This window comes from Lepus europaeus, chromosome 6 (assembly GCF_033115175.1).
Source record: "Lepus europaeus isolate LE1 chromosome 6, mLepTim1.pri, whole genome shotgun sequence".
Taxonomy (NCBI): domain Eukaryota; kingdom Metazoa; phylum Chordata; class Mammalia; order Lagomorpha; family Leporidae; genus Lepus; species Lepus europaeus.
In genome coordinates, this window is record NC_084832.1 from 103,501,400 (window position 1) to 103,573,488 (window position 72,089).

Here is a 72,089-nt window from a genome sequence, read left to right on the forward strand (position 1 = left end):
TTGGTTCAACCTCCAAATGCTACAACAGACAGGGTTAGGCCAGGCTGATTCCAGGAGCCTGGAATTCAATCTGGGTTTTCCATGTGGGCAGCATGGACCTAAGGACTTGAGCTGACATCTGCTGCTTCCAGGGTATGCATCACAGGAAGCCAGCTGTGAACTGGAGGAGCCAGAACTTGAACCAAGCCTTCTGATAGGGCATGTGGGCATCCCAAGTGGCAACTTAACCACTCTACCAAGTGCTCACCTCATCTTGGGATATTTTATAGAGTATTTGTTTGTTGAAATGTGAATAATATCGAAAAAACATATAGCTTAAAATATTATCAAGTAACCGATGTTTGAAAATATCACACAATCTGTTGGTGAGGCAAAGATGAGTTTATCTTTACTGTAGTAAGGAAGAAAGCTACTTTGCTTTAATAATGCCTTGGAGGAGAAAAGATAAATTCAGTTATTTAAAAACTAAGTTTTAGGATCTGGTTTAATAAGTGTTCCATTGAGAAGAGGTAAAAATTTCTGACTTAAAGGATTATTATAGACAAGGCTTCTAAGGTGTTAAAAAAGAGATCTTGGAAAATAGACAATCAGTGACATAAAAGAGTTGAGTTCAATGTTTCTTTTAATTTTTATTTATTTATTTATTTATTTGACAGGCAGAGTGGATAGTGAGAGAGAGAGACAGAGAGAAAGGTCTTCCTTTTTGCCGTTGGTTCACCCTCCAATGGTCGCTGCGGCCGGCGCATTGTGCTGATCCGAAGGCAGGAGCCAGGTGCTTCTCCTGGTCTCCCATGCGGGTGCAGGGCCCAAGGACTTGGGCCATCCTCCACTGCCTTCCCGGGCCATAGCAGAGAACTGGCCTGGAAGAGGGGCAACCGGGACAGAATCCGGTGCCCAGAGCGGGACTAGAACCCGGTGTGCTGGCGCCGCAAGGCGGAGGATTAGCCTGTTAAGCCACGGCACCGGCCTCAATGTTTCTTTAGATGGGTTTTGGACAAATTCCTGAAATGTAGAATAGTTATTTGAAGAGTTCATCTTTCTGGGCAAGGTTTTTTTTGAATATTAAATTTATGTTAACATAGACAGTAAACTTCATAGTAACAGGTGGTACATAGTCTCAGATTTCCTCTGGTCAAGATGTTACATAATCTTTATCTACAAGCATGTGGCTTTTCATTTCATTATATACAAATATATAATTAGTCAAATAATTGACTGCTTTTTTACTGTTTATTCAGAAGCAATGTTCAGGATTAAGTTCCTACACTAGGAAATTGTAGTTCATTATATCTAAATCTTATAATTCTTTGGTTGTAGAGTTCTCTTACTCATTTGCCTTTTATATTTTACTTGTGTTTTGTGTATTCATTTATTTTGAAAGGCAAAGTGAGAGATAGAGGGAGACACACACGAGGGATGGAGAGAGAGAGAGGATATTCCATCTGCTGGTTGATTCCCCAAGTGACTGTAACAACCAGAGCTGGGACAGGCCAGAATCAGATTCCAGTAGTTCCGTCCAGGAAGGGTACTTGGTCAGACCCCAAGAACTTGGCCCACAATCCCAGGCCTTCCCAGGTGCATTACTCGGAAGTTTGATCAGAAACAAAACAGCTGGGATTCAACTTACATGGGATGCCCGCACTGCAAGCAGCAGCTCAGCTTGCTGTGCCGTAACACCACCTCCTCTTAGGCATTTTCTTAACTTTTTGAATCTAAATCTACTTAAACTTCTACAAATGCACAACTGGGGTCTTATGAAGTTGTGTTTTGAATTTATCTTCTTTAAATTCTAGGTGGTTTTTCTGAAGAGGTCTTTGAAGAGCAAGGTAAATTTATATTCTAGTGTACTTTCCTTCAGAATGTATTGTATTCTTTTCTTACCCTTAATGTTTTGTCTTTTGAAATTCCTTACAATTGTGTTGAAGGAGTCTTAAAGAGAGAAAGAGAATGCAAAAACTGCAAGTTGTACTGGTCCTGAGTAGTAATGTTAAATATGCAACATCTTCTTGCTTTTCCCAGTGGAATCCACTGTGTCAGAGTTCTGAATATCAGGCAAACATTGACACTCCAGTCATTTGTAAAATGCTTTTATCTAAATCTGTCTGTAACAAATCATTAATGATTGAATAACACAAATTATATGTTGACATTGTTGATGGTAGCAAATGTCTGCCCCTAAAGTAAATTTTAACAGCATAGGTGGGAGAATGTGTGTAGCAGGAATAGTCAGAGTACAAGAGAGAGCTAAAGGATTATAAATTATGCTGCCAAAGTGGTAGAATTGAGTAAATGGATCGACCAACTTGTCTGCTACTTAAAGAAAACATTTACACATGAAGTCTTGTTTTGCCTAAAGTCTTGTTTCCCAGTTCCTAACTTGTCAATTTATGATTTCAATTATGATGTCATTTATGCTATCATTTTCAAACTTCATTCATTTTTGTTCTTCCTTTGCAGGAGCCCTTCAAGAAGCTGAAGAGCTACAATGTGAGCTATTCTGAGTTCAATTAAGTGATTGAACATTTGCTACAATTGAATTCCAGGAATTACTGAATTAATTCTCTAATCTAAAATCTCTACAGTTTTTATTTTAGTTTAAGACCTTATATTTAAGCTTTAAAACTTCCTTTCTTAACATTTCTGTTATAAAGGATTTAGTTTTACACTGTAAAAGAAGAACAAAAGGTCGAAGGAAACAACAAATGAATGATTTGCTTTAGGTGTGAGGGCTCCTTAAGACCCACTCAATGTGGGGTCACCACTTTTGTTCTTTATCTTGCCTGAGGTACCTGGCCTCAGCTGCCATTGTGAGGGCATGCGTATCTGAGGATTCCTGAAAGAAATGCTTTGATTCAATATGTTCTCTCCCTCAATGTTAATTCAACAAAATCTAGTACTTAACAAGCACTCTGGCAGGACCCTGTTGATAGCTCTGTGGACCCAATGATCAATGAAACATTGCTCTTATCCTTAAAGAACTCAGATTCTTATGGAGGATTTGACCCAGTCTCAGGAGGTTCACTGTTAGAAAAGTGGAGAAGAAGGTTTTATGTGAGCTCAGAGCAAAGGAAGAAAAGGAAAGCCTCATACAGGAGGTTGTATGTGTTCCAGTCCTAAAATACATTGCTACATTAATGTAGCTATTATGGTGTTTTTGATAATGTTAAAATACAGAATATTTCACTATGGTCAAAGTAAATATAGTATAAAGTTGGAAAAATAAATTAGTTTCAGGTTGTGAAGGTTGCTATGAATGACAAACTGAATTTGTTCTATGGCAAAAATGTTTTTATTTTAGAAAATTACTTATTTACTCATTTATTTATTTGAAAGACACACAGGCAGAGGGATAGAAAAAGTATCCAATGCTAGTTCATTCCCCAAATGCCAACCTCACTTAGGTCTGGTCCAGGGTGGAATCTGGAAGCTGGGAACTCAATTCAGGTCTCCCACGTGGGTGGCAGGAACCCAGTGACTTGAGTCATCCCCATAGCCTCCCAGAGTCTACATTAGGAGTCAGAAGTTGATGTGAGATGCAGATGTCTTAACCAGTGTCTTAACAGCTAGATCAAATGCCAGCACCACAAAAAGAATTTTGAACAGGGTAGTAATGCAATCATTTCTTTCTTGATCTGACAATAATGAAGGGTAAGCAGCTTGAGGGTACAGATGACTTCTTTAAAGGTTTGAGCCTTAGTGGCTGAAGTATCTAGAACACACAATTAAATATATGTTGAATTCACAAGAGAATGATTATAAGTGAGAGAGATGGCCATGAGATTATAAATTGATGCAAGAATTGGTGAGGGCTTAGATTTAATCATGGATACTAAAAATTTGCAAAAGGAGACAATATAGGGGGGGTTTATTTATACTTTCTTTTTGAGAAGCTATAAATGTAACAGTTTGTAGAATGTGACGGAAGAAAGGGGAGAGTGTCGTATGATTGTTCTGCTTTGGGAAAGGATGGGATGGTTGATATTTTCCCCTTGTTCGATAGGCTTGTGTCATGATATCATATATACCTACAGATAAACATTGTGACTCTGGTGGTTTCTCTGAGATATCATGAGAAGTTTGGTGGCTTATGGATGACTTCCTGTATATCATGGGAAGTTATGGGTAGACGGTTCAGGTGTAGAATAGTAGGTGTAGAATAGTTAAAAGACAGGGGTGAGTACATGGTGATGGGGCAGACAAGATACCCAACTAAGCATGTGTACTCTGAAATGTCAGAGTTTCTTTGCTTCATCTCTTTAGCACATTGGGCCCTCATTTCTATCTAAAACCACGTAAGTCAGTAAAATATTACTCTTGCTCAATTTAGGCTATGGTAGATTACATCTCGTACTTAATTAAGCTTACAGATTACCATTCTTTTACTTATACTTTTCTGGATCTATGTTTTCTTGCCTAAGCAGATGATGAATTAAGTAAAGGCAGGCCAAACGAACCCCAGATCAAATATCAAGAATTTCAAGATCAGCATGGCAAGAAGGGCAAAAATGGAAGAAAAGGCCGGAAGCAGCAGAATGGCCTCAGCGGTCAAGCTTTCCAAGGAGACCAGGAGCGTGCACAAGGAAAGTCACGTGGTAAAGGTGGCCAAAAAGGCCAAGGCCGCCAGGGTGGTTTGGGTCAGCAGGGCGGCCAACGTGGAAGAGGCAGACCGGATGGTCAGCGTGACTAGTGACCAGGAAACCAACTGAAGATGGCCTCTCTAGGTACTAGTCATAATTTTATTCAATAATTAGTGATTTTTCCCCTAAATTTCCTAATTATTCAGCTTTGCTTCTATTCATTTCTTTCATTTAAAATTTTTGATTTTAAGTTCTGTTAATCCGTTTGCCTAGATTTGTCCTTGCCACAATTCTCCCTGTCCCAACTTTACACATGGAAAAATTCTCCATATTCACAAAAATTCAGCGTTATATTCATCTGAAAGATTTTTCTGACTCTTACTCATTTGTCAATTCAGAACCTCTTCAAGGTATTCCTTTCTTCTCTTTCTCTTCTCTCCCTTTCCCCTCTTCTAGTCTCCTCCTCCATCTTCCCTCTCTTCTCTTAATGTGTTGTCTTATAACGAGAATACTTAATTAAAGAGATATCAGGCATAGGTCATACCCAGGCCAATTTATTACTTCTGTCTAAAATCCTTCTCTTTATTTCAGAAATCCATGAAGATTAATTGGTGACCATGGACTTGTCAGAAGTGAAAAGTTCTTGGCCTTTTCTTTCTCTAACTTTAAAGTATCAATAAAATCATTAGCATTCAAGGTTTGGCTCATGTTTTCCTTCTAGGATCATGGTGCTCAGTTACGAGACAAGCATGATAGGCAGGGAGGCATAGTTCTGCGTGCACTCCAGGGCCTGTGTTGTGGAGCTTAATGGGTGAACTCAGACTTTCAAAATTGTGGGAGAGCTTAACTGTCACCAATGTTTGAAAGACAGAAATTTTATTCTTGAGATGACTAATCAGATTGTCCACATATACACAATTTTCTCAGTTCAAACACAGAGAAACTTGTAAATTTCCTCATTCTCTGGCAATCTTTCAATGCATATGTGCCATTTTTGTCTATTTCTGTTCATGGCTGAGATTCAAGATGGCCTCCAGGACCACGTTGGAGACAGACTCACCACCCCAGTGTCAGATAGGCTTCCTTTTGTTTTAGGGACATATAGATATACCTCATGTACAATATTTAGCTCATCCACGTGGATTTAATTAATTCTGCAGCACATATGCTCATGTGAAGATAATGTAATAAAACTGGAGATGGCTCTATAACTAGGCAAAGTGCAAAAGGAGGTGAATATCATGAATTGATTTGCTTTCCCTAGAAATTCACTTGCTACAATCCTAACCTGTTTCTCAGCATGGGTCCTTATTTGGAAATAGGATTGTTGTAGATGTAATTAGTTGTGACAACTTAATTTACTGGATTAGGGAAATTTGGACATAGACGTGTATTCAGGGAGAACACCATGCAAGGATGAAGAAAGAGAAAGTGGAAATGTAGCAGAAGCCAAAGGATGCCAGAGAGTCACAGAAAATCACTTGATAGATAGGAAAGAAGCAGGAACAGAGTCTTCCTCATAGTCTTGCCTTTACTTTGTCCTTGGACCTATAGCATGGAGCTGTGAGAGAATACATTTCTGTTAATTAAGCCGTCCAGTTTGTAATCCCAGCCCTGGCAAACCAGTACTGTGAGAAAATTCACTTATCAGCATTTTTTAAGAATGAGCATGGACTAATTACATAATACTTACCATATTCCACCTCCAAAGTCTCAGTGGAGATCAACAAAGAAAGGGGTTGTGGACAGCAATGTTTAGTTGGTGAGTTTAGTACAGGCAAGCTAGGAATTATGCCTAACATAGAAGTTCTTTCTTCTTCTGAGTGTCACAACATGGCTATACCTATGGGTAATAACATGTGAATGCAGGTGTCCCAAGAAGATCAATTGTAAAATCAAGTAAGGATAAATTTAAGCCTCAAATGGGAATTTCTACCCAGGATGTAGTTTAATATAATATTAATATTAATGAAAGATTTACAGCTTAAGAGAAAAGGAGAAAATAATGTGTTTAATCTGTTTTTTCCATATTCAGTATCATGTTTAATTCAAGAATCAGATTCAGAACTGGCTTTTTACTTGGAAGTAGAATTAAACTGATTGTTCTGCTTTACTCTGATTCATTTTCCAAGCAGCTTCTGAAGTAATATGACCTCTCTGTGAGTGAGTGTGATTGCATTTCACAATGCAAAATGTATGAAAATGTATAAACCTAGAGGTAGAAACATTTCAAAATGACTTAGCTGAGGATTAAAGAGGAAATAAGCTGTGTCTATGTTGCAATCAGCATATGCACCCCAGTTTTCCCCAGTTAAAGTATTTATTGAAAGCACTTTGTGAAGTGACTTGGAGCTTGAAGCTTGAGGAGAAATAGTGCAGCACCTTCTTTTAAAAAGTTGTTATTTATTTAATTTTAATTTAATTTGAAAGGTAGAGAAAGATGAAAACACACACACACACACACAGAGAGAGAGAGAGAGAGAGAGAGAGAGAGAGAGAGATTGCTGCTGGTTAACTCCTCAAATACCTAACAACAGCCAGAGCTGAGCCATGCTGAAGCCAGGAGCCTGGAACTCAATCCAGGTCTCTAACATGGATGACAGGAACCCAACTACATCAACCACAACCTGCTGCCTCACAAGATGCTCATTAGTGGGAAGTTGGAATTGAATCAGAGCAATACTTGAACTCAGGCTGTCTGATATGGGATGCCAGCATCTCAAATGGCATCTTAACAACTACAGCAAATGCTTGCCCCTGCAATAGCTTCTTAGTATTTAACTTTTTCTAATATAATTCAAGAAACAATTTATTTGGTGGTCTATGTATCTAAATCCTAAGAACACTATTTCTTTTTGTTACTACCACAGATTCCTAGGCATCAAGGCATGTTACTAAGCACTCTGCTAGCCTGGTTTCCTAATATGGTAAAGTATAGATATGAGTGCTGTCTACAGCAATTCTCACATTCTCACTCACCTTGGGAATACAGATTCGTGGCAGCTTGTCCTGCCAGTTGACTCCAACCAACAGGGAATAGTCATCATTATGTTTTCATTGATGCTAGTGCTTCCCTCCCTAACACATTCATTACTGCCTAAGTGAAATGCTTATTGTCCGGGATCTCCAGGGAAATACATTCAAGTGATGAATTTTGAGGTCTTATGTAGTTAATCTTTTTTTTTTTTTCACTGCTATCTCCCTGCACTTCATGATCTATTCTTAGTAGTACAATAAGGAATTTGTAGCAAGTTAAACTTATATAGACCTGGCCACCAATGTGTTCAAGTTTCTTGGAACCATTCCATCAGAATATTAGGCTTGAATTTATGTGTCCTTGTCATAATCTTGAGTCCCAAGTCATTACTGAGGAATCTTTGGTCAATGAATTCTCCATCTATAGGCTAAAGAAAGGGAAACCCTTGGTTCATCATCCTTAAGTTCTGTGTCTAGCATATTCCCTTATTCCTGCTGAGATAATAACAATATGTGACAGTATCACCTTGAATATGTTTCCTTTTAGAGCAGAAACTGTACTTAATGAATTGGACTTTGCTGAAATCTTGCCCTGAAATAAAAAGTTATAGAGCACATCTTGAAATGAGCAAATGTGAACTCACCTTAGTTTGCATGAATTGATCTTATAAGGAGAGGTACTGATCTATGACACTCCTGAAGGCTCAAGGAATCCAGGGGTTCACTATATTTGGCCCATTCACCTAAAAATCCTTATGTCTTAATATTTCACCCTTCTAGGTCAGGGCCATGATTTCATATAACTACTCCAGCAACCACTAACCCTCTCTATTGAATCATTTCAATCTTCATACACTTCATATATCATCCAACTTCAATAATATGGTAAAGTTTGCCTTATTTTCATTCTCCTTTATTTACTTTCTTAATAACAAAGCTCACTAAAAATATTATACATTTAACACCTCTCTGCTTTCTCATTTTGTTCTTTCCTCAATTTTCCTCACTGAACATAATTTCTACCCCTATACAACTAACTTTAGTCTTGTCAGGGTCACCAATTATATACCTGTGGCTAAATTCAATGGTTACTTTGATTTTTAAAATCTGGTCATTTTTTTTCTCAGCAGCACTTGAAAAGTTAATTCCTCCTTTTCTAACCTCCAAAGATCTGGTGTCTTTACTTAGAATCTTTTTAAAAAGATTTTCTTGTTGATGACTTCCAAATTTACATTTATGATATCTATACTTAGTTATAGACTCACATATTCAATTTTTGACATCATCATTTGATTATTTTGTAGGCAAGAAAAGCATAATACATACAAAATAGAATTTTAAAATTCAATTATCCTTTTCTTCAATTAACAGTTCTCCTTCAATCCTATGTAACAATGTTCTTCCAGTCATTGAAATAAAAACAATCTAAAAGATTCTGAATCCTCTTTTCTTTTGATTTCCTTCCTTATCTAATTAGCAAGACTCATCAACATTACACAAGTAAAATATAGAATTCATTCATGAAAAAGCATCCTTAACTCCACTGCCTCCATCTGAACCTGAGCCACCATGCTTTCTCATATAGACTATTTACTATAGCTTAGTAGCTTAGTCTTAATTATGCTCACTCCTCAATACATATATTATACATTGTTCTGATAATCAAAGAGGACTTAAATTTATGTATAAATCAGGTTATGTGGTACATGGTTTCAATTCCTTCAACATCTTCCCACTGAAATTGAGTTAAATCTAAATCTCTTGGGGCCCCTGCATCCATGTGGGAGACCCAGAAGAAGCTCCTGGCTCCTGACTTCGGATTGGCGCAGCTCCTGCCATTGCAGCCATCTGGGGAGTGAACCAGAGGATGGAAGATTTCTCTCTTTCTGCCTCTCCTCTCTCTGTGTAACTCTGACTTTCAAATAAATAAATAAATAAATCTTTAAAAAAAAATCTTAATCTCTTCATTAGCTAAAAAGTCCTTTTTGTTCTTAACCTTCATTTTTTGCCAGTCTCCTCTTGAAGATCATGACCTTTATCTTTTGTCAATCATGCCTCTATCAGCAAGCTGTGGTCATTTAGATCTTTATTTTTCTTTCTCAAATATTTCCTCTTTAAGAATTCTGCATTTGCTCTGCCATCTTTTTGGTATGTTATTTCTACAAAATATTGTGTAGATTATACAGAAAATGGCTAGATTATATTGTTATTTGAGTTAGCTCAGATTCCACTTTCTTAGGTAGTTTTGCCCTGACTATGCTCTATACAGCTTTTACCTGTAGTTGTTTGCAATTGCATTAATCATTTGTCTTCCATAATTTTTTTTCACTATTGTACATTCCATGAGAGCATGTGCTTTGTCAAATTTCATCTGTATTTCTAGATTCAAGAATGGTGCCTGCTGGCCTCAGAATCAGCCCTTAAGGCATTCAGATCCAGCTGAAAAGCCCATGAGAGTATTTCAGGCATGGAAAGCCAAGACACTGTGGCCAAAAAAAAAAAAAAAAAAAATGACCTAAATAAAAGATCTCTGCGAGTGAGATCCCAGTGGAAAGAACAGGCCATCAAAGAAGGAGGTAACTTTCTCTGAAGGGAGGAGAGAACTTCCACCTTGACTATGACCTTGTCTAAATAAGATCAGAGTGGGCGAACTCAAAATGCTTCCATAGCCTTGGCAACTCATGACAAGAGCCTAGGGTGATTACTGACGCCATAAATAAGAGTGTCAATTGTTAAGTCAACAACAGGAGTCACTCTTCACTTACTCCTCATGTAGGATCTCTGTCCTTAATGTGTTGTTCAATGTGAACTAATGCTATAACTAGTATGGAAACAGTATTTTACACTTTATCTTCTGTGTGGGTGCAAACTGTTGAAATCTTTACTTAATATATACTAAATTGATCTTTTGTATATAAAGATAATTGAAAATGAATCTTCATGTGAATGGAATGGGAGAGGGAGCAGGAGATGGAAGGGTTGCGGGTGGGAGGGAAGTTATGGAGGGTAAAAAGCCACTGTAGTCCAAAGGCTGTACTTTGGAAATGTATATTTATTAAATAAAAGTTAAAAAGAATGGCACCTGGAAGTCACACATTCAGTGCCTTGTTGAATATTTATTAGAGAAGGAATAGAAACAAAATGAAATGAATCAATGAATCTGTCTACATTCTCCATAGTCTCTTCACCACTCACTGTTAGAGAAAGTCTGAGAATTCTACCCTAAATACTCGGAGTGAAAGAAACAGTCCGAATGTTCCTTTACCACTAAGTTGTCATTGTTCAATGATTTTTCAGGCTTAATAAAATCTCAGAAGGCAAACCCACCTAACTTAGCTTTATCACCTTCCAGATACACCAGCAAAGAGAATTTTGTACAGTAAGAAGTCGTGCATACTGGAACTGCCTCCACTTCAGTAGCTGTTATGTGGCTGCTATCCTTAGAGAAATATGTAGATGTGCTATGTTTGCAATGTAAGCAGATCATCAAGTCACTAGAGTTCATAATATAGAAACATCAAAGGTGAAGCATCCAGGAATCCCATTAGCCTTCATGGTTCTTTTGTTCCCATACTTAATAAATCTACATAAACTGGGTCTTTGCATAGGTGGTACATAGATAGGCATTCTTCCAGACAATATTAAAAGAAAAGCAAACGTCAGACCAATAATAATTAGACCAAATGTCTAATTATTTCTTTAACTTGCAAGGGACTCAATCAATCTTTTAAATGTATCAGTTTAATCAATGCATAGATTTTCAATGTCAGAATCAATGGTGAAAAAAAAACAGCATATAAAACCAGTATAAAAATTTTGATTTTATCAAATTTATTGAATAGAATATTGAACACCAATTTTAAACATTTTTTTTTCTATACACAAAGTTCATGGCTAATCCAGGCTGGTTAGTAACAGTGTTGACCACCCTGAAATATCTTTGCTAAAACACAGGTATGTTATTTTGATGGAAAGTCCCAAATAGATAGCTCATTGTTGCCTTATATAAAATTTAACTATTTCTCTAGAGTATAGAGATAATTTTCATTGAATAAATATTTCCCTTGACATTCTCAACATTTAGTATTTAAATACATAAACACTTTTTTAAAGACAGAATTACAGAGGGAGAGAAAAAAAAAGAGCTCTTACATCTGCTGATTGACCCCCCAAATTGCCTTAATGGCTGGGGCTGTTGCAGACTGAAGCAAGGAGCCAGGAGGATCTTCTGGTCTCTCACATGGCTGCAGGGGCCCAAAGACTTGGGTCATCTTTTGCTCCTTTTCCAGGCACATTGACAGCCAGATTGAAAGTGTAGCATCCAGACTTGAACTAGTGCACACATGGGATGCTGGCATTGCACGCAGCATCTTAACCCATTATGCCTGGCCCCTACATAATGCTTTTGATTGAAGATTCCATCACAATCATTACTAGGTACAGCCTGAGTTTTCCAAAAATAACCTTACATATTATCACTCATGGAGAAATTTCCTTTTATAAACAAAGAATAGTTCTATTTAGGCTCTCTATTTTATGTAAACTTTCTATGTAAATTTCCCTTCCTTCACTTACAAAGTGTATTTCATAAATTAATCTATGATCCTAAAGTAATCTTTAAATGTACTGTGACATTATTTGTTTTCATTACAGTTCATATCTTAACAATAATTACAGTATATATTTCCAGTGAATTCCGGGAATTGTACAACATTTATTAACAACTTTCACCTTACTGAGACTTTTCTAAAGGTGGAGTATAGTTGGAAGATATGAGAAGAAAAATCTATGTAGAACCATGAGGACATGCCATCTGCTTTTCATAGGGATGCAAATTACAGCAAGATGCTATTACAGATGTTCAGAATTAGTTCAACAATTTTGCATGCAGAGAAATGATTTAGAATTAACCATGAAAATGTCCTTTCTGCTCACAGTTAGCATTAGGATATTAATTTCTATTTATTCTGAAGCATGCTTTGCAAAAATACCAAGTGAAGAAAACAAGATAGACAGATAAATAGATAGATAAAGATGGAGAGATGCAAAGTTAGCTCTATATGAGATTATCTAGGTTACAGTTACAAGTATACTAAATAAGTTTGAAAAGTAACCACACAAAAGCAATGTCAATGCAAGAACTGAAGATAATTAAGAAAAATCTTATCTTCTTCTCTTATAGAAAATAGCTTCTCTTCAGATGATTTATGTTGTTAGACTTTTCTTCATTTTAGAGTACACTTTACTTTCCAAAGCAACCTTACAGATGCTTGTCTTAGTTTTTTGTTCCCCAGGATTAAGATAAATGAATGGCTTGAGGGATAGATTAGAGCTATCAACTCACCCCAAATCACAGCTAACTCAGTCTCTGGCAGAAAGTAGCTGGAGGTGGCAATGAGAAAGGCCAAATAGTAGGTAACGAAGAGGAAGAGGAAGGAGATGACTGCTTTCATGGCTCCCATGTGGGCTTCAGTGCTGGGGTCTCTATATCCTGTGGAATTGAGCTGCATCTTTCTGGTGTGTCTCCACAGAGAGAGGATCAAGAGGAGAAATGAGATCAGGGATGCAGAGAAGGGGAGCAGCGTCAACAGGTTGAGATAGATCTTAGTAGAAGCATATCCAGCTTTTTGTACTCTGCATCTCAATGTTATGTTTGTTTTCCTCTTTGTCTTGACACAACGCCTGAAGTCATCATTCAAATTCTCAGTGACTGGAAGGCTAATAAACACAGAGAGGGCCACACACCCCAGGAGAATCCCGGGAATCATTCTGTCAATTCTCCACTTCATCCAGAGAAAAAGGGGGTGGAAGAAATTAGCTATCTTGAGGAAATAGAAAATGCTGAGGCATGTGGCAAACCAAACATTTAAATGGTTAGTTAGGGTCCAGAAGAAGTCAATAATTCTCATTTCTTTACCAGTGGCATAGACATCTGGATACAGCACCAACATAAAGCAATCTAAGAGTATCACACACAACAGCCAAAATCTGGATATGGCCAGACTCGTGAGGATTAAATCAATGGAGGCAATCTTCCTGCTCTTGACCCAGTCCATGCAGTTCACCAATCCAATAAATGTGTTTCCCAAGATCCCCACTGAAAACTCTCCAGCTGCTATAAGCATTAAAGTATTCATTACCTCTTTTGTTGTAGTCTGTCTTGTGATGGAGAATGGAATGATAGCTGAAGATGGTAGCTGTCTTCATTAAATTCTAATCACCCTTGACAAACCATGTGGTTGTGATCCTTGCTCTGGCCACTGTACGGCCATTTACATTCTCAGCAGGTTGTACTTTTCCACATACGGTTTATTAGGCTGAGCTACTGTTTGCAAAAATGCAAATTGGGGCAATTCCATTTCATGGTCCTGCAGTTTTTTTCTGAACTATGATGAAGGAGCTATGTTTTTTTTTTTTTTTTTTTTTTTTTTTTTTTTAGAAAGGACTATTAATTACCTTTATATTTGTCCCTTTTATTTAAAATGTTTTCAAGGACACTTCAGGATAATTGTGATGGCATCCTCGGTATTTATGTATGTCCAAACTCAGCAAACTGTACACTGAACATGTGCAGTTCTTTGTATATAAATAATGCCTCAATAAAGTCTGTGAAAAATAAGATTTTTCTCAAAAGTAGTTTTATATAACAGAAATGAGTGCATAAAATACTTTATTCCATTCTCTTTCTTCCCCCTCATCAAATTGCACCAGAATCTGTAGACCCCCAACTCTTCCTCCTAATAGAAGATTGTGGATTAAATTTATCACTTCTTTTTAGGCTAACAAACTATTTCTTGGTTTGAACTGGCTTTTTCCAATTTTGAGTTACTGAGAAGCATTTTACTGTATACTATTTAAATGGAATAATCTTGTGTACTCAGACCTCCTTGGAAATGCATATCTTCTCACATCTTTCCTTAAAGGACAGATTTTTCATTCTCAAGATGTAGCTATGAATTTTGAGCAAACTGTGTGATGATGTAGCCATGTTCTGAGGCTATGTGCTTTCCTCTGATCTTGGAAAAGATCATTGACCACAACACAAAATTTCTATTTCATGTATACTCCGATAAATAAGTTTATAGTAACTTGTTTTTGCCTATGTGATTTTTAGAGGACCTTTTGTTTTGTGTTAGAAAATAAGTGTAATTTTGTGCATGTTGAAGAAGACTGAAAGTTATGTTAAGTAGGTTAAGTATAGTCTAAAAAAATTCTCTAGAGAGCAGTTTGTCACAAGCCTACTACCTTGAAACCCTACTTACTGTGATCACTGGAGATACTTGAAACATTGGAAAGACAGAAAATGAAACATGGAAGAAAACACTCCAGACTATTAGGGTGAGACCCTTCCAGGAATACTACCCCTATAAAATATTTATTTCAGATAAACCTGCATAAAAATAAAAAGTTCATCCCAGCACAGAATTTCAGGTACTTTGTAGAATATATTAACATCATATTTCATCAAAAGCATATGAATTCTCCTGTGTAATAGAACAAATAGCAACTTAAATAGCTAGACAATTAGAAATATAACTGATGGATTTTATATATTTAGGACGGTAAACATCAGTGTTTCACACAATGAATTTTACATAACAGCAAACAAAAATACAATTTCAGGTGTAGTATGTTATTATAATAAAATGTATTAGTAGATTCAATTAGACTAGAAATAAACAGAAAATAGTGGCAGTGAAAGCAGAAATGTGGAGAGATTAGAACTGATATGACCCTAGGCATTCCAGATCCACTAATTCCATAATATTCTTCTTCTTCTTCTTCTTCTTCTTCTTCTTCTTCTTCTTCTTCTTCTTCTTCTTCTTCTTCTTCTTCTTCTTTTGACAGGCAGAGTTAGACAGAGAGAGAGAGAGAGAGAGACAGAGAGAAAGGTCTTCCTTCCATTGGTTCACCCCCCAAATGGCCGCCACGGCCGGCATGCTGCGGCCAGCGCGCCACGCTGATCCGAAGCCAGAAGCCAGGTGCTTCCCCCTGGTCTCCCAGGCGGGTGCAGGGCCCAAGGACTTGGGCCATCCTCCACTGCCTTCCCGGGCCACAGCAGAGAGCTGGACTGGAAGAGGAGCAACCGGGACAGAATCTGGCGCCCCAACTGGGTCTAGAACCCAGGGTTCTGGTGCTGCAGGTGGAGGATTAGCCTAGTGAGCTGTGGCGCTGGCCTAATTCCATGATATTCTAAAGAGGAGAGATTTCATGTTCACAGCAGGACCAAATTTTATTGGTGGCTCTTAATTCTTTTCTTTTGCTTTTTATTAATTACTCTGTATGTTATGAGTGTGACTTGCCATTTTAGTAACAGTATGTGACAGGTTATTCCATAGTATACTCTAATTTCTCCCAATTAATTTCTTTTCTTAAATCCTGGGTGAAAACACTTACAAGGCCTGTTAAAGAAAGGAACCTGAATGAAGCAGGCTGCTATTAGTTATTCCCATTGTTTTTTCCAGATTGTGAAGACCTTTAGGAAAACTCCTTAGAGGGAGAGACTTAAGTGGGTCCTATTCCCACCCAGGTGTTGTCTGAAATTCTCTGAGAGACAACATAATTCCAGGGAAAATAGATAGAAAGCACCAAACTAGATTGACCAGGGAGATCTGGGAGAGCACCTGAAGCATCAGGGGAACTGAAACAGAACAGGGCAAGGAAGATCTGAGTTCCTGGTCAATAAGCTGAGTGGCAGTGACATGCTAGCGCCCTGAATGCTGCACAGTTAAGGGCACTTCTTGCCATTGTATGACAGAAACCAGTAAGGGTAGCCCAGGGGCAGCTTAACCTACGCCAAATTAAAATCCTAACAATTCTAAGGAGGCAATTCATGCCTAACATTTGCAGTCAGAAAGCAAGAGCTCTGAAATTCTTTGAGGAAAAGTAGGGTAAGGGTAAGAATGTCTCGGTTGTGAGGAGACATGAGGGATGTATTCATTGGTTTGCTTATAGGCCAGGATAACAGAAATATGTACCCATAATGAATGCAAAATGGACATAAATGACAATGATACAAAAACAACATTTTGTTTGAAAATGAGATCTTTTTTTTTTAGAATCCATTTTCAGAACTAAGATTTTACATCACATAGACTATTTCCTTTTTTTTTTTTTTTTAAGATTTATTTATTTATTTGAAAGTCAGAGTTACACAGAAAGAGGAGAGGCAGAGAGAGAGAGAGAGAGAGAAAGGTCTTCCATCTGATGGTTCACTCCCCAATTGGCTGCAACGGCTGGAGCTGCGTCAATCCAAGCCAGGAGCCAGGAGCTTCTTCTGGGTCTCCCACGCGGGTGCAGGAGCCCAAGGACTTGGGCCATCTTCTGTTGCTTTCCCAGGCCACAGTAGAGAGCTGGATCGGAAGTGGAGCAGCTGGGTCTCTAACTGGCGCCCATATGGGACACTGGCACTTCAGGCCAGAGCATTAACACACTGCGTCACAGCACTGGCCCTCACATAGACTATTTTCTACATTTTAGCATTCTCAAAGATGCCTGTACAGTTTATTATTTCCAATAATTAAAATAAGTGAGTTGACCCAAAGGATAGTGAATTATTACAAGCTTTCCCAATATCATAGCTAACTTTTGTTCTCACTGGAGACACTAATGCTCCCCCAAAGAGAAACCACGTTAATACACAAACAGGAAGGACAGAAACAAAGACACAATTTTCATGGCTTTCACATGGGCTTCCAGCTGGCAACTCTAGAGCCTATAGCATTGAATTTCACAGGCTTTAAAATGTTTCCATAGGGACATTACTAAAAAAAGAAAATGAGATCAGTAAAGCAGTAAATGAAACAATCACAAATAGCTTAAAAATGATTCAGTGGGTCAAAATATTGAATTTCACTCAAGAAGAACATTTCATTGGCATTTCCTTTGTGGTTTGCAATTTTATGAAACCCATTACCACAGCTCACTTCTGTTGCAAGTGTAGGACTGACCAATAAGGAGATGGCAAAGCACGTCAACAAGATGTGAATTACTCTGTCAATTCTCTACTTCAGCTAGATAAGAAGTGAGTGGGAGAAATTGGATCTCTTCAGGTAATTAATATAAGACATTAAGGCAAATGGCCAACTGCAAATTTAAGTAATCAGAAGCTAAAAATGACTACCCTCAGTTTATTACTTTCAGCGATATCTGGGTACAGCACCATTAAAATGCCATGTACCAAGAACAAAACAAATTCTGCGGATAGCTAAACTGATGAAGATATATTCAATGGATGAGACTTTTTGTTCTTTATGCAGTCAGTCCAGCTGAGCAGTGCAATATGTCCCTTCTCCAATATTCCTATTATGAGTTTTCCAGTTATGATCACACAGATGTCTTCAGTACTGAATAAGATCACAGAGAACACCCTGATCTCAAATACAGCCGCAGATGTCTCATTTACAATTGACCTGTTGGAGTATTATAAATAAACTCTTCAGATTATGCAATAATGTGTTCTATCATTATATTAACTTTGAAATAATTTCAGAAATTCCCAGCTCTCCTGTGTAAATAGGACTATTTCTACATTCGTGAAAACTAAACCAACTGATTGCTCTAAACAAAAGCTGAACCAGTTATTTGTAGCCTGGGACAATGATAATTATTATCCTTTTGTGAGTGGTAATGGACATATTTCATTGGAACTGCTCTCATGCAAATTTAAAGAGATTTTATTTCATGAATTTGCATTTGGCTTATTGCTTTAAGTTCTGCATATATGGACTTGTCAAATTGAGTTTTGAATAGGGAGTCAGAAAAGGCAAACAAAATCATGAGTATTTAATAAAAATTCATTTTCATCACTTATAAACTGCATATAAGTCAGGTCTCCTAGGTGAAAGTGGATTTTCATTTTAGAAAAGACCAGTTCAATTAGATTGCAAAGTTAATATTCAGTCAGAGGTTAAAAACATTTGTCTTAATTTAAAGTTAATTTAAAAAAGATATTACACAAGTCTAACTATAAGTGATAGACAGGCAGATGCCATTAGCTACTAGGAATTGCTGTCTGTGTAGTTATTTATTAGAGGTGAAAGATACCTGATAAAGATTGCTGTGTTTTGCTTTATAAAATACCTTTATGACAAGTCACTTCCCAAACTTTGTCCTTTGGATTACACTTTCATGTAAAATTACAGACATTTACACTTTATATTCTTCTATTTCCAGTCAATTTCTTCGTATGACTTATGATCTCAAGGTGCACATTACAGTAATTACTTTAGATAGGGCCATCATACAAAGTATAATGTTTTTTTTCCAACCAATACTATTTCTAGGGAATGAAACTACCTCTAGTATTAAACTAGATTTATTCTTTCTTAATGTGTATGAAACATGACTTAGTCCACAATGCACTTAAATGTAGATAAAATTTTTCACAGTAAACTAGGATTCTTTTTCTAGCATTTAAATAGTTCTACAATGTAAACAACACATGTAGTATTTCTCCTATTTCTTTCACACACATATATATTTAATGTGTAATAGGAAAGTTTGAAAGTAATAATTTGAAAGAACTTGGTTGTCTATAAAATATTACTGAAATAAAATCAAAAAGAAAATAACATTAAGGGGAAATGTGTCAAATGAATTCAAGAGTTGTCTGGGTAGAGAAAACATTCCAAAGACTTTTGGTGCATTGCCTTCTGAAGTTACTATTTCCAGCTATGGTTTCTTATAAAACAACCTGACCTCTGGACTCTCCACTTTCTCATGGTTCTGGTACACACATTCCTCATTGTACTGATCCCTTTTATTGATCAAAACTTCATTCTTGATATCATACTTGTTTTGCCATACTTGTTTTAATAGTCACATGCAGTATAATAGCTCTCTTGAACTTACTCCTCTCCACCTATCATCCTAGAATCTCACTAAGACTGTTTTCTCCACTCTTCATCAGTACAATTTTTTAGAATGAAGTAGAGAGGGCATTGAAAATAAGGACTGGCCTTCAGTTAAAAAAAAATGGATTTTTACCTGCTTGTTACTATAGGAAGGACTGATATAGTCTGATATCTTCTCTCTATATACCCTGTTTTCCTGAAAATTTTCCGCATGTTCAAGGCCTTTGCCTGTACGTGACAGAAAGGATCAGAACGTCTTTGCAGTTAGTCACTGACATGAAATGTGAGCGCAGAGTTTAAGATTCATTTCCCCCTAGGCCGGCGCCGTGGCTTAACAGGCTAATCCTCCACCTTGCGGCGCCGGCACACTGGGTTCTAGTCCCGGTTGGGGCGCCGGATTCTATCCCGGTTGCCCCTCTTCCAGGCCAGCTCTCTGCTATGGCCCGGGAAGGCAGTGGAGGATGGCCCAAAGTGCTTGGGCCCTGCACCCGCATGGGAGACCAGGAGAAGCACCTGGCTCCTGGCTTCGGATCAGCGCGATGCGCCAGCCGCAGCGGCCATTGGAGGGTGAACCAACGGCCAAAAGGAAGACCTTTCTCTCTGTCTCTCTCTCTCTATCAACTCTGCCTGTCAAAAAAAAAAAAAAAAAAAGATTCATTTCCCCCACGAAGACAATGAAAATAAATGTGATTCAGTGCTAACAGCTTTTAAAAATTAAACAACACAGAAATGTGAAGGAACAAAAAGGGAATCTTTAGAATGATAGATGTTGATTTCTGATAGCACATAAGAGGCAATGAATGCAAACCCTTAGGAGAAGGGAGAAAATCTTTAGCTTGCATTTTTCTCTTTGTGTTAGGATACTCTCTCTATGGAACAAAGGGGCTTCCCTCCTTTGTGGAAACGCTTCACAGACCTTAACACCTTCAGGAAAGCTTCCCTCAACTTGCTGTTTCCCATTATCAGGATGAATGAATGGCTTGTTGGGAAAATGAGAGCTATTACACCACCAATCATCACAACTAATTTTCCCTGTGGGATCAGTAAGCTAGATGTCATTACAAGAAAGATTGCATAGTACAAAATGAGGAGGAGTAGAAAGATGACCACTGCCTTTATAGCCTTCATGTGGACCTGTGTGCTGGGGTCTCTGGTCCCTGTGGCATGAAGTTTCATCTGCTTGGTGTGTCTAAACAGTGAGGAAAGTAGCAAGAAAAATGAGATCAGGCAAAGAGTAAAAGGAACCATAGCTCCCAGGTTTGAAGTAATCTGTTTGAGAGCATTTGGGATTTTACTCACTTTGAATTGACAAGTTATGTTTCCTTCATGAATGGTCTTTAAGAACTGGCACCACATATCATCATTCATTGAAACACTAATAACTAAGGAGACGAGAGAGGACCCGAGAAGAATTCCAAGGATCACCTTGTTGATCTTTAGCTTCAGCCAGAGGAAACATGGGTGAGATATATTCGCTATCTTGAGTAAATAGAAGATGCTGAGGCAACAAGTAAACCAGACACTCAAATTATTGGCCAGTGTCCAGACAGCATCCAAAATTCTTGTTAGCTCACCACTGTCATGTATATCTGGAAAGAGTGCCATAACAAAGCCATCTGCAGATATAACACACAGCAAACAGATTCTGGAGATCGCCAAGCTCATCAGGATGATGTCAACCAAGGAGATAGCTCTCTTTGTGAGCCAGTCCACACAGTTAACCAGTACAATGAATCCATTTCCCAAAATCCCTATAGTCAATTCACCAGCAATCAAAATTACATACAGTGCTTCTATTGTCCATAGCATGTTAGCAGAGGTCAGAGTTTGAATGTCAACAATGATGAATTGACTTTGAGCGGATCAATGAAGAACAGTGTGAAAGTCTGTCACTTGGATCCTGCCGCAAGTGTCTTTATCTTTTCTTGTTGTCAGCTACACTTCAGGTTACGATGATAATCAGTTGTTTCCTGGGCTGGAGTTGCTCAAAGACTTTATTGATTGAGGCTAGCAAGTTGCTTTTTGTGTGATGATGGTCGAAATGCTGCAAGATGCAAATGGGAATGGATCTGATGTCTTAGATTTGCACAATCTTTCTCATTTGCTGCTGTAAATATTTTTGACTTAATTTTTCTCCTAAAATGATAGTGCGTACATCAATTGTGTACAACATGAAGTTTTGAAGTATATATACACTGTGCAGTGAGACCTTCAGGGGCAGGCTCTGGATGTTGTACAGGGACTGCCAGATATTCTGTCAGCTTTTTCATGTGTTATATAAATCCCTAATTTGAGATAGTGGCTTTCGTTTTCCTAAATAAGTCTTGACCAGTGCAACATCTCATTTGTCTTTGCATCATCTGGGCTTTCTATTTTGTGAAAGGTGCTGCTGTGTTCTTTGGTACATAAATATTCACAATTCTTTGTACCTTCATTGTGAATTGTGGCTTTTAGGCACACATATCTTTTTTTATCTTGTTAATACTTTATAATCAATATTTGATTATTATAGGAAATTAATATGTTTGTATTATAGCTACTCTGATACTTCACACAGTTTATGATTTTGTTCAGGTGTGTATAATTATGACTTTATAAAATATCTTATTGCCTTTGTGACTTTGGTGTGTATCTATTTTCTTCTATCAGTATTGACACACATTGTAATATTTCCCCTTTGTTCATCTCATTCTCTTCTACTACCTGATTTTCTTAAAAGGATGATCTTTCTTAAGATTTTGGCAAATGTATACATGCACACACACACACACAAAAATCTCTATTACTTGATTTGTCAAGATTAAATGACATCCTTTGGCTCCAACCTTTATGGATTGTACAACCAGTAAACAACTCTAACTTTCGCTTTATTTCTGTCTTCTTACAGCTTTTGTCAGTTGTATCGTTTGCACATACTCTGGTTCTTTAAACTATATATTTAGCTTTATCAACTTCTGCTTCACATTTGCTCAGTATTAGTTTTATAGCCAGATATATTTAAGAGATCTCCCAGTATAAATTTTTAACCATCTTGTGTAGAAATATAGTTCAAAATAATTTCATTAAGAAAAGCTTATGAGTGCTTGCATTTCTTAAATTTTTTATATAAAAGCTTTGTATCTAAAGGATGATTTTTGTTAGAAGTAAAATTATTGTATTATACTTTATTTTATTGAAAATTTTAAAAATGAGAACTTTATTGTAGTGAAATGACATCAAATAATATTTTTATGGCATTTGAGAGTGTCTGACATCTGTTAATGTCACAATTTTTAAACTAATTTCCTCCTCCTTATTTCATATTTATCTTTATGTAGTGCTATGATGCTATTAATCCCTGAATGGGTTGCATGAACTTGGAATAGCTATTTGCATGCTTTCTCTATAATTTTCATGATGTAAATGCAAAAGCTCATTTTTTTTTTCTGCTTCTTCAGAGACAGACTGGTCCTACAAATAGAGTTGATTTAAATGATGTTTTCAATATCTCCATTACCATTAACCAAATGGGCATTAAGAGAGTTTGCTCACCATTTCTTGCAAGCCCTGTTGCAAATAAGAGAAATAATTTTTGCATTTCAGCTGCATTCCTCAGACTCAAGATGAGTATTTCTGCTGTCACTGTTCAGATTGTAGCTTTCTTGTCAATCTCTGGGCTGCTTTTTTCCTTCATCTTCTTTTTTTATAATCTCTCCCACACAATTTTTGTCTAATGGAAATTACTTTTGGCAACTCCCATTTTATTTTAAAGTCAATGTATTCTAAATGTTTTTGGTTTTACTCATATTTTTCTTTTCCTCTTTCATTTGTGTTGGCTTCTAAGATAAGACAAAAATACAGATTTATATTATCACTGTAATCTGTAAATGTATTTACTTTGCCTAATCAAAGTATGGTTTATATGACATTTTGGTTGAAAAAAGATGTTTAAAATAATTCTTTAGAAATCACATGTAAACACAATTTTATTTAATATCTAGGTAGCAAGGGGAAATTTTCATGAGCAGATTTCTTTAAAAATAAAAGGAGGTAAGCCTGAAAGGAAGTAGGGAAAGATGGACACTGAGTTGTAATTCTGTTGGTAAATAGAATACACAGTACTCTTAAGATTTCAGGGTATTTTAGAAGTTCTCTGCTTTGTACTTGAAGGTAGCCCGAGTTCACAGAAAAAAACAATCAAGGTATTGATTAATTTTCATTGTAGAGAAAGGGACTATATCAGCTTGTGCTGTAGGAAAGGTAAAGAAAGAGCTAGAATGTGATTTTTTTTTTTGGAATTGAAAAGCCTGGTAGATATCCAAGTCTGTCTAATCTGAACTGCATAATGAAAATGCATGCATTGGATTTTCTTACATCTCTTGCTACATATATATATATATATATATATATATAAATGTATATATATATATATATTTACAGCTAAGAATATTTACAGCTAAGAATATTTACAGCTAAGAATATTGGGGGAGTTCCCAATAAAACCTCATATATGAATTCAGTCATAGACTGGATTTGGCCATGGGTCATAGTCTGCCTTCTCCCTCATTTACAAATTGCAACAGGTCATATAGTAGCACATACTGGAAAGAAACACATTTTATTTTGTGGGGACATATTGGAACATGTCATTGGTCATAATGTGACATCTGGAAAATAATATAAGCAAGTAAAGTACCTGGCAACACACAGTTTCCAGAAATTAAAAAAATATTTACTTGAGAGGGAGGGAGAGAAGCACAACATAAGGGAGGGAGGAAGAGATTCAAAGAAGGAGAGAGGGAGAGAGGGAGAGAGGGGAGAGAGAGAGAGAGAGAGAGAGAGAGATCACCCATCCACTGGTTCACTTCCCAAATATCCATGCTGTTTAATCTGGGGGTCAACCTGGGAGTTGGGAACTCAATCTCTGTTTCCCACCTTGATCACAGGGGTCCAAGTGCTTGAGCCATCAGCACTGCCTTCCAGGGCCCGGGTTGTGCATTAGTAGGAAACCAGAGTAAGACATGAAACCCAGGTACTCTGTTGTGGGACCCATGTATCTTAACTACTTTGTCAAACACTTGAACTAGACATTTTATTTTTAAAGTGATGTTAAGTATTACTTATTAAACAAACAAAATAATATTAGAAATTTTATGAGATAATGTGTCATCTGTTAAGACTATATAAGACTTTCAGAGAAAATAAAGAAATGAATTCATCTTGTAGATTTTTTTTTTTTTTGGAAGAGGTAAGTGGCTAGAATCACACTATCAAGTAAAACTTGAGTAAGACTTGGAGGTTGTATCATGCTTCTATATGAGTTTTGATTCTTTCCTTATTTTTTTTTAAGATTTATTTATTTGAAAGGCATGGTTATAGAGAGGCAGAGGTAGACACACAGAGAGAAATCTTCCATCCACTGGTTCACTCTCCAAATGGCCACATATGCTAGGCCTGGACCAGGCTGAAGCCAGGAGCTGAGAGCTTCATCTAGGTCTTCCAGGGGGGTGCAAGGGCCCAAGTACCTGGGTCATTTGCTGCTGCTTTCTCAAGTGCATTAACAGGGAGCTGTATCAAAAGTGGAGTAGCCAGGACTCGAACTGGTGCCTAAGTAGGATGCCAGAACTGCAGGCAGTGGCTTTACCTGCTAAGCCACGCTGTTGGCTGCAAACGTTTCTTAGGTTTCATTTTTATTTCCTTGCTGAACTATCAATATTCTTAAGAACCTTATATTTTACTGACATTTCCCTTTCAAGTATGCCACTGGTTATAGCTGTCAAGTCGGACAAGAGACTGTACTTTTCAAATGTGTAATTCAAGAACAGAATGATGATGTTTTGCTGTTCCCACTTACTGACAGAATACAATTCAAGAATGACTGACTTAACCTCCCACGCCACTCCAAACCCTTCACCATATCCATTGACATTCGTAGTACATAATTGGTAAACACCTTGTATTCTCATTTATCTCTCTAACAACTCATTTTCTCTTCCTGTGTTTGAACTTGGAAGGGGTGTCAAACTTTTTTGAATAATGGACTGCTTTAGCAGTCTAGCATGTACTATGATCTCAGAATAATTTTTTTATGTGTGTGAAATAAAGGTGGTATATGAAATAAAGATATATTAAAGTATATTTAACTGTGATATACCAATTTATGGACTTCTTAATTGACGTGACAATATCGGTCAGAAAGAGCAGAAATGAAGGTAAACGATTATATGTGGTATCTATAAAAGCAATTCGTGATTTCCAAAAGTGACAAATTTACAGGTACTTCCAAAGTTACTGTGATACCTACATTCAAAACTAAAGACATGCTGGATTTAAGTGAAAGATTAATAATAAAAATATTTTTTTTTGCCCATTCACATTCATTGATTCCCTCAGTTCTATCCATGGACCCCTTCATGTTAATATCCTATGAGGAAACCCTGACTCCTCTGAGGACATGCTTCCCCTGCGGCTGGTTTTCTTTGTCACAGTCCTCATCCCACTGGATCTGAACCTGGGGATATGTTATTTACTTACTTCTTAAAGTAAATTTCATTTCATTCTCCCTCTACTTCCTCAGAGAACACACAGCAGCTTGGAATTGCCTGTCATCATTCTATATGAAATATTACCTTTCTCTTCTCATTAAGATTTATTTTATTTACTTGAAAGGAAAGGAGGAAGAGGAGAGAGAGAGAGAGAGAGAGAGAGAGAATCTTCCATCTGCTGGTTTACTCCCTAAATGGACCCAACAGGCAGACAGGGTTGGGCCAGGCCCAAAGCCAGGAGCCTGGAACTTCAACTGGGTCTCCCATGTGGGTGGCAAGAACACAAACACTTGAGTCATCAATCTATTGCCTTCTAGGTACACTAGCAGGATGCTAGATCAGAAGCGCGGAGGAGCAGGCACTCTGATATGGGCTGCAGGAGCCTCCTACTTCAGCTTAACTTGTGGCACCATAACTCCTGCCCAAATTTCCTCTTTTTATTGCAAACATTAATCAGCTCTCCTTCCTTGGTTTTATTTCTATGTTTCTGGTTCAATGTATTCAACTCAGCCATAATTCTTTTTGGCAATATCCCCCAACCATCTACTGCTTGGATGAAGTCAATCCCTATTCATGGAAGGCATATGAATACAGTATTGCAACTAAATTCTTGCATTTTGAAAATACCATCCATTCATCAATGGATGTAAAAAAAGAATGACTCACAGGCTTTGGTTGCTATTGCTCTATTGTTTTTATTGTTGTTGATAAATATTGTTGAGAAGTCTGGTAACAATCTCTTTTTTTCCTTTTCTCCAAGTTGTTTGATGTTTTAACTTAGAGATCTATATAATGGAATATTATTCAACTATAAAAAGAATGGAATTCTAATGTTTGTAGCAAAATTGTCAAAACTGGATGATACCTGAAATAAGGATAGTTTATGTTAAGACAGAGGTTACTAAATAAAAAAAAATTATTCAAAGAACTTCCAGAAGAAAAGCTGTTTGTTTTTTAAATTTTATTTAATGGATACAAGTTTCATGCATTTCATATATACAGACTTAGGAACACAGTGATGTTTCCCACCATACCCTCCTTTCTGCCCATGCTCCAACCCTTCTTCCTCCTCCATCTCCTATTCCCACTTTTAATTTTTATGAAGATCTATTTTCAGTTTACTTTATACTCATAAGATTAACCTAACCCTACACTAAGCAGAGAGTTCAAAAAATAGTATGAAGAAAAAACACTGTTCCTCAACAGTAGAGAAAAGGGCTGAAAACAATCACTGACTCTCAAAATGTCAATTTCACTCCAATACATTGCATTTTAGGAACTTTATTAGTTACCTCAGATCAGAGAAAACATATGATATCTGTCTGCTATTTCACTAAGTATAATGACTTCCAGTTGCATCCTTTTTATTGCAAAAGACAAGATTCCATTTTTTACAGCTGAATAGTACTCCATAGTGTATCATAAGTCAGAATAAACAAACAAAAAGACATTAGCATTTAAACAGTGAAAGTAAAAGTAATCTTATAGAATTAAAAATTTACACACAAAAGAAGCGCCCCTGTCTGTCCATCCCTCACTTTCACATTCTAAGTGTCAGGGTACATCATGGTTCTTTTTCCTTTTGGATCTTCATGGGGAGCTGGTGTCGATATTTCAGGGAAGCCAGCTATGATAAAATAAAAGGTCTTACTTTGGATGATTTCTCTATCCATCATAATCTTTATAGTGAATAGTGTCTAAGCTGAAGATTTTCCTCTGGAAATTATGTGGAAGAAGTTGCAGGATCAAGAAGTTGAGCCATTGTGTTTGCACATGGGATTAAAATCTACTTGAAGAGCCAGATTTGTTGAGATTCAGTGAATGTGATTTTGGAAGATTTAAATGATGTTCAGCAACACAGTTAAAAGCGCATGTAGTGCAGGTGAAATGTAGTGCAGGTGAAACAGATCTTGAAGAATTTTTTTACTGAGTTTCTCTCCTAGAACATCTATTTCTCTGTAAATCTGTCTAGTTGGCTCTGAGGTTTTTTCATTTCTCACAGAACTTTAATTGATGCAGTACTCTCAAAGAAGCTTGTTTTAGCTTACTATTTGCTAAAATCAGGATAAATGAATGACCCCAGGGATAGATGACTGCGGTTGCCAAACCCAAAATAAGCAGCACTTTGTTTTCTGGCACAGTGAAAAATGTAATTTCAATGGCAATGCCTATAAAGTGCAAGATAAAGAGAATGATGAAAGATATCAAAACTTTCATTGCTTTCACATGAGCCTCTGTGTTGGGATCTCTGAGTCCAAAAACATTCAATTGCATCTTCTTTTTGTGTTTCCAAAGGGAAATGACAACCAAGAAACACATAATTAGAGTGGTTAGAAAGAGTATAATGATTCCAAAGTGGAGCAAAACCTGCTTAATAATGAATTCATTTTTTTCTATGGTGACCTGACAAGTTGTGTTTCTATTATTTATCTTATGATTATTAATAATCTTCACAATTTGTGGGAAGGAAAATAACAATGAAATAAGCAAGGATCCCATTAGAAGAGAAAAAATCCAATTGATTCTCATCTTCAACCAGAGAAATATGTAGTGGGAAAAATTTGCTATCTTCAGGAAATACAAGATGATAAGGCTGGTAGCAAACCAGGTGTTTGTCTGACTGATAATTACCCAAGAATAAGCAATGTATTCAAATAGGTTGCTTGTCAAATACAAATCTGGAGAAAATATCTGTATAATTCCATCTGTAATTAATACCAATATCATACAAATTCTGGAAATAGCTAAGCCAATAAGAATAAAGCCAATCATAGAGAGTTTCTTATTCTTGACACATTCAATACAGTTTATAATTCCAATAAATCCGTTCCCTAAAAAACCCAGTATTGATTCACCAATTACAACAGAAAAGAGGATGCCTTCCATTATACCTGGCATATTTGCTGATCCCTGCTATTGCTCTGTTACATCCATTGTAGGTTACCTGCTGAAGAGTGAGGCATACATTCGCTGTTGATGGAAAAGTGATTTCCTGTTCTTTCTTCACATAGACTTAAAAATGCCACAGTAATGTGATGATATCAGAAATGTTTTCATGAAGATTTTTCCAGTTACCAGCTGTTTGGAGACTGTGTGTCCAGACTGAAAGTCTACATACAATTTGTTAAGATGCAAATAAAAGTTTCTGTTTCATGAATTTTACTTGTCTTCCTGAGGCTATTTTGCATTTAATAAATGGAATTGTGGTGTAGGAGTGACAAATGTTTACCTGCAGGAAGAAAAACACCATGGAAATAAATTGGATTTGATCTTTTTCTTTCTTTTTTTAAAGATGTATTTATTTGTTTGAAAGTCAGAGTTGCTGAGAGAGAGAGAGAGAGAGAGAGAGAGGTCCTCCATCTGCCGGTTCACTCCCCAACAGACCGCAACTGCCAGAGCTGCGCTGATCCAAAGCCAGGAGCCTCCTCCGGATCCCCCATGCGGGTACAGGGGCCCAAGGACTTGGGCCATCTTCCACTGCTTTCCTAGGCCATAGCAGAGGGCTGGATCAGAAGTGGAGCAGCCGGGACTCAAACCGGTGCATATATGGGATGCCGGCACTGCAGGCAGCAGCCTTACCCGCTACATCACAGCACCGGCCCTGGACTTGATCTTTTCCAATATCAAATGATCATACTTTTGATACTTATAATCACAGTTTAGATATATATATATATATATATTGTGTAGAAAAATAATATATAGAAATTATAAATTAATTTAGCCATTGTAGACACTCTGAATAATTTAATTCTTTTTCAAAATTTCTTATTTTTATTTATTTTGTTTGAGGTATACAACTTCATGCATTTATTATATATATATCTGGGAACATAATGTTTCTTTTTCCCCACCTCCCTCCCATCCATATTCTCACCTTCTTCCTCCTCCCTCTTCATTTCTCATTATTTTTTTATTTTTATTTTTTATTTTATTTATTTATTTTTTTGACAGGCAGAGTGGACAGTGAGAGAGAGAGACAGAGAGAAAGGTCTTCCTTTTGCCGTTGGTTCACCCTCCAATGGCTGCCGCGGTTGGCGCGCTGCGGCCGGCGCACCGCGCTGATCCAATGGCAGGAGCCAGGTGCTTCTCCTGGTCTCCCATGGGGTGCAGGGCCCAAGGACTTGGGCCATCCTCCATTGCACTCCCTGGCCACAGCAGAGAGCTGGCCTGGAAGACGGGCAACCCGGACAGAATCCGGCACCCCGACCGAGACTAGAACCCGGTGTGCCGGCGCCGCAAGGCGGAGGATTAGCCTAGTGAGCTGCGGCGCCGGCCCTATTTTTTATTTTTTTTTAACTTTTATTTAATGAATATAAATTTCCAAAGTACAGCTTAAGGATTACAATGGCTTCCCCCCCATAACTTCCCTCCCACCTGCAACCCTCCCCTTTCCCGTTCCCTCTTCCCTTCCATTCACATCAAGATTCATTTTCAATTCTCTTTATATACAGAAGATGAGTTTAGCATATATTAAGTAAAGATTTCAACAGTTTACACCCACATAGAAACACAAAGTGAAAAATACTGTTTGAGTACTAGTTATAGCATTAAATCACAATGTACAGCACATTAAGGACAGAGATCCTACATGGGGAGTAAGTGCACAGGGACAAATATCATATGTTCTCCCTGATGGGCGACAACTAACTGAGCACCAAAAGGGAAACCTGTTGAAGTGAAATGGACACTATGAGAAACAGTGACTTGATCAGCTCTTGTCCTGACTGTTGATGTACAATGTAATACTTTATCCATTCTAATATATATTTTTTTGTTCTAGTACTATTACTTGAACTCTGTAATTAACACACAATTATTTTTAGGTGTTTAAATTTTAACTGAAAAGTGATCCCTGTTAGGAATCTGGAAAACATTATGCTGAGTGAAATCAGCCAGTCCCAAAGGGACAAATATCATATGTTCTCCCTGATCGGCGACAACTAACCGAGCACCAAAAAGAAAACCTGTTAAAGTGAAATGAACACTATGAGCAACGGTGACTTGATCAGCCCTTGCCCTGACTGTTGATGAACAACTTAATACATTATCCCTCTTAGTATTTTTGTTTGTTTGTTCTTCTCATTATTTTTTGCAGAGATCAATTTTCAGTTAATCTTTATACTCATAAAATAACCTTACACTAAGTAGAGAGTTCACCAATTAGTATGAGAAAAAAAAAAAGGTAAAGAACAAAAACAAATAAGAAAGCATTGTTCCCTGACAGTCAAGGCAAGAAATGTTCAAAACCATTGCATCTCAAAGTGTCAGTTTCGCTCCTATGGCTTACATTTTAAGTATTGTATTAGTTATCACAGATCAGCGAACCCATATGGTATTTGTCTTTTTGTGACTGGCTTATTTCACTAAATATAATGGCTTCCAGTTGCATCCATTTTGTTGCAAATTACAAGATTTTTTTTTACCACTGTGTTATATTCCATAGTGTTTATATACCATAATTTCTTTATCCAGTCTTCAATTGATGGACATCTGGGTTGATTCCAAATCTTAGTTATTGTAAATTGAGCTGAAATGAATATTGTAGTCATTGAACATTTAGTCATTGTAGACACTCTGAATAATTAATTTAGTTCTTAAAAGTTTAAGCTCAACTCTGGTTATGGTAATTTCCACAAATATCATCTCACAGAATTAGTTGCTAAGGTTAGGCATTGTAGTGCGTGCAATGCCCTTATTCTTTATTAGAGTGTCACTTCAAGTCTTTCCTGACCCACTGCCTATCCAGCCTGCTAACGCACCTGGAAAGGCAACAGATAATGGCCCAAGTATTTGAGTCCCTGCCATCCATGTGGGACCCAAATGGGGACCCTGGCTCTTTGGCCTGGCCTGGCCTGGCTCTAACTCTTGGGGTCATTTTGGGGAGTGAAACAGTGGGTGGATGATCTCTTTCTCTCTGTATCTTTCATGCTCTGCCTTCCAAATATACAAGCAAATGTTTCACAGTTTTATTGATTGATTTTTAATTATGTGAAATTCAGAGAGACAGAGATGGGGAGAGTGTGAGAAAGAAATAGAAAGAGAGATTGGGATTTTTGGTTTACTTCCAAATTTCTGTGACTAGTGGGCTTGGACCAGATGGAAGCCAGGATCCCAGCACTCAGTGCAGGGCTCTCACATGGGTGCTAGGCACTTGAATAGCACCTGCTGCCTCTTGGGGTGCACATTAGCAGGAAGTGGAGCTGGGACTTGAACCCAGGCACTCCAATATGGGGTGAAGGTGTACCAAGTAGTTTCTTAACTAAATGGTTACCCTTGCTGTAATTTTTTAGACTCGATTTTAGCATATCCGTGTATGTAAAAGATTATGTTCAGCACTCTTGACAGGAAAGACTCATAGATAATATCCTGCATTTCACATAACCCACTTTGGTGGTATGTATTCTTCCATTTATTCAGGAAGTAGTCACTGAATGTCTAAACACAAAATCATTCTTCTCACTGAAGGGAAACAGTAGTGGACATAATCTCAAAGCTTATATGATTCATGGAGTTTACATTGTAATGGAGGAGACAGGAAAAAAGCATGTAAACTAATATATTGTTCTGAAAGTTAAACTGAAATCTAACGTGTATTGAATCTTTCTTTTGTTCCCAATACTATCTATATTAAACATTTTGCAGTAAGGTCATTGTGTTATTTCAAGGTCTTAACAAGCCTTAAATCTGAGAGATAGGTATTATTTTTAAAATATCTTAAATTCAAACATGAATAAACTGAGCTTTAGAGGATAGATGAGCTTTCTTATGTTTACTGATATGGCTCTCATGAACAAGATCACAGAATTTCACAATTAAATATCACCAAACATAGGAACAGACTATGTATAATAGCAAAGCACAACATATAATCAAAACCAAGAAGGAAACACGAACTTCATGTGGACTTCATATATTGGAATTGGCAGATAAAAAAATATATAGGTATATTAGTTATGTATGGACTATTTAAAAAATAAAGGATACAATTTCAGAGAACAGCAGCAGAAGATTATAAAAACAAATGGGCACATATGTAGGTGAAACTTCCAGAAATAAAGGATATAATTATGTTTGGTCTGAATGAACTAAATGCCCCAAACAAGATACTAATATTGGTATCTAAGAGTTTAAAACTCCAAAAACACAGTTCTTACAAGAAATATAATTTAAATATAAGAACACAGAAGCTTGAAATCAAGAGTGGAAAATATATCATGAAAACATAACCCAAAAGAAATCTGAAGCATTTGTAAATTATACACTAAGCCAAGAAACAATATTAAAGAACGAAATGGAGAATTCTATTTGTAATGGCAAAAGGGCTCAACTTCTCAGAATGATAAAACAATGCTAAAATTTGTGCACCAAGTAATTTGACAAATGTTTATAGAACTAAAATTTTATAAAGATGAATCTACAACTATAATGAAAGTGTAAAGCACATCATACTTTATGGTAAAAACAGACCAAAAATCAATAGGGAAAATATGTGAAAAATACAATTAACAAATGATGTGTCCAGCAGTAAAATAAGATGATCTTTTCAAATGCACATGGGTTATTTCTACCATTCTACTGGTATATTTTCCTTCAAGGTAATTATCACTACCAATTCCAGATGTACCTGATTCTTGACTTAGAACATCTTCTGGTCTAGGTGGCTTCCCTGATGAGATGGTCCAGAATTGAATGGTTTTGAACCTGTGATCACAATGTGACCACTGTTGCACATGCCCACTGTGCAAGAGTGCCAAATGAACTGTGTGGTTAGGGTTTCCCAGTTAGATGGAAGATCTCCTTATATATCTATGTAGAGATAGTTGGATGAATAGATAGATGTATATATATAGATTTAAAAAAAAATTGTCTCATCTCAGTATCTAGGCTGGCACATTTGAATTTTGCACGGCAGTCCAGCAGGTTAAAAATTCTATCAGGAACTGATGTCCTAGTTTTGAATCCAGAGTCTGGACATTCAGGCAATGTTTCTGTGTTGTGGCATAGAGGCAGCATTCTTTCTTCTTCAGGAAACTTGTCCTTGCTCGTAAGGCCGTTAACCACATTGTAGCCCACCCTCATTATGGAAGAGAATTTACTCTACTAAATTCTACTGATTTGCTAATAGGAAGTCAAACAATCTAAAATGTTAACGATTTAAAAATGTTAATGTTAAATTAAATTTTAATATGTTAAATTAATGTTAATGTTAAATAATTTTTAAAAAAAACCTTTTGCTTCAACATCTAGATTGGTGTTTGTACAGACAGCATAACCTCATCAGGTTGACACATAAAATTAAATTTCACATCCATTGCTTGCTTGGCACCATACACATTTCTTTGAACCACACTTAATCACCAAAAAAAAAAAAAAAAAAAAAAGGAGAAACAGCAGTAATACTTCTGATTAACATGGTACAGCTGTCCTGAATACAATAGGAAAAACACAGCTTTCCCTAGAAGAATATGTGAGGGCCTTGATTTTATTCATTTTTCTCTTGGGCATCTTATAGCAAGAATCCCACAGTGTAAAGTTAAAAATACTACTACCCAGAGATGGCGCCATGGCTCAGTAGGTCCATCTTCCACCTGCGGCACCAGCATCCCATGTGGGTGCCAGTTCTAGTCCCGGCTGCTCTACTTCCAATCCAGCTCTCTGTTGTGGCCTGGGAAGGCAGTAGAAGATGGCCCAAGACCTTGGACTTTCTGGACCCGCATGGGAGACTGGGAAAAAGCACCTGGCTCCTAGCTTTGGATCAGTGTAGCTCCGGCTATTGCGACCATTTGGGGAGTGAACCAATGCAAGGAAGACCTTCTCTCTGTCTCTCCCTCTGTCTGTAACTCTACCTGTCAACTAAATAAATAAAAATATTCTATTTTATTATTATTATTTTTTTAGTGATCACAGTTTATTGTAAAAACAAGTTACCTATTCCACCCTTCTGGGATGGTTTTTTGTTTTATCATGTGCAAGCCAGATAGAATAAAGAATTATAAATCAGGTCTTTTGATGGGTTTTGTTCCAGCCTGGTAACTGAATGTCAATCTTTTTTTTTTTTTTTTCCTTTGAAATTGTATTTAAATACCCCAGTGCCATGGGGTTTTTTGGGTTTTGCTTCTCTTGCAGCCTCCCTCCATGCTGCTCTGGCTGGAGGTCTTGACTCTAATAAATCTTGCTTTTAAACCTCTCAATGGCCAGCAAGGCACATGGTCATCCTTAGTTGCAAAGAGAAGTGGTTGTCTTGTTTTTGTTTTTGTTTTTAACTAGGCCCATTACCACCCTCTGCCTGTTTCATAAAGTGAAAGACTCACCAGTAGACTGCTCAGCTCTGAGTGACTCCATTCAGGAAGCTGTGCTCACAGTGTCTCCAACTAGATCAAGGCATCAATTCAAGCAGCCACTGACCCTTATCCAGGAATCTTCTACTCCGGTGTGGGAGGCCGCACTGTTGGGGAGAGCAGGGTGATGGTGTTCTTCCCACAAGAAGCACCCAGGGCACAGGCTTCAGTGAACATGTCCCAAATAAAAATCTTTAAAAAAAAATACTGCTACACATCAGTTAGTACAATCTATGTTATATGATAAAGTAATAAAAGAAGGAAAAAGACATTTTATATGTATATTTTTATATATAAACACAAATAACAAAATAAGGATGAGAGACTCACAACCATAGAATTATCTTTTCTTCAACTAGTTGAATGGTTGTAGCTAGTGTTTATAGCTATGTTTTCCTACTACCTATTTGTATTCTCCAAACCTTCAGCAAACACTTCAGCTGGCTCTTCTTCTTGGTATGACCCAAAGCATTATTCCTGAAGGATCTTGGCGATGAGTAGTCCTATCTAAATGTGTTAGTGTTTACTTCCATTGACTTTAATCATAGCTTTAATAACTGTTTCTATATTTTATGTTCATTAATTTGAATATTTCTCTTTTTTTTTCTGGCTACAGGATCATTTTGTTTTAGCTCCTTTACCAAAGTCCCAGTTTTTCTCTTTTCTCTTTTAAAAGAAACCTCATTTGCAGTGTTATTATACAAACTTAGATGCAAATATAAAATACTAATGTAAAAAGAATTTTCATTTTACCAGGAACAAAAATTCATGCAAAGTAAATAAAGCTTCTGTGGTAACTAAATCTTGGGTATCAAGAAGCTATTTTGAAAAGAAAAGTTTTTAAGTAACTTAAAAAAATCCTGATAGAGTTGGGTTCTATGCAGAAACTTGGAAATTACTAAGAAAGGTTTTTAAAAAAGATCCATTGCCAATATTGTTCTATCTAATTTATAAGCTTTACATATGTTTTATTGTGAGAAGCATAAAGAATATGTTACCCTATAATATTTTCCAACTAAGAAATATAAAATTATCCTTTTCTTATGTAAATAATATTCTTTTACATTATAATGCTCTAAGTGGGTCAATTATTTTTTAAAAGGTCATTAATAACTTTCCTTCTCTTGAAGTTTAAGATGTTTCCAATTGTGCAATACAGGGTTTATCAGTCTCAGCACTATTGATATTTTAGGTTGGATAAATCTTTGCTACAAGGAGTGATCCTCAACTATAGGATACATAGCATCATCTATGGCTTCTTTTCCCAAAATGTTGTAGCACCTCTGCTGTGTCTCCAGACATTGTCAAATGTCTGTGAGGGCAGGAAGCCAAGAATCACTTCCAGTTGAGAACTGTTAATAGACTATTTCAACTACTATGTTGATGAGCAATTGTGTGTGTGTGTGTGTATGTTTGCAGATATTTATGTTTCTTTTTTTTTTTTTTTTTGACAGGCAGAGTGGACAGTGAAAGAGAGACAGAGAGAAAAGTCTTCCTTTTTGCCATTGGTTCACCCTCCAATGGCCGCCGCGGTAGGCGTGCTGCGGCCGGCGCACCGCGCTGTTCCGATGGCAGGAGCCAGGTGCTTCTCCTGGTCTCCCATGCGGGTTCAGGGCCCAACCACTTGGGCCATCCTCCACTGCACTCCCTGGCCATAGCAGAGAGCTGGCCTGGAAGAGGGGCAACCGGGACAGGATCGGTGCCCCGACCGGGACTAGAACCCGGTGTGCCAGCGCTGCAGGTGGAGGATTAGCCTATTGAACCGCGGTGCCGGCCATATATTTATGTTTCTTTAAGTTTCTAAATTGTTAGTAAGAAGTCAAAAATTATCTAAGTTGAGAACAAATTACAAACCCTATACAACTACATATATCCTTGCTTTTAAAAACTGAACAGGAGACACCAAGATGTCTATTAGGAGTTCTCTATGCTTCCTATACTTGTTCACCCCTTTCTTTCTCCAAATTAGGGAATTTTTTTGTAATTATCTCTCTAAAAATGCTGTGAGAGAGGGAGTTTACTGCTCTAGTCCAGGGAATGAGAGTTTTAAAAAAATGCAGAGAGCCCAATCTTAGGGAAGAGTTAGAATTAAAATGACAGGAGAAACTCCACACAAATGAAAGAGACACTGTGGATCTACATGGAGGGTGTGGACACACACATCTCAGGATCCCAGCAGCTGAGTGTCAGTACCAGCTTTGGAGAATGAGGTGAGACCAGACTGCAGCAGCCCAAGTCACTGGTGATAAAGCTGTGGCAAGAGCCTGGCATGAGTATGGCTTGGAGCCCTGTGGGGGACAGTGTGCTTGCCAACCCAGGATAAAAAGGCGGGGGCTTTTCTCCATCCCTGACCACCTGGCACCAGTGTCCTGTAACTAGCTGAGAGAGGGAGGGCACCGTTTTGGACATATGTACCAGCTGCACCAGCTCATGTCCATGCAACCAGCAACCGGCAGAGTAGAAATGCCTGAGTCTGGCTGAGAATTGACAGGGGGCTGGGTGCTCTTGACTGTAGGAGCCCTGTGTGCTGGGACTGTGAAAACACTGTGGCTGTGTGTGAGGGCACAAGGTATGGCGGGGTCTTTGGGTAGTTACTACAGGCAGCCCCACATGCTCGGGGCTCCCTGAGGGTCATTGCTGTAGGACCCGTGCTCACACTGAGGACTGCACGGATTCTTTGTGCAGTTCTTGTGGCAGTGCAAATGAATTTTATACCCACTGGGGCTAGCAACCAGGCATTGGTCTCCTTGGAGGAGAGGAGGTGAGTGTGAGACTACACCAACAGAGCAGATTAATTCTCCACTCCAATTAAAAAAAAAAAATTTACTATACCCAATTTGAATGTTAACTTGGACACTCTCCTCACCCTGGAGCACTGAACAGAGCTCCCTGGCCACACCCAATACACACCTCAGGGCATTCACTGAAAGATAAGACACTCCACAAATCCACAGAGGCATAGTCTAAAGATAAAAACCATCACAGGGAAAAAAATAATAAAAAAACTCCACAAATGTCCTAACATAAATGCAACAACTCAAGAAACAAGAATAAGAAAGACAACATGACACTTCCAAAGGAACACAAAAACACTACAGTATTAGAATGTGAAAACGAAGAGACTGAAGAAATGCTAGAAACAGAATTCAAAAAATTGATTGTAGGATTACCTAGAAGTAATCAGAAGCAAATACATGAATTAAAGAAATCTATACATGACATGAATGAACATTTTTCCCATGAAATGGAGATTTTAAAGAGAAATCAAAATGAAATATTAGAAATGAAGAATTCAATAAATCAAATAAAAATGTAGTGGAAAGCCTTAACAACAGACTTGGTGAGGCAAAAGAAATAATATCTGAAGTAGAAGACAAATCTCTGGAAATTTTACAGTCAGACCAAAAACAAGAATTAGAAAACTAAAAGAACACTGCTGGAGATTTATGGATATCATCAAATGACCCAACATACAGGTCTTAGGAGGCCCTGTTGGCGTGGAAAGAGAGAATGGATTAGAAAGCATTTTTAGAGAGATAATTACAGAAAATTTCCCTAATTTGGAGAAAGAAAGGGGTAAACAAGTTGAGGAAGCACAGCAAACTCCTAATAGACATGACCAGAAAAAGTTCTCACCATGGAACATTGTAGTCAAACTCTCCACAGTAAAACAAAGAAAAGATTCTAAAATGTGCATGAGAGAAACGCCAGATTACTTTCAGAGAATCGCCAATTAGACTCACAGCTAACTTCTCATCAGAAACCCTACAGGCTAGGAGAGAATAGTCAGATATATTTCATCTTGATAGGAAAAAACTCTCAACCCAGAATACTGTACCCTGCAAAGTTCTCATTTATGAATAAGGTGAAATAAAGACCTTCCATAATAAACAGAGATTGAAGGAATTTGTCACACTTGTCCAGCTTTACAGAAGATGCTTAATATTTTACTGTTGTCATAGCATCTGACATTTTCTTGTTTTCTTGAATTTGATGGAGAACATTGAGTATGTATTATCTAATACCTAACATCAGTCTTTGTTTCTTTCAGTGCCTCTTCTTTAAATTATGCTCTTTCTTTACCGTCTGTGAGCCTGAAAAGCTTGCAAATGCTATGTGTTGTATTACTTTCGCCTTCAGCTCTTTTGGTGGATTTTCTTTTAATTTGATTATTCAATCTTGAAGGGAAGGCTTTCAAATCAAATGAAATTCCCCCCAAAAACAATGAATAGCTTGATTATCCTATTTTTCATTTTACATGGATTGTGATTATTCCTGTGTTTAAGCTAGAAGAACTACACATAATTTAGTGATCTACCAATCTAGGAAAGCAGGTAAGATTTGTCTACTGGCAAATCCAGTAGGAAAACGTCTATTCCTTGTTATGTCATTGTTTCTTGGGAGCTTCTCATTTGTGCATTACAAAGTCATCCTAAATGTAACCCTGTTTCCCTCCAAATACAGAAATCATTTCTCCCCAGAGATAAAATTCTTCCACACCAACATACAGCAATAATTTAGAATAGACTGCTTGAGAAATCCACCTTAGACCATTCAGGGATTCTGTACCAAGCGGTGTGGAGTCTTACAATTGACCCAGTTGACTCATTTTTTAGCTTGCCATCTTTCTAACTATTTCTCCAGAACCACTTTTGCTGGTTTGCTATTCAGTTATACCACACAGTAACTTAACACAACAAAAACCATACCAGTGATTTAGGATTTTTCCATTTATAGCAGTTGAAAAGGGGTGAAGCTGCTGCCCTCTCCAGCTGTCATCTTTCCAAGCTCAGAGTTATGAGCAAAAAGTGGAATTGCATCAGGCACTTGGATGTTTGTGCTTCTACTGTAACTTCCAATAGGCACTCAGACACCCACCTAATCCTAAAGCCATGTTTGTATTCCAAAAGATAATGTGATATTGTAAAATACCTCTGAGAGGATCATGGCAGAGAATATTTATCATTCACACTTTCTTGAACGTATTCAACAGAGTTGCAAAGGAAAATCTCTGATCTGTAGTTTGTTGAATGCCTACCTTTCAGACATTTTACTGAGCAAGAATAGGGATTTTATGTTTGCTTATGCAATGCTACCTTTTCCCTTGTTTGTCTATTTTTTGTTTGTTTTTATCGTGGTCTTTCTTTTTCAGCTATGAAGCCCAGGAACCTGCAATAAAACAAGGAAATCAGATCAGACATTTTCCAACCTTCCCTCAGAATGTCTGGATGGAGAGATGATTGAAGGATCATATTATATTCTCATTTGCCAATTTGTAAATAAAGATGAACTAATTTTCATTATTTTGGGTAAAAATCCTTTTTCCTTTCCCAAAGAACTGCATCATTTGATTTACAAATACTGTAGTACACAGTGTAGCAACATACCTATTTTTACCACATAGCAACACATCAATATGCTGGTAAAAATCAGCATCCTTTGTATTACTGCTATGTATAAATCCTTCACACAGTAGGTCCCTGCATTACAAAGGAAAGTACAGAGTTTGAAATTTTAAAGAAAATTTGTGGGCAATATAACACTAAACTTTTCTTGTTTCTTCAAAAAGTTTTTTTTTTTTTTTGGAGTGAAGAAGAATCTTAGAATTTTTTTTTTTAAATGATTAAAAGAGTAGGAGACTAGGAAAAAAAAAAAGCATAGCTGAAGTTCAGAAATTTTTCCAGGGAATATTATTAACATTATTTCATTTTGGAATAAATGTCTGGAAAGTTATAATTCCATTCAGGATTATATGCTACATTGACTTTTGTTTAAATTCCAAAATGCCTGAGTGATATCTGTTCTGGTGATTTGAAACTGCATTGAAGAATATTTTGAGTGCTGAATATCTTCACAGGAGTTGAAGCTATAGTAATCAGATGTCCCATTTATTCTGAGATTTCAGAGGCAATAAACTAATGGTTAAAGAAAATTCAAATATTGAGAAAAGTAATCCAAGACTCTAATGTTGAGGATGAATTCATGCAGGTAAAGAAAGCCCTGTGGATAAACACATGCATATGAAGAATGTGCTGAAAAAAATCCTTTGCTGTTGCAGGGGGTTCTTTGAGACTAATTTAGTTTTGACACTTCAACCTTCAAGAACAAGCAAATGTAGTATCAATGGGGTTCATTGCAATGGAGACATACTCCATGGCTCTTATTTGTTGGCAGCAAGATGCATTAAAAAACTCTGCACAGATCAGAGGCAAAATAACATTACTGATTGATGGCGTCTCTTTTTCCCTCCAATCCAATGTACTCAAAATAGATTTTTTTTTCTTTTACATCTGTCCAATGTTGAATGATTCATTCCATGGGCAAGGAAGAACTCACAAGAGCTAATCCTTAATGTCTCAGATAAATCCAATATCAATTCTGAAATTATGGTCTAGATCTTCTGTATCTAATACTCATAGAGGCCAGAAATCTGTGTCAACCTGATTTCGTCTTCCCTCACCTCTCACATTTATTAAATGCAATTAACTCTGGGATCTTAATATCACTTAATATCACTTGTGTGGCAACTTAGTTCAACTTAGTTATTATCATGGACTGTCAGAATAGTTTCCTTATTGTAGCCTCTGCTCACAATCTTGTGTTTTGCATCAATTTTTCTCATTGAGTAAAGGATCTAAGTGCAATCTGATCAGTATTTTTCAGCAGAAAGTTTGAAGCATCGATATTTTCATTCTTTATCCCTGGCATTGATCCTTTTTCTAACTCTTGTTGACATTGTTTTACATAAATCTTCTTCTGGAAAACTGTCCTTCACCATCCAAATTTGAAGCTGGAACTGGAATTTGGGCTGAAACTTGGACCCAAGCACTCTGATATTGGATGAGAGGGTCCCAATCCCAGACACTCCAAAATGGGTGCTAGCGTCCCAAGAAGCAGTGCCTGCTTCAAATATTATGTTCTTCTTGGTCAAAATGAGGTAACCTGAATACCCTACATTATAAGAAAGGAGGAGGGATATAGGATATTTGAATCAATAATGAATTAAAGAAAATAATTGCAAACTAAATTTGAGTGTATTCCTGACATTGGCCCATGTCTGAGATTTTTGGAGAGAATTTTCAGTTCCCAAGGGATACATGGAAAATACAAATGAGTACCTCAGTCTTTTTTTTTTATTTATTTATTAGACAGGTAAAGTTACAGACAGTGTGAGAGAGAGAGAGAGAGAGAAAGGTCTTCCTTCTGTTGGTTCACTCCCCAAATGGCCGCCACGGCCGGTGCTGCACTGATCCGAAGCCAGGAGCCTAGTACTTCCTTCTGGTCTCCCATGCAGGTGCAGGGGCCCAAGCACTTGGGCCATCTTCCACTGCCCTCCCAGGCCACAGCAGAGAGCTGGACTGGAAGAGGATCAACTGGGACTAGAACCTGGGGCCCATAGGGGATGTCGGCGTTGCAGGCAGAGGATTAGCTGTGTGAGCCACGGTGCCAGCCCCATAGCACCTCAGTCTTTAGGAGGCATCATCAGAGATTCCTTCAACAAGACACAGGATATGAGTCAAAGCAGAAGCTCAGAATCAGAAATGTGACACTACAGCTTCTGTTCTCTAATTCAGATTCTACTGAGAGAATGTGAATGTACATATTAAATTCATGAATAGGCTAATTTAAATACTCAATCTTATTTAGCTAAAAGACATTGCAGACATATTAATATCTAGTCTCTCCACAAGTCAGCACCCATTCATACCATGGTTTGGGAAGGTAGAGAACAGATTCACCTGAAGTCAAGCAGAAGGCACTTCTTCAGTTAACTTTAACAAAATGCATATACAATTATAACTGACCATGGTCTTCTTTACTGTTAACTGACAAGGAGACACCTTCAAAACTGCATTGTGTTAAAGTTTCTGTACTGAACCATAGAAAAAAACAACTACACAACTATCCTAACCCTAACACAAACTACACAAATATTAAAGTTAAAAATTTTAATTTTTTTAATTCCTGTTACCATTACCTCAATTCAGAGGACAATACACCCAGTGTAATGAAAAGACAGACCCACAGCAGATAAAAGACCTCAGTAATGTACATTTCTATTTGACACTATCTTGCATTAATCCATAACTACACTTTTTGCAAACTGTGGCTATGACATCCAGGGCAAGAAAATTTTCCTGTCAAAGCTGCAGTTGCTTTCCTGACTATGGGTCAGCATTCTTTTGGGTCAGATTTTCACAGTGGCTCTACCACAAGTGGGGAACCTGTCTCAAAAGTAACCTGCAGCTTTCCTGACAACTCCTCACCCGTTTCCTGTTGAGAATGGCTGCCCTTCTCTGCTGCTGTTAGAACCTTCTGCTACGATAGGCTCCGTTTCCACCACCAGATCCATAACCACCAACATAGGGACTACCTGAGCTGCTTCTACCAAAACTGTATCCCTTTTTATGGGTCCACAACTAGATTTCTGTCATCTGTTGTAATTTCCAAAATCATTATGGCTTCCCCCACTGTAGTTACCACCACCAACATACCCTACTTCATTGTAGTCATTATATCCTCCTCAATCACAATATCCACTGCCCTGGTTTCCATATCCTGGTCCACCATCACCATGGTATCTTTTACTACAACCAGACCACTGCCATAGTTGCCACTTCCCAATCCGTTATATCCATGTTACCTCCTCTACACCTGCTGCTGCTGCTACCACCTCCACAACCATAGCTGCCTCTCCCACCAAGTTTCCATCATGGCCAAAAGTACCTCCACCACCTCCAAAGTTCCCTCCGTGATCCCTCAAATTGTCAGACCCATCTCTACCTACCTCTTTCTGATCCAGCAGGGACTGTGTCTCATATTCAGAAAGAGATCCTTTCCACTTGACAATCATGACCCTTAGTAATGAGGTATTTCTGAACAACAATTATTTTTTATCTTTTTTTTATATAGGGTGAACAAATGTCATATATATCATATATACAGACTTGAGAGTATGATGATACTTCCTACTCTATCTTCCCTCTTTTTTTTTAATCTCCCACTCCCTCTCCCATCCATTCATCATTAAGATTCATTTTTAATTATCTTTATATACAGAAGATCAAATTAGTATATACAAAGTAAAGATTTCAATAGATTGTACCCACACAGACACACAAAGTATAAAGTACTGTTCGAACACTAGTTTTACCATTAATTCTGCCTATACTCCCACTCTCCCGCCTCCTTCCCTTCATATTTTTTCTTTCTTTTAATTTTTACAATTACACACTTTCAGTTTATTTTATAATCAGAAGCCTACCCGTCCACTAAATAAAAAATTCAACAAGTAATACATAGAAAAGCCACTGTTCCTCCAGAGTATGGACAAGGGCTGTAGGCAATAAGCAAGTCTCAAAAATGTAAATTTTCATTCATATACTTTTCTTTGTCATCTGCATATTAGTTACCACAAATCAGGAAAACATATGATATTTTTGGAGGGACTGGCTTATTTCACTAAAGGAACAACAATTTTATAACATGTATCAGGAACACCAAAAATTACAGAAGCAAATACTCTCTTTGGTCCACTTTGTCTTCCAAAACTTCTACCTTTCAATCTTGCTGTACTTTTCAAAGTGGTCTCTCAAATTATGTTCCTTGGTATCTTCTTCAACACCACCAGCAAAAAATTTCTCCAGTGTTACTTGGGCACCAGACTTCTCAGAATCCTCTTGAGAAACAGCTCTCTTTGGTTCACCCCACTCCCGTCAACCTTCTGTGGCTGAGGACATATTGCTGAAACTGCATGTTCAACATGAGAGCGTCACAAAACTGGTCTAAAACCCTGGAAATTTTTTGTTTGGAGGTCTCTTATTACCACACAATCTGTGAATGTGTCCCAATTCTCAAAATATTGTCTTAAACTATCATCATTCATTTGAAAGTTACGATCACCAATAAACAGTTTCCATAACTTCCCCGGTTCCTTTGGATCATAGCTCTGCTCCCATTTTCAGTGGTGGTGGTCACAGTTGGACTGGGGTGATGAGTAAGAGGTTTTACTTCCTTTTTGAGACCGAATTTATCTCTTTCAATTTGAATTTGATACTGGACAAAAGAGAAAGAGGCCCCAGAAAATGTTTCATTTTTTAAAAATATTTATTTATTTATTTAAAATAATATTTATTATTATTATTTCCAGAGTTACAGAGATAGAGGGATAAACAAAGAGAGAGAGAGATCTTCCATCCACTGGTTCACTCCCTAGATGGCCACATCAACTGGGGCTGGGCCAGGCCAAAGTCACGAGCCATGAGCTTTATCTGGGTCTCTCCAGTGGGTGGAGGATTGAGCCATTTCTACTACGTTCCTAGGTGCATTAGCAGGGAGCTGGATCAGAAGTGAGGCAGCCAGGATTAAAACAGGTGCAGATATGGGTTTAACACACTGTGCCACAGTGCCAGTCCTTATTATTGCTTTTTAAAGATGTTTTAGAAGTGTTAAGAAGCAATCAATTGTAGTTTTTAAATATTGATAATAAAACTTTTCTTATTTACATATAATGTCCTCTTTGTTTTGGAATTTATCTTAATTACTTGCCCCAGTTTGCTTGTATTTAAGGATTCTTCAGGATTGTATGATATTTTTGGTCCTTTCTTCTGTCATATGTTACTTATTTTTGTCTTTGATCCAATGTTTTAGTTTGTCATATTTTAAGAATTCTCGTTCTTTATTAAACTTAATTTTTACCTTATGTGGTTGCCTTTTTATTTTGTTATTTTATCTATTTTTTGAGGAGTCCATTACTAGTTTCCTTGCTAAGGAATCTTATGAGAGGAGATTTGGTATACTACTACTGCCACCTCCTGGAACTACACATATTCTCAGAAATTTGTCTTTGCTTTTAACGTCGTTATACTGCCTGACTCAAAGATTAGCATTTAAAATTCAAAATGTACCAGTGGTTAATCACTTAATTAATAACTTCATTGCTATTTGATGTTTTTATTGGAGTTACTAAAATGTCATGACTTGTATTAGGAAATAGCCATTTATGACATGAAGCTTTGAAATGACTTTGTTTTTGCATTCATGTATGCACTTTTTATTTGTTGTTATAGTATCAATATGTTACTCTACATATCTATTCTCATTTTGGTGTCATTTTATAGTTTTAAGTAAAAACATAAAGTATTTAGCCTTCAGTGGAATTAAATCTACATACATTTGTGTGTGTATATGTACATCTATACAATGAGTCTTCAAAAAATGTATGGAATTAAAAATAAGTTTATTTTTATGCAAAATATTTTGAAAGCCATGCAGTTTTTTTGTGAACTTTTTGGAGAACCCTCCCTTTATTAAAATCCATAGAAATCTCTGTATATATGTATAGCTTTTATCAGATCAATTTAATGAAAATAAAATGATTTAAAATGTTTAATATGCTAACATAAATGCATTACCCAGTACTATTACATAATATTGCTATTATAATTTTATATTAATTATTTTTTAATATTCACAATTAATGAAAAATGACAAATTTCCTCTTCCTACCACCCTCCCTGACACACATGCAGCATGCCACCATGAAATACAGACGAACTGCAATGAGCTGCATCTTCACAGACACGTGCTCCTCAGACACGTTCATCCTGTCGGTCTGTTTTGTTTTGCTCTTCCTTTCTCCATATAACATAGGCTATCTTGAGGCTGTCAGGAAATCTGATGATTGTAGTGGATCATTATCTGCAATTTAAATATTTCACTGGAACACAATTATTTTAGTTTTTTCCTGAAGCATTTTAATTAATTAAGATATGAAAACACTAAGAAGGGAACCTACAAACTTACACTGATTCTGCTAATTGAAAATTTTTTGTTTGTGTAGTGATTTGGTTTGTAGAATATTTTGCTTTATCTTTGTCCTGAAATGCCTTAATGATCTGAGAGATTGAGCACTATGAAGGTGACACTCTCTATCTTGTTCAAAATTTTGCAAACTTTCTTTGAGATATTCTGTTTGTTGAACTTAGAAACATGTTGTTTAATATTTAAGTATCTGAGGAATCCAGATTTTCTTTAAATCTCTTTTAGCTTGAGAATATGATGTGTATGATTTCAAAATTAATTGCTTTGAGGGTTGTTTTATGGACCTGAGTATATCTATCACAGTGAATGTTCCACGTGTACTTTCTTATTCCTGTTTCTTTATGAACATTTGATTATTTTTATAGTCCATTTTATCTATTAACATTTAAAATTTTACTCTTTGTATTACTATTTTAGGGCTTATTTAAGGATATAGAATTCTTAGCCTATCAGAGTTTACTGAATTGACATTTTATCACCTCAAATAAAATACAGCATTCTTATCTCCAAATGAAACTCTGTGTCCTCCCCTATTATATTGCAAGTGACATGTATATTATATTTACACTCAAATATTCAATTATTTGCTTCCTATAGTCAGACATTTTTAGAAAACTTAAGAGAACTAATATAGTTTATTATCTTTGTCTATGTATTTACTATTTCTGTTACTTTTTTATCTTAAAAATTTTATTTTATTTTATTTATTCTAGAGGGGGATAAATAAAGATAGAGAAGTATGAGATTGATTTCTAGAGATATTTCTAGAGATAGAAACATGATTGGGGTAGGCTGAAGTCAGGAGCCCAGAACTCAATCTCTGTCTCCCACAGGGGAGACAGGGACTCAAGTATGTGGGCATCAGCTGCTACTTCCCAATGTGCCCACTCTCAGGGAACCAGAATAGGAAGTGGAAACAAAACTTGAACTCAGTCACTTGGATGTGGGATGGGGGTGTCCCAAGCCAGTTTGCTGCTAGGCCAGAGGTTTGCCTCTACGTTTTCCTTTCATTGTTGACGTTCAAGTTGACCTCTGGTGTAATTTGTCTTGAGCTTTCACAAGCTTCTGCTTAGAATTTCATGCAGAGCAGAACTTCTGGGGGCTAGTTCCTCCAGGATCCCTCCATTTGAACACAAATCCACTCACCTTTGTTCCTGAAGGGTATTTTTTGCAGGGTATAGCATTCTGGGCCAACAATTGTTGATTCTTAGTACCTCAAAGATGTAATACTTTATTTGGGCCTCTGTGATTTTTGATGAGAAATTTGTTGTCACTCTAATCCTCCTCTCTTTGTAATGTTTCATTTTTCTCTGCATTCATTCCTTGTATTTTAGAATTGGGTTTCATCAGTTTGATGATAACACATCCAGGCATGGATCTCTCTGAGTTTACTCCTTTTGGAATCCACTGAGTCTCTTGAATCTACAAATATGACTTTTACCAATTTTTTTGAGGTTTTAGTGATTTTTCCCAAATTTTTTTCTATAATAACAACTTCCTTTTATTTCTTCAGGACTTCACTGATGAGAATGTTGACCACAGCTTTGCAAGGTCACCTAGCCTTCCACACTGTGCTCTCAACTCCCTGAGGTAGAAACTTCAGCCTCTGTCTTTGGAAACTGCACCTTAAGGGGGGATTGGTCCTTGGAACTGGGATGCAGGAAGCACCTTGCCCTTGCTCGAATGCCTGGAAGTCTGCTCCCAGCAGCTTCAGAGCCTGGTTCTGCTGGGGGTGGGTGTTAGGAGGCACAAAGAGGCAGCTGAGGGTCATCAGTCCTAGCTCAACTCTTCCCAGAAACTGATCTCACTCTGGAGGAGGCAGGCACGAGGGTTTTGAGCCTCCTTAGTGCCATCAGGAGACCTTCCCTACTCTCTGCCACACCTACCCTAGCATTAATGTAGAAATCAGCTTAATGCCAGTTAATACCACATATTGCCCAAATGAAGGATGGTGGCACTTTCTCCTCTGCTTTAATCAGACTGAATCTGTGGTCATTAATCTTCATTGTAGTGTTTCCTTTTTAGAATAAAAAATGAATGCAGAGACCAGTGACCAGGAATTAGTTATCTAGACATTCATCTATTAATTTACATATAGTATAAATACATAATAGTTATATATTTATATACATGATAAATAAAAGCACCTACTATGTACAAGATAAATTTGAGGATGCAAGATAGGAACAACTTTGTCCTTAATATTTTATAATTTTTTTTAGAATGCTGAAGAGATTTAAAAGTAAAATGGTAACTGCCTTTGACATTTGAAGAAGGAAAAAGAACCTGATTTTATGTAACTATATGGTCCTCAAAAATAAAACTGTGTCAAAGAGGTTGGGATTATAGGAGGGCATATTTCAGGTGTTGGAAGAAATAATTGTCCAGAAGTGAACTATTATTCTTCTCAAGGCACTGGGTTTCCCAACACTAGGAATGATAGCCACTCGACAGGTATGTTACATCATCTTCTATATAACAAACAGACCTTGGATGGTCTGATTGAGCCAGATGCATTTTAAGATAGCTCTAAATCTATGAAATTATATAATTCTGTAGCATTTAAAAAATAAATTATATATTTCAGAATACTTTTAAATTTACAAAACAAATATTGTGAAGTGTAAAGAGTTCCAATATATCCCATACACAGCTCTCCCTATTAGTAGAATCTCATATTAGTGAAATTATTACTTGAAATTAATGAACCACACCCAAGTTTCTCTATTTTTTAAGTCCAAACTCCCTATTCTATAACATTATACGTGAAGAAAGTCCAGAAAGTCAAATACATTAATGTAACAGGACTATAACTCATTTTAATAAAAAAAAAAAAGCTACTAGGAGAGCCTCAGAATTTCATTAGATCACCCCTCAGGAGAAGCCCCGTTCCTCTCTGGGACCCGCTGTGTCCATAGCCCCCAAAAACTCAGGGAGCAAGAAAGAGCGACTTGCTCCAACTCCAAGATGGCTCCCAAGTTTCCACATAGGGTGAGCAGGTGAGAACTTGCTGTGACACTGGTGGGAACTAAACCATGTAGGTATGGCACCGTGACCTCTGGAAGGACGTCTAAAGCAGTGTCCCTACTTTTAGGTGCTTGAGCAAGTATGTGGCTCCCGTCCCTTCAAGACCTTTTTCAGTCCTTAGTCCAGTTCTTCTCCAGGAGTTGAGAGATTCAAGTAGCAAATTTGAAGTTGATTCTTGTGCTTTCCTGTGGCAGGAAATATTCTCACATCAAGCCCAGTGCAGCTAAAATGTCCCTTTCTTCCACTGGCCCGTGACTTACAGTGTTATTATCTCATGAGTCCCATTGTTTGCTGGTGTTATTTGCCTGCAGTTTTCCTGTGTTTCTTGCTCCCCAAACTCCGGACTATTGTGTTTGAGCTATATGCTTCATTATACTTGGCTTGCCAAGGAAATGGAGTTTCCAGAAAAACAAAGTGTTCCCTGGGGTGTGTCCTTTCCCTTTCTTGGAGCAAAGCCTCCTGCATGGCCACACATCACGGGGTTGAAGTTGACAATGAGATGATCAGAGAACTAACTGGTCTGTGGGGAGACAAATAAAGTGGTTAAGAGAAAGTTTCCAGCTTCAGACTGTTGGTGGGTTTGCTTCCTGGCCATGTATCATTTCTTGGGTAGCTTTTCATAAGTCAGCTAAGCTCTCTGTGCCTTGGTTTCCTCATCTAGGAAGGGGAACAATAAGGTTCCTATAAGGATTTTGTTAGGATAACATACTGTATGCCTGTGGTACACAGTTCAATACTCAACAAACATTAGCTATTATTACTATTTCTGAGAGTTTTCTATCAGTGATAATGTCAACACCAAGATTTGTGAGGAGCTCAGACAAGCTGTGAGCTTTCGAATGAAGAGATCTGAGACTTACAACCTCGTGGGAGTTTGACCTTGTGACAGCAGTCATACTTATCCATGAAAGACCTACCCTCCAAGTCATGGTTGTGACTTTTTATTTGAGTATTTATTTATGTATTTTCACTGTATTTGAAGGCAGAGAAACAGAGATAGATATAGAGAGACCACCCATCTGATGATTAATTCCCCCAAATGCCTGCAACAGCTTTGACTGGGCCAGGCTGGAGCCAGAAACCCAGACCTTAAACCAAGTCTTCTATGTGGTTGACAGTGCCCTACACACTTGAACAATCACCTGTTACTTTCCAGAGGACACATTAGCAGGAGCTCGATAGAAAGTGGAGAAACTGGGACTGAAACTAGGTGTTCTATCCGCTATGGGATGAGGGCATCCCACACAGCATAACTGCTAGGCCAAACACCCCAGGTTGTAACTTGTACTTGAGTGATGAGGCTGACTTATGGGAGCTGGTCCCTTACCCTTGCATTTTCTCATGCTTATGTTGTATCTCTGTGAGGGTTAAAGAGTCAGAAGTAGAACCAAGAACACTTCTCAGCTCAACACTGCTCCTCCTCCCCCAAAACTGAGAATGTTGCTGGCAGGAATCAGATTCCCAAAAAGAAGTTGGTGTTAATGTCAGCCCTGCAGACAGCGAATGCCGTTAGAGAACTCTGAACCTCAAGGTTCCTCACCAGAAGAATGGGGATAACAGTGGTATTAAATGAGATTGCATCTTCTGTGAAATCCTAACTTCGGACGTTGCTCTTATTATTCTAGTATTAGTAGCAATAGCACTTATGGTTATCACACATTACTTAATTTAGTACTCTCCAGGATTAGGTCACTGTTTGACTTCCTTAGAGTGAAAGAAAGTAGGCAGCAAGCTCAAAGAGATTTTATGAAGCTAAAGACTTGGTTAGAAGCTTCCGGACTAAAACTTCGTGAATTACCTGATCCTTTGCTCTGAAATCCAGTCCTATCATCTGGCACAAGAGGCATTTAGGGGAGCCAGTAAAGCCAAACCTGACTGCAGCCTGGATAATAAACTCCTTGATCCAGGAGAGGAGTCGCCATGCGTTCTGGTGGGACAGGGATTTCTGCTCTGACTCTCAGAGAAGCAGGTAACCCATGCTAAGGATAGTGGGACAGTGCATGCTCATTTCTTCAAGGACCTTAGCACAGTTTTCTTTCAAGCATCCTCCACCCCCCACCCCCACCCCAACCCCCAGTTCCCCTTTCGCACCTTCCCTCCAGGCACCAGGCGCATTCTCTTGTGGGTGAGGCTTTTTTTTTTTTTTTTTTTTTCTTTCTTCAACCACTGTAAAAGCCCAGTGGAAATCTCAGTGCACACATTCCAGGACCTGCCTACCAGCCTGCTCACCTGTGCAGGCCACTTGCCCTCCTTGCCAGCACCATGCTCAGGTCAGGGCTGATCTTCTTTGCCTTGTGTGACCTGGTTGGGACTTTTCCAGTTTTACCTCCAGGTAAGAGGACCACTGGGGACATTTTGGAGAATAGAGCCCCAATCCTTTCTTTCTGGGTGTGTATGCATAGAGACAGATGGACTAAGAGTAAAAAGAACATTGGTTGAAATTTATAGCCACCTGGTTTTAAGCTGGGGTTGGGCAGCTGGGCTCTGAAGACTTGGGTAGTTGAGTGACTAAGCTGAGATTTGGGTTGTGGGGTTTGAATCTGCCTCGTAGTCTGGGCCAGATGGGATAAGGTAGAGAAAGAACTACTGAAGTTTTTCTATGAGTCCATTCACTGTTGGCTACTTCAGGGGTGGTATTCTATTTCATTCAGGTGAGAAAGTCCTAGGGGATTTTATTTTACGTAGAGTTCAGTAAATTTTATGGTGTAGAAATCAGAGGATCTGGAAAGGAAACTTTCGAGTCATGTTGAGGAAGGAAGGAAGTAGGGGTCCCCTGAGCCAGAGGGGAAGGAGCCCTTCCCCCAGCTTTCTTTGCCAGTTCTTCCTTCAATCAGGCCTGATCCTCAGTGGGTTGGCAGCCTGCTAGCTTACATAAAAATGGCTGCTTTCCCTGCCCGGTTCCTCCCAGCTCTTGCCCTGGTAGCTCTCAATGTCTGCTCTGCGGGCTTTGGGCTTCTTTCTGATAAGTGCAATGACTATGCCAGAGAGCTAAGGACTCTGCTGTTGTGGGCGGGTTCCCCCGGGGCAGAAACAGTGGCTGCAGATGCGCGTTCACTGTGGCCTGAGGAGGCGCTGCCCGCTCCGCAGACCTAACAGACAGGGTGCCTCGGGTTCAGCAAGCCCCAGCAGGCCTGGGTGGTGTGTTCTGTGGGCACGCTGAAAACTGCTGTCCTACACAGCAGCCGTGAAGTGAGAAAGTGGTAGGAGTAGCCCGAGTGACAGCTGCCCCCATCCTGGCTCCCACTTCTTAGAAATGGCTGTCTCCCTGCTCCTTGACTCCTCCCGGGTTCTGTTGTCAGCTTCCAGGAGCTGGAAGATTACAGAGGGCGTCTGGGAATTCTCCTGCTCCAGCCTGATCAATGTGGAGGCACAGCCTCTCCAGCCCCACCCTGAGCTGGCCCTAGCCGGAGGCAGGGCAGGGGGCCCCGTGCACACCCCTGGGCAGCCTTGGTCCCTTGGCTTTCTAGCAGTGGCAGAGGACAGCCAGTGGGGGGACCACGCTGGACTCAGTCTCCCACTTTATGTTCCGTGCTCTCCCCAGAGAGAGATGCAGCTGGGAATGGGAAGGGTGTGGAAATGGAAGAAACAGTCCCACTGGAAAGTCCATGAGCTGTTCTTTCCTTTTTGGTTGCTCTAGAATTAACCGCTGACATACCAGAATGGATCTCTGATCTAGAGTTGACCACTGGCGCAGACTTAACCACAGACCTATCGGCAGTCACAGATGGAGCCTCTACCACGGAGCTGGACCCGACTGGGGACACAGAGTCCACCACAGCTGAGTATCCGGAGAGCACACAGACTGTCGGTGAGTAGGGGTCTGGCCCCACGGTGGCGAGTCACACATTGCTGAGCCCTGTCTTTTGCATTCCTGTGGGAAAGCCCGCTTCCCTCCCCCAGCCCCTGTTGTACTGGAATCCCACCCCATCTTCCCTGTTGCATTTGCAGAATCTGCTACTTTCGAGGAGTCAGCCACCTCCAGCCTTGTGGGAGAAGCTACTGAGACCACAGGTAGAAGTTCTGTCTTCAAACAGCGGCACGTTCTCCTTCTCTTTGCTAATGTCTCACAGCTCAGGAATGCTCTGTGGTTTGGGGATGGTTTTGTTGCTTTGTTCTCTCAGGCGGAGTAGACTTTGGCCAAAGGTTCTTTGAAATTTGGGGGAATTTAAGCATTTTCCCAGAGTGTTGTCATGAGAAGGAATCTGCTGGAAGCTGACATGGCCCAGCCCTGGGGTCTGCCCTGACTGATCCCTGGAAGCAGCCTCTGGGCTTCTCTAAAGAGGAGGAGCTCCCTGCTGTCTCCATGGGCTGATGGGCGTGGTGGGCAGAATGTGGTGAACAACTTCCTTTTCTTTTCCAGCTTACTATGACACTTTTCAGACAGAGAGCTTTGAGACCGAGGAGGACTATGGTAAGCGTAAATGTTGTTTGGATTCCAAGTAAACAGGAGAAAAAGGGATTTAAGAGCTTCAGCAATGAAGCAGGGGTCCTTTCTCTACCAACTGTCTCCCTCAAGCCTCCATTTATTTATTTATTTCACTTTTCTGGGACTGTCAGATTTCAGTGCCTCACCCCTCAGAAACAAATACCAATAGTCTGAGAGATGCCTGATTCTTTTCTGAAATTAAGCTTTGGCTTTTACCCACAAAACCGAATTTTAAGTAATCTGGTTATGTCTACACTTAATAGCCAACTATTCTAGCACTTCGCTAAGCGTATTCAAGGTTTTCAGATGGCAGTTGGAGGAATCTAGAAATTACATTTTTGTGGAGGCTGAAGAACCTATGAAAGGGATGATTGTCCAGCTCTAAATTCTCATCAATGCTAACTGACTTCTTTAGAGTATACCTTATTTATAATGGAACAGTATCTCAGTATTGCACTCTGTAAGTACTTAAAGTGTACTGAGTCATGAATAAGTTAGTGTTGTCCCCTTACTCTCCTTACCCTATAACCCATGCACATCAAGAAGTTTTTCCTGTTTGTTTACAAGAGCAAGAAGCAGCTTCATGGCTGAGACCATCTGGTTATTCCTGCTGGTGTGCTGGACCCAACCTATTTCCACATCTATCTGTCAGGAAAGGGTTTCAAATGATGACAGTTACCAATTATCTAAGGTGCTTCTATCTTCCATAGGAGAGGAAATTTCCCTGGAGATTTTATATGCTAAATTAAAAAATATACTTGAATATTTATATCAATGGTCCATTCTGTTTATTTGGAAGGGCCCATGATTACAATAACAGGTAAGGCCAGAGATCATTGACTTTCTTCTCTTTGGGGGAGGGGCAATCCAGGGCAGACTGAAGAAGTGGACTGGGATTTCCTTCCCACATGATGTCCCTTTCTCAGCCAGGTACTTTGTCGGCTTGGCTGAATTCTCTCTTGGGGAGCAGACAGAGTATGATGTTAGCATGTGGAGATCTGTCTGATTTACATGCTATTCTTGGGAACTTCTGAGTGTGATTGGAAGCCAAGCCTTCAACAAGATCCTGCCCTTGGCTTGTGTTTCTTTCCATGTCTCTGGGTCAGTCTTTAGTCCTGGCAGAGGGACTTGGCATCAGCATGAGAAATGTTTTGGTGCCACAGAGTTGGTGAAGCTCTGCGTTTTCTTACACAACTTGAAGCTATAGTCAGAATGTTAGAAATGAATGAAAACTATTTTTTAAATGTAAGATTTATTGATTTATTTATGTTAATATAAAGAACAAATTTCATGTATTTCATTGATACAGTTCTAGGAAGATAACCCTACTTCCCTCTCTCCTGCTTTCCCTCCCCCAAACACCCCCTTTTCCTCCCTTTTTTTTAAAAAAGAAAAAACCTTTTATTTAATGAATATAAATTTCCAAAGTACAGCTTATGGATTACAATGGCTCCCCCCCCCCATAACTTCCCTCCCACCCGCAACCCTCCCCTTTCCTGCTCCCTCTCCCCTTCCATGCACATCAAGATTCATTTTCAATTCTCTTTATATAAAGAAGATCAGTTTAGTATGTATTAAGTAAAGATTTCAACAGAAAACTATTTCTTAGCTGCTGAGTAGACCAGGAGTTCCACAGGAAGCAGCATCTATCTCAGTGTGTGTTACTGTGTTTCTGCTCTGTTGCCCTGATGTCTTACTGGAGATTTGATATGATTTTTGATGCTGATTTTAATACACTGCTAAGAGATTCAAACTTAACACTTTCCAGGTGCTGCCATCACCTGAAATATCTGATAAAGAGGTTAAAGATAAACCTATTTCTTTCTGAGGTTTATCTTCCACACTCAATTGCCTAGATTTTTGGTAAGCAAATAGGTACAGGATGAACAAGGTCTATCCTTTGAGTTTTTCAAGATTTCTCACTTCCTGTCTCTGGCATATGGTTTCCACTCCAGTCCATAGACTTTTATTTATTTATTTATTTTGACAGGCAGAGTTAGACAGTGAGAGAGAGAGAGAGACAGAGAGAAAGGTCTTCCTTCCGTTGGTTTACCCCCTAAATGGCCACTACGGCCGGCGCGCTACGCCAATCCGAAGCCAGGATCCAGGTGCTTCCTCTTGGTCTCCCATGCAGGTGCAGGTCCCAAGCACTTGGGCCATCCTCCCCTGCCTTCCTGGGCCACAGCAGAGAGTTGAATCCAGTCCATAGACTTTTTTTTTTAATTAAACATTTATTTAATGAATATAAATTTCCAAAGTACAGCTTATGGGTTACAATGGCTTCCCCCTCCCAAAACTTCCCTCCCACCCACAACCCTCCCCTTTCCCGCTCCCTCTCCCCTTCCAATCACATCATGATTCATTTTCAATTCTCTTTATATACAGAAGATCAGTTTAGTATATATTAGGTAACGATTTCAACAGTTTGCCCCCATATAGCAACACAAAGTGAAAAAAAAATACTGTTGGAGTACTAGTTATAGCATTAAATAACAGTGTATAGCACATTAAAGACAGAGATCCTACATAATATATTTTTTAAATTAATTTTCTATGCCATTTCCAATTTAACACCAGGTTTTTTTTTTTCATTTCCAATTATCTTTATATACAGAAGATCGATTCAGTATATAATTAGTAAAGATCTCATCAGTTTGTACCCACGCAGAAACACAAAGTGTAAAAATACTGTTTCAGTACTAGTTATAGCATCACTGCACATTAGACAACACATTAAGGACAGATCTCACATGGGATGTAAGTACACAGTGACTCCTGTTGCTGACTTAACAATTTGACACTCCTGTTCATGGTGTCAGTAATCTCCCTAGGCTCTAGTCATGAGTTGCCAGGGCTATGGAAGCCTTTAGAGTTCGCTGACTTTGATCTTATTCCGATAGGGTCATAGTCATCCACTCTGCCTGTCAAAAAAAAAATTAAAAAAATTAAAAAAAAAAACAAACAATGACCTGATCAGCTCTTGTCCTGACTCTAGATGTACAATGTAATACTTTATCCTTTTTAGTATTTGTTGTTGTTGTTGTTGTTGTTGTTCGAGTACTAGTGGTTGAACTCTGTAATTAACACACAATTATTCCTAGGTGTTTAAATTTTAACTGAAAGGTGATCCCTGTTAAATTTAAGAGTGGAAAAAGAGAGGGAGGAGATGTACAATTTGGGACATGCACAATCAGACTTGCCCCAAATGATGGAGTTAGAAATGTGCCAGGGGATTCCAATACAATCCCATCAAGGTGGCATGTACCAATGCCATCTCACTAGTCCAAATGATCAATTTCAGTTCACAATTGATGGCTCGGATAGGTCTAAGAATCAAAGGGATCACACAAACAAGTGTCTGCTAATACTAACTGATAGAATCAAAAAGGGAGAGAAAGATCCAACATGGGAAGCGGGATACACAGCAGACTCATAGAATGGCAGACGTCCTAAACAACACTCTGGCCTCAGAATCAGCCCTTAAGGCATTCGGATCTGGCTGAAGAGCCCATGAGAGTATTGTAGGCATGGAAAGCCAAGATACCATGGAAAAAAAAAAAAGACCTAAATGAAAGATCTCTGTGAGTGAGATCCCAGTGGAAAGAACGGGGCCATCAAAGAAGGAGGTACCTTTCTCTGAAGGGAGGAGAGAACTTCCACTTTGACTATGACCCTATCAGTCCATAGACTTTTAACCAAGGAATAATCTGAAAAGAAACGTTCAATCTTCTGATGTATAGAATATAGAGTTTAATTAAAAACGTTAGAGACTGGGGACTCTGAATTAGGAGGGTGAGCGTTAATACTTCACCTCACTCTGGTCTTCTTTGGAAGAACTTAAATGGTTTCTTCATGCAGTGAAATGGACATCTGAAAGTATCTCAAAGGCACAAGGGGAGGGGAGAGGGATAATGAATTCCTCCTAAAGGAGTTAAACCTCATGCCCAAGATCACAATGATAAATGATAAAATATACAGCTGATTTTAAAAAATGATTTATTTATTCATGTGAAAGGCAGAGTTCCATGGGGATGGGGGGAGAGAGGTATCTTCCGTCAGCTCGTTCACTCCCCAAATAGCTGGGCTGGGTCAGGCTGAAGCCATGAGCCTGAAGTTCCATCCATGTCTCCCATGTGGGAAACAGGGCCCTGAGCATTTGGGTCACCTTTTGTTGCTTTCCAAGGCACAGTAGCAGGGAACTGGTTTGGAAGTAGAGCAGCCTCAACTTGAACCTGTGCTCATATGGGATGCTGGCATCACCAGCAACGTAACCTACTGTGCTATACCCAGGGGCCCCCGTGTTGTTTTTCTGAGCACTGGGTTCCTTGCTTCTCTTGTTAACTCTTATGTTTTTATTTTAGCTTTAACATAGAAAATTAAGGAAATTCTTCATTTGTTGTGATGGTCTCTCTGCTATCCATCAATTTCTAAGAAGATTTGAAGCTATTGAGCAAGCCTAGCCTCAATACATGGGAGTGCAGAACTTTGGTGAACCTCACCATGTGCCCATGCTGAGGAGACACAGCAAAGCACTGATCCTCTTCACAGATGAGGGAGGGGAATTTTGTGACTGTGTCCCATCTAATATAGGCTCAATAAATAATCACTTGAATTAAATTTAGAGAGAAGTGTTTTGTTTTAAATTGTGATAAAAAAATCATGACTTACTGCATCATGTTAGAACACCTCATCACATCATAATACAGCAGCACATAGTATCATAGACTATCCCGCCTCACTGCATCTCAACTCAACCCTTCTCATCCCATCTTATCCCATCCAATTCCATCCCATCCTGTCTTATCTCATCCTGTTCCATCAAACCATGTCCTGTCCCATTACATCACACCTCATCACCCACATTCCATCCCATCACAGAGCATATCACCATGTAACGTCACAGCATAGCACAAAACATTACATCACCCTGCCACTGGCTTCTGCCTTCCCCTCCTCCTCATCCACCTTCTCTTTCTCCTCTCTCTCCTCCCCTCCCCCCATTCTCCTCTTCTTCATTCTTCTCCTCCTGGTAATGCTGGGCCATGCTGAAGCTGGGAGCCAGGAGCTTCCTCCAAGTCTACCACATAGGTAGTAGTGGGTGGCAAGGGTCCAGGTAACTGGGTTTTCCTTTGCTACCTGGCCAGGCATATTAGTAGGGAGCTTGATCACAACTGGAGCATCCAGGACACGAACTGGTGCCCATAAAGGATGCTAGTGCTGCAGGTGACAGATGAACCCGCTATGCAACAGCACCAGCCCTAGAAGATTGAATTTTAAGATGAATGTTGGATGTATACAAATATTCAAACTGTAACATTCTGCTGCAGACCTCCCAAAATTCAAGCCCTTCTTACACACAAAGTACAGTCATTCTGTTCCAACTGCCCCTAAAACCTTACCTGGTTTCAGCAATCTAGCCTCATAAACTTAATCCAAGTCAGATATGTGTGTAACTCAAGGTGTAATTCATCCTGCTTCAGATTCCCCCTCTAGCTCTGACCCTGTGAAATCAAACAAGTTAGGCATTTTCAAAATATCATGGTGGGATAGATGTAAAATAGAAATCCTTTTTCCAAATGAAGTAAATAGGAAAGAAATGACAGGTCCCAGGAAGTCTAAAACTAACACAAAATTCATCAAATTTTGAGGCTTGATAATAATCTTTGACTGTGTGTCCCACCTTCCAAACACACTGGGGCTGGGATTCGGACTTCAGCACCCTGAAAGTTCCATCCCCAAGACTTTCCTGGCTAACAGCCACACTGCCACTCTCACAGATGGGAGTCTTGCCTGCAGCTACTCCAACTGGTGGCAGTACAGTTCTGGGATCTCTGATAGGGTTAATCTACAGTGTCCTCAACCCTACAGGTCCATTAGGCATTGCTGTCGCAAGGTGTTTCTGTGGTGGCTTTGACGTCTGTGCCTGGGCCCCAGACTCTCCAGGACATCCTTTAAAAGCTATGTTGCTGGACCTTGTCTGCTCAGCTTTTGGAGTCCTTGTGCCTACAGAATTAGCTCCACTGTAGGTAGCCAAAGTCTACTGCTGTGCCTCCAGAAGATCTGTCTTGAGCCCTATCTTGCCACAGTTCCTGCAGCTAAAAAGCTCTGGGATGGAATTTGCGGAGCAGACACTTTAAACGGTCCCAGAGAGCAAGTGCCACAATCCTGATTAACTTGCCTGAAACTGACTTGCCCTTAAGTTCCTCTCATTCTGGCCAGAGTTGGCAGTAGGAGCACTGACCATCTCTAGTATGCCATACAGGTCATTCTACCATTGTTTTGATGATGTCTGTCTGCCTCCCTTCTTTCCATATTGTTATCAAACATCTGCTTGGCCACACATTTGTTCTCTCCCAAACAAGCTTTCCCTTTCTTTTCAGCATAGCTAGGCTGAGAATCTCTTTTACTTATAAATACTGTCTTTAATCTGCTTCTCTATTCCCATGATTCACTATAGGAAGTCAAGAGAAGTCATATTACACACACAGCATTTTGCTGCAATATTTGCATCACCAAATACTGCAGTTGATGGCTTCTACAATCTTCCTTCCACAAAGCACTACGGTGTGTATGCAGTTTAGCCAAATTCTCTGCCACTTTGTTACTAGGATTCTATTTCTCTAGTTTCCCAAGATGTCCCTTATTTCTGTCTGAGCCTCATTGAAATGTTTACTGTTCTTCTAACCACACTCTGATCATGGCCTCTTCAATGATCTCCAAGTGCCTTCAAGCTTCCTGTCTTGCTGATTCCTTCTCACCTCGTATCAGAATGGGTCCTCAATGATCCATTCATGACATTACACATTTTTTTCTAGCGTTCATTTCCAAACTCTTCCAGTCTCCATCCACTTCCCAGTTCTAAAGCCACTTGCACATTTTTGGAATTTTTAGGTAAGTTCAGGTTCCTATAGCAAAAAGCCTTGAGTACTTAATAACAGAAATATATTTCTCACATTTATGTTACTATCAAGGTATCAACAGATTTGATGTTGAATGAGGGCCCCTTTTCCTAGACATCTCCTCACCTCAAAGTGAAGAATGCTGAGTTTTCACATACAGGAAGAGATGGAAAGGGCTGGCATCTCTTTGAAGCCTGTTTTTTAAAGGCATTAATTTCAGTCACAATGGTGGAGCCTGTGTGGGGAGCCTGCATGGACTGTAATTTTGTATTTCCCACTAGACCCTAAGTGCCTCATAACATTCTTGGCACACACAAGACACACAGAGATGTAGAGTACAAGACAAGTGCATACAGTATCACAGAGCCAAGGAAGAGTGTTTTCTAAATAGGACAGAATTGGAAAAAATGCCCAATCACTGCTTGGAAGTAAGTTAAGATGAAGACTGAAAACTGTCATTGATTCTGTAAACCTGGAAGTCATTTTGACAACCCAGGTGTGAGCTATTAAATGAAATGACAGGGACAGAGCCTGGGTTTATAAGTTTCTGGAAGTCTTTTGGATTTATTCTAACCACATTGACTAAACCAATATAGTGTGATGATGCCCAAGTCATGATAAATAGCTGAATTCATTAAAATATTAATGTGCCACCAAAGATTTTTTTTTTTGACAGGCAGAGTTAGACAGTGAGAGAGAGAGACAGCAGAGAGAAAAGTCTTCTTCCTGTTGGTTCACCCCCCAAATGGCCGCTATGGCCGGCGCACTGCACTGATCCAAAGCCAGGAGCCAGGTGCTTCCTCCTGGTCTCCCATGCAGGTGCAGGGTCTAAGCACTTGGGCTATCCTCCACTGCCTTCCTGGGCCATAGCAGAGAGCTGGACTGGAAGAGGAGCAACCAGGACAGAATCCGGCGCCCCAACTGGGACTAGAACCCCGGGGTGCCGGCACCGAAGGCGGAGGATTAGCCTAGTGAGCTGTGGCGCCGGCCCCAAGATTTTCTTTTAACATATTTGGTGGCAGGATAAAGTCTAAAGGAGACACTGATTATGGAAACAAGCATAACACCAGGCCAAATCTGTTGTACTCACTGCTTCTCACTGTGCCTTTAGAGGCCATTTCTGGTATGCATCAGATTCAAGCTCTATAAATTGGCCTTGAGATCCCCAAGATTATATGAGCATTTTAAATCCTAATTAGGTAGCAAATTGCACTTGTTTCCATGTCAGAAGTCATGAAAGAAAATGGACTCTTCACTGGTTCCCTAATGAAGCTGTGGCAGGAAAGATCCCATAAAGACAGGAAATGATGGATGTATTTTTGTCTAGGGAGTTCGAGATTCTTCAATCTTTAAACTGTGCCTTCCCAGCGAAATGAATAAACATGCCAAAAATTTTTCACATGTTATAGTCATCATGCAGAAGTTTTTTTTATAAATATTTATTTATTTGAAAGTCAGAGTTAGAGAGAGAGAGAGAGAGAGAGAGAGAAAGAGGTATTCCATCCGCTGGTTCACTCCCCAATTGGCCACATGGCCAGAGCTGCGCCTATCTGAAGCCAGGAGCCAGGAGCTTCCTCCGGGTCTTCCCACGTGGGTGCAGGGGTCCAAGGGCCTGGGCCATCTTGTATTGCTTTCCCAGGCCATAACAGAGAACTGGATTGGAAGTGGAGCAGCCGGGACTTGAACCGGGCCCATATGGGATGCCAGCACCACAGGTGGTGGCTTAACCCACTATGCCACAGTGCTGGACCCATCATGGAGAAGTTTAATCCAAACAATACTACTTCTCTACAGATTTCATTGGAAAACATTGGGGGATATCTAATGCATCATAGAAAGATATTTTGCACTTTCATTGTTATCTGTTTCTCTATCTCTGAAATAGCTCTGTTATCTGTTTATCTTGTTCTGAGCTGCATTCCTTGTACAACAAGGCAACAATCCTGCCCTATTTGATTACTGTGATATCTTCACAACTGGACTTCCCTGAGTGTCTTGCTGTTGTCCTGTGCACCTATTTATTTATTTTTAAATAATTATTTATTTGTTTGAGAGAAGAGTTACAGAGAGAGGGAAACACAGAGAGAGCAGTCTTTCATCCACTGGTTCATTCCCCTGATGATTATGACAGGAGCTGGGCTGATCTTCTACCTTGTCTGTTTTAACACCATCATCTGTGGTCTGAGCTGAGCTCAGAGCCAGCAGGGTCACTGAGAGCAGGATCAGCAGCATCTTGGAGGAGGCTCTGGAGTTGCTCCCAAGTGTGTGCTGGGAGACTCGGGGCAGCTCCCTTTATACAGAGGAGCAGAACAAGGGCACCTTTGAGCTCCACACCGTGTGCACCTCCCAACCTGACACACTAGGCTCGTGTGCTCACATCACATTAAAGACATCCTGTATTTATCTTTGGGACTTGAGTCCAGCAGGATGTGGTGGGGTGGAGGATATTAGTGTCTCATTTCCTTCAACATGTGACTTGGGCAACGATTCTGAGGAAATCTGTCCAAGTGATCAGCACAGATTTTAAAGTTGAGATTTGGATACCAGTTGATTTTCCTTCTGTTTGGGGAGGTAGTATGCTCTCTTTCATTTGGGGTGTGTGTGTGTGTGTGTGTAGAGTGATTCTTTCCCACAGAGATACTGTTCAATATTTTTTGCTGTTATTTTGGTCCAAATTCAGTCTTTCATGGTGTGTGTTCCTATGTGCATGACATTTAACTAAATTTTTTGATGATGTGCAGGTCATTTCTTTCCTCTGTAACTTCAAAATGAGTAAAGACTACACTATTAGGTGCACATGGTGACAGATTTAGTCCTTAACCTGCTGAGGGCCATAAATTGTCCAAGATTCTCTGGATCTGGCTCTAATCAGGAAAGTCCTAGTAATGTAGAACCCAGATTTCCTAAGATATTGTTTTCATTAATATCATGAGGAATTGTTAAAGTAAAAGTAGTCTCAGACACTGTCTTTGATTTCTTCAGCAGCTCAACATGCATGCACAATTCCTACAATGAAGCACGGTATTTCATGTATTTGACTACTTCAAAGATCCTTCTGTTATCTACAAAGTTTAGCAAAATTGAGATTGGCTTTATTTCTTTTATAAAATGTTTTTACTTACTAATATCTTTGTGGCCATAATAATGCAATCTAGTAGGAGTTTGACTCCTCCATCCAAGCCTCTATTGCATGCATGGACTTCTATCATATAGTACATTTTTATGCCGTCTGTTTTCTTTTGTGTGTGTACAATACAGAGTCTTCTCTGAAATGTGTTTTTAAATTTTTTTGAAAACTAGTTTTTTTTTTAAAGGGGAGAGAGAGAGAGAGAGGGAGGGAGAGAGAGAGAGAGAGATAGAAAGGGAAAGAGATCACTCTTCTCTCTGGTGGTTCACTCTCCAAATGCTCTCAACAGCCAGGGTAGGACCAGGCCAAAGCCAGGACACTGTAACTCAGTACAGGTCTTCCATGTGGCCGGAAGTGATCCAGGCACTTGAATCACCTTTTGCTGCCTCCTAGCATGTGCACTAGCATGTAGCTGGATCACAAGTTGATGAGAGAGAGACAAGATGCTGGCACTTCAACATGGAATGTGGTTATCCCAGTGGAATCTGAACTGCTGTGCCCAATGCCTGATCCCATGAAATATTCTTATGCTCATTCCTCCCCATTATCCTTCTGAATCTTGTTCATTGATATTTTGTCTTCTGAACAAATTCTCATTATATTTTCCTTTATGTTAGGCTTTTTTTTGCTAAGCATTTTCAGATTTCCTTTATTTAATATCCTAAACCAGAATCTTTTTATTCTTCATTAGCATAATTTTATTTTTGTTTTAAAAATTGCGCTAAAAGGATATTGTGTTTCCAAAATAATCTTTTTACATCCCTGCCTTGATCACTAAATATTCAGCTGATTATCCTACTCCATCTGACAGTTGTCTGCTCATCCTATCCACAGAATCCAGAACAGTCAACATCCCCACCTGCCACTTGTTTCAGGTCTTGTAGAGGTCTCATGTTAGTGTTCATTTTCATGAGAGCTAGAGATATGTATAGGCTAGTTCAGTAGGAGGTTTGGCAGGGAGGGCCGTGTGACTGGAAATTTATAGATAGATTTCTTAACCAATGTGGATGAATGAATCTTGTGCTTTGTATGTGTACAGGAGTGTCTGTATTGGTCTATTCTAATGTAGCATAGTGTTGAAGGAAAGACTTCCAATGCTGTAAGATTTATTCCAGATAGCTTTCTTTTTGCAAGGATACCAGGCCTATTGTTCTCCCCACCTCTCTCTTTTTTAAAGATTTATTAATTTATTTGAAAGCCAGTATTACAGAGAGACAGAGGCAGAGAGAGAAAAAGATCTTCCATCTTCCATCTGCGAGTTCACTCCCCAGATGGCTGCAATGGCAGGAGCTACACCAATCCAAAGCCAGGATCCAGAAACTTATTCCTGGTCTTCCAAGTGGGTGCAGGGGTCCAAGGATGTGGGACACTTTCTACGGCTTTCCCAGGCACATTTACAGGAAGTTGGATCTGAAGTGGAGCAGCCGGGATTTGAACTGGTGCCCATATGGGATGCTGGCACTGCAAGCAGTGGCTTTACCTGCTTTCCCACAGCACTGGCCACACCTGTTGGTTCACTCTCCATTTTGAATTATTATGGATATATTTTGTACTGAGGCTTGAATGATATCACCTGGCAAACTCAGGTTGAGTTTTAATCTGCAATGCAGAACTGCATTATGAAAGTAAAAGTAACCACAGGCACAACCATTGTATTATAACTCAGCAATGTATTTCTTTTTTTTAGAGTGAACCATGTTATTCATGTCTCTAAGACTTCTTCCATGCTCCACCCCCTTTCTAGAATGTTCTGTAAAATTCAATTTGGGCCTTATTTCTTTTAGGTTATATAATTATTTATTTCATTCATCTGAAAGGCAGAGACAGAGATCTCCCATCTGCTGTTTCACTTCCCAAATGCCGGTAGTAGCCATGGCTGGATTGCACTGAAACCAGGAGTCTGGAACTAGAATTATGTCTCTCCAATGTGTGGCAGGGACCCAATGATTTGAGTCATCTCCTGCTGTCTTTCAAGATTTGCATTAACAGGAAGCTAGAATTGGGAACCAGGACTAACACCAAGTACTCCAATATGAGATGTGGATGTCCAAAGCACAATCTTTTTTTTTTTTTTTTTTAACTTTTATTTAATGAATATAAATTTCCAGTGTACAGCTTATGGATTACAATGGCTTCCCCCCCCCCATAACTTCCCTCCCACCCGCAACCCTCCCCCCTCCCGCTCCCTCTCCCCTTCCATTTGCATCAAGATTCATTTTCAATTCTCTTTATATACAGAAGATCAATTTAGTATAAAGATTTCAACAGTTTGGACCCACATAGAAACACAAAGTGAAACATACTGTTTGAGTACTAGTTATAGCATTAAATCACAATGTACAGCACATTAAGGACAGAGATCCCACATGAGGAGCAAGTGCACAGTGGCTCCTATTGTTGACCCAACAAATTGACACTCTAGTTTATGGCGCCAGTAACCATCCTAGGCTGTCGTCATGAGTCAAAGCACAATCTTAACCACTCAGTCAAATGCCTTCCCAAAGGTATATTTTTAATCACATCCACTGATTATGAATGGCCACAATTATATGTTGCATAAGATATCTGACACTTCCTCTAAAACTCAATTATATTACAACAACATATTTATATCAGTTTCTGTCCTGTTTATCAGATTGTTCTTAAACACATGGAATTTTTTTTCCTGAAACAGCACTCATGTTGTCCCATTCCCTTTCAGAAAATTACTTGTTGATATAGTGTGTTCTCAATCATCCTGTTATTCTTTGGCCTCTTATACATGGCAATTTTTTCTGCAATTTTTGGGAGATTCTCTCCATTTTTAGTTCTAAATTATTCTATCATCCCTTTCAATAGCTTTATTTCATTTTTATTTCAAATACTGGAAACATGGTCTATTGTTTTTAGAAAGGTTTTTCTGTGTACTAGTTAATCGTTCTGGCTGCAGTGTGTTCTGTTTTGTTTAGTAGTTGCTGTTCACTCTTCATAGAAGATTTGCATGAGTCAGCATTAACAGCTCTGCTTATCATGGAAGGCCTTGTGGGTGTCGTGTTTTATTGATCATTTTTGAGTCAGACCTAGTGTTAATTAGTGTATTCCTTGCTTGGAATTGTGGCAAGGAGAACCAGGAGACTGGAAATCCTAAAGAAAGGCCTCTTGACTTTTGTAGAAGACTAGATCCTGTTTCACGCAAGAGAGAGTCTGGCCTGGCCCTTTCTGAATGGACGTAGATAGTATCATGGGAGATCATCCTAGTACAGTGGGGTTTCTACACATAACTTTTTCCTTTCAAGGTCATTCATAAAATTGTTCGGTGTTTTAAAGATTTATTTTATTTAGTTTAAAGGTAGAGTTAGAGAGATGGAGAGAGACAAAGAGAGAGAGAGAGAGAGAGAGAGCACGCGATGGAGGGAGACAGAGAGAGAGAGAGAGAGAGAGAGAGAGAGAGAAATATATTCCATTCACTGGTTTGTTCCCTAAATGGCTGCAATGGCCAGGGCTGGGCCAGACAGAAGCCAGGAGCTGGAGGCTTTGCCCAGATCTCTCATATGGTTGCAGGGGCCCAAGCATTTGGAGGCCATATTTCACTGCTTTCCCAGACTCATTAGCATGGAGCTGGATTTGAACTGGCATCTATATGGGATGCCGGCATTGTAGGTGGTAGCTTAACACACCTTTCCACAACAGTGGTCCCTGTTTTTTTTTTTTTTAACATTATAGTTGTCCTCCAAAAGTGGGACTATATTAGCTGTTTGCAATTTTGTCAGGTTGTGTGTAAAATGAACAGTTCTAGATGGATTTTTGAAAGAAATTTGTGTTACCCAGCACTTTCTCTATGTTTATTCAACCCTTAAGGCATTCGGATCTGGCTGAAGAGTCCATGAGAGTATTTTAGGCATGGAAAGCCAAGACACTCTGGCCCCCCCCAAAAAAAAAAAAAAACCCAAAAAAAAAAAAAACCAAAAAACAAAAAAAACACACCTAAATGAAAGATCTCTGCGAGTGAAATCCCAGTGGAAAGAACGGGGCCATCAAAGAAGGAGGTACCTTTCTCTGAAGGGAGGAGAGAACTTCCACTTTGACTATGACCCTGTCGGAATAAGATTGAAGTCGGCAAACCCTAAAGGCTTCCATAGCCTTGGTAACTCATGACTAGAGCCTAGGGAGATTACTGACGCCATAAACAAGAGTGTCAAATTGTTAAGTCAACAACAGGAGTCACTGTGTACTTACTCCTCATGTGGGATCTGTCCTTAATGTGTTGTCCAATGTGAAGTAATGTTATAACTAGTACTGAAACAGTATTTCACACTTTGTACTTGAGCATGTGCTGAACTGTACATCTCCTCTCTCTCTTATTCCAACTTTTATATTTAACAGGGATCACTTTTCAGTTAACTTTAAAGACCTAAAAGTAATTGTGTGTTAATTACAGAATTAAACCAATAGTATTAAGTAGAACAGACAAAAACATACTAAGAGGGATATCGTATTAAGTTGTTCATCAACAGTTAGGGCAAGGGCTGATCAAGTCACCGTTTCTCATAGTGCCCATTTCACTTTAATAGGTTTCCTTTTTGGTGCTTGGTTAGTTGTCACTGATCAGTTTTTGAGAACTTCTTAGTGTTCTTATCAATTTTTTGAGATCTGCTTCTTGCATTTCTTCTATCTCATCATCTTCATAATCTTAAATTGGGGTGCTTTTTCCTTTGGGGGCATCATAGTGTCTTCCTTATTCTTGTTACCTCGGTTTCTGCGGTTGTTGTTTGGCATATTGGAGACATTCTTTGGTTTCTTTGCTGTGGTGTTTTTTCTCGTTATACTATGACTCTAGATTAAGTGGACTGTCTGCTTTTGATGGATCCTTAGAGGCTGTGATGGGTGTGGCCAGAGAGCTCTGTTTGGTTCTTCAGGGTTAAGGGTGCGCCAAAGGTGACTCACCCAGGTTGTTCTCTCTCTCGCTTGCTCTCTCTCTCTCTCTCTCTCTCTCTTTTTGACTCAGAATGGAAGTAATTCTGCTCAGCTGAGTGGAATTGAGGGTAGTTGATGTATGAAATCTGGCCCCTGTGGGTATCCGTCTGCTCTTCCCCAGGGACCACACAAAGGGTTTATGCAGCCCTCAGTGTGGTATCAAATTTCTCTGCAGTCTCTCACCTGGTTGCCAAGGTTACCGAGTTTGTGTACTCGGTGAATTCTCTCGCCCACCCTCAGATTTTCAGTCTCAGTTCACTAGCTCCACACTTTCACTAGGTCCTAACCTTCTGTTATTTCTCCCCACTAGAGTCAGGTTTTTCTGCTTGGCTGATGGTAGGTGCTGCTTTATGTATGTCCAAAATGGCGCCTGCTCTTTGTCTTGCTCGGCTTTGTAAGGTGAGTGGAGAGAGAGGCTACTGTCCGTGCTGGTTCCCCTTATTTATTCGTTTTTTTTTTTTTTTCTCTCCTCCAGTCAGCCTGGTGAGCTTTCCCCAGCAGGGCTTCAAGCCTCGTTCCTTCTAGGCTCTTTCTGCCTTTCCCTGCCAATGTCTCAGGTTACCGAGGTTTTTGTCTCACCTCCCCTTCCAGTGCTGGCGCGTAGACTCTGCGGCTGGTCTTCCATGCCGTGGGTGTCCTTGTTCTCCCCGAAGGTCCTCCGTGTCACATCCACTAGATCCGGAAGAGTTTCCTCTGCAATTTTTTCCTGAGCCTTTTTCTGAGACTGCAGTAACTCCACTTTTATTGAACTATCTTTTCCCGGACTATCATTGCACGCCCTCACTATTCCGCCATCTTCAGGCTGCATAGTATAAGAACAGAAATCCACCTGCATCCACTTCTGGAGATTGGAGTTCCAAGTTCAAGGGTGGCATGTACTCTGCCTTCTTAGGAAACTGTCCTTGGTTTAAGTGGAGCGTTCCTGTATTGCCTTGACATGAGGTGCCCACAATGCACACGCAGCTGGTGTTTCTGCATGCACAAATGTCATATCACTGTAAGGACACAGTTAGATTGGATTGGAGCCCTCCCTAACAGCTCATTTTAACTTCACCTCTTTAAAGGCCCTTTCTTCCAATATGGTCATAGTCTCAGGCTGTGGAGATTAAAGATTTATCTTACAAATTTTGAGGGTGCCTGTTTTGGCCCATTACATTCAACAATCATTTTGCAGATGATAACAAGTGTTAGAAAATTTCAACCCCATTCTTTTTTTTTTTTTTTTTGACAGGCAGAGTGGACAGTGAGAGAGAGAGACAGAGAGAAAGGTCTTCCTTTGCCGTTGGTTCACCCTCCAATGGCCCCATGGCCAGCGCGCTGCGGCCAGCGTACTACGCTGATCTGAAAGCAGGAGCCAGGTACTTATCCTGGTCTCCCATGGGATGCAGGGCCCAAGCACTTGGGCCATCCTCCACTGCCTTCCCAGGCCACAGCAGAGAGCTGGCCTGGAAGAGGGGAAACTGGGTCAATTCCATTCTTGACATCTCCATTCTTTCTGTCTTCACCAAACCCTACCCATTAGTGCACCAATTGGCTCTTCTTCCAAAACGTGTCCCAAATGTGATCACTTCTATAACGTCTGCAAAAGTCCATGGTTTTGGCTGTAATCTTTCTCTTCTGTGGGACCTGAATAGCCTCCTAGCTGGTCTTTTTTCAGATGTCTGCAATTCTTAAAACTAGACATTATATCCCATCTCTTGATCAACCCTCTAATTTTTCAGTCGTTCTTGTGGTGAGCTATGAAGTTGATGCCTCAGCTCTCTCAGCAACCACACATCCCTCTGTTTCTTGAAAATCAGATTCTCTGTGATAGAAAGCAACATCTTCAGCTTCATCATGCTATGGTTTGCCTGGAGCACTAGAGGGTGTTTCACAAGAGAGATGAATATTGACATGGTGGATAATCATGTGTTGAAAGGAACTGTGGGTTGAGCACCCTAATCAAGAAGGAACTCATGTGAATTGACACAATGGTTGTGTCAATTGGATCACCCAAGCACTGTGGTGAGATAGTTAACAAACAAAAAGAATTATGTCTGAGAATGAAAATTCACTTATCTATTTCCTAAAAATTTCTGGCTGTACTATTATTATGCTGACCCACATTACTTACATTGATATTGACTCCCCATAAATAAATATTCCAGTTATTTTTGCATATCTGTATTCTACCAACCTACCTTGACCAAGTCTTATTCTAATAGGAAACATGCATTAGCCATATTAGCCATACCATATGCCATTTAATCTTCAGAAGCTTCCTATTTGTTTTGTCAGATTATTATTGTGATTGCAGTTTTATAGATGAAATGCGCACAGGTAATTCCAAGATCGTTAGAAAGATAGTAGCGCTTTTTTACTTAAGAGCTTAAATTCCCCAGAATCTACAAGCCTGCTTATTGTGCTCCATTGATTTCTTGGTATTTATTTAGTTAGAAGGTAAGATACATAGAATAAACACAAGTATTTCTATTAGGGAATGGTTAGGGTAAAACTTTCTCTGAGCATTAACAAGTGAGGTGAGAAATATATTGAATAATTAGTTTTTAGATAATTACCAC

The 72,089-nt window shown here is 39.0% G+C and overlaps 3 protein-coding genes across 3 annotated transcripts; all 3 read right to left on the reverse strand.

Annotated features, from left to right (window-relative positions):
- Positions 1-12,778: 12,778 nt before the first annotated feature.
- Positions 12,779-19,621, reverse strand: LOC133762176 (taste receptor type 2 member 7-like). Its single transcript, XM_062195213.1, has 2 exons — positions 19,542-19,621; positions 12,779-13,712 (listed from the first exon to the last, which is right to left on the reverse strand). The coding sequence occupies exons 1-2, from the start codon at positions 19,619-19,621 to the stop codon at positions 12,779-12,781; spliced, it is 1,014 nt and encodes a 337-aa protein (XP_062051197.1).
- A 642-nt stretch (positions 19,622-20,263) lies between these two features.
- LOC133762177 (taste receptor type 2 member 9-like) lies at positions 20,264-21,217 on the reverse strand. The gene has a single exon (XM_062195214.1). The coding sequence runs from the start codon at positions 21,215-21,217 to the stop codon at positions 20,264-20,266; it is 954 nt and encodes a 317-aa protein (XP_062051198.1).
- A 6,704-nt stretch (positions 21,218-27,921) lies between these two features.
- On the reverse strand, positions 27,922-28,830 carry TAS2R10 (taste 2 receptor member 10). The gene has a single exon (XM_062195490.1). The coding sequence runs from the start codon at positions 28,828-28,830 to the stop codon at positions 27,922-27,924; it is 909 nt and encodes a 302-aa protein (XP_062051474.1).
- Positions 28,831-72,089: the final 43,259 nt, after the last annotated feature.

Bases quoted from the DNA above. Each gene is read 5' to 3' on its own strand.
- LOC133762176 (XM_062195213.1), bottom strand. From the start codon at position 19,621: ATGCGGAAAATTTTCAGGAAAACAGGGTATATAGAGAGAAGATATCAG. The intron at 13,713-19,541 runs GTAAAAATCCAT...CTCCATCACAAG, and splicing joins CTTCCTATAGTAACAAGCAG to ACAGACTACAACAAAAGAGG.
- LOC133762177 (XM_062195214.1), bottom strand. From the start codon at position 21,217: ATGCTATGGACAATAGAAGCACTGTATGTAATTTTGATTGCTGGTGAA.
- TAS2R10 (XM_062195490.1), bottom strand. From the start codon at position 28,830: ATGCCAGGTATAATGGAAGGCATCCTCTTTTCTGTTGTAATTGGTGAA.